This window comes from Scleropages formosus, unplaced genomic scaffold, assembly GCF_900964775.1.
Source record: "Scleropages formosus unplaced genomic scaffold, fSclFor1.1, whole genome shotgun sequence".
NCBI lineage: Eukaryota > Metazoa > Chordata > Actinopteri > Osteoglossiformes > Osteoglossidae > Scleropages > Scleropages formosus.
In genome coordinates, this window is record NW_021641059.1 from 49,580 (window position 1) to 111,535 (window position 61,956).

At 43.2% G+C, this 61,956-nt stretch overlaps 1 protein-coding gene across 1 annotated transcript; it reads left to right on the top strand.

Moving 5' to 3' along the window:
* Positions 1–1,376: 1,376 nt before the first annotated feature.
* Positions 1,377–60,457, top strand: LOC114909829 (MAM domain-containing glycosylphosphatidylinositol anchor protein 2-like; the record flags this gene model as incomplete). The annotated part of the gene is made up of 7 exons (XM_029249621.1): positions 1,377–1,386; positions 1,708–1,847; positions 20,928–21,102; positions 45,974–46,170; positions 48,166–48,298; positions 51,187–51,456; positions 60,128–60,457. Coding segments are annotated over exons 1-7 (1,255 nt in total), but the record flags the coding sequence as incomplete, so codon positions are not given.
* Positions 60,458–61,956: the final 1,499 nt, after the last annotated feature.

A 61,956-nucleotide genomic window follows, 5' to 3' on the forward strand; every position in this document is an offset into this window, starting at 1 on the left:
TTTGTCTCTTCAGTGGCAGTCCTTGTGCCATTGCTTTACATTTCCTCTGGACAGAGGGGAGTGTGTTGCTCACGCCTGAAAACATTTCATAGCTGACAGTAAAAAGCTGTTTTTTCAGTTGTGATTTGCTTAGGTTTATCTTTAAGAGCAGAAACTCTCTGCTCTCCTCCACGTGTTTCCTTCAGGTAAAGATTCGTGGCTGAAGGGTTCTGTGAAAACATACCCGCCTGTCCGTAATGTTGCTTTGAAGGTCACCAAATAGACAAAATGGTGGAAGGCAGAACATGTACGAAACAGCATAGCACTTAATACAGAATTGCCTGCGACAAGACACTCTGGAGGCCGTAGAACAGGTGAACTGCATGCAAATACCTTATGAGTTACAATTAAGGCCATTTGATGTAACATTTAGGGTGACCCGTACCCCTGGTTTCCTGGACGGAGAGTTTCACAGTGACATTTATTAATTTTTCTGATCTTTTTCTCCAATGCGACTTACAACTTCTAGCTACTTACAGTCATTTACCCATTTGTACAACTGAGTCATTTTACTGGAGCAATTTAGGGTAAGTACCTTGCTCAAGGGTACTACAGCTGGAAATGAAATCCAAACCTGCGACCTTTGGGTCCAAAGGTGGCAACAGCTGTAACCACTGCTGTTCACCATTCTGTTGAGGGGAAGCTTGAGCTTGCTCCCCACGCGGCCTGGCTCCTGTCCTTGTTGTCATCATGGTCTGCTTTTCACTATGAAGACCGCATGCCACAAAATGCTTACTGAGCCAAGGACTGAGAAGCAGGATTGATGTCTTGTAGCAGTGCGTCATTTATGCCGCGTTGGTGTAATTTCTCACTGCTGAAGTGTTCTGAAATGTCGTGTCAAGCTTCAGTGCTCTAGGGATACCTGGATTTTAACTTCTGTTCTGATCGGTTCTTCAGAACGCATGTCTTCTTTAAACATAAGTACAGTTTGCCCAGTTGGGACAGTATCATAGAAAGAATTTATATGGCTCGACTGGTGCTGTAATATTTTAATTTCAATATTATATCAGCATTATTGCTGTGGTTTTGTTCAGATGCACTGAAGTATGCCAAAATCAATTTCACAGGAATTCTGCCTCATCAGATCTTCCCAAAAGGGTTTATTTTTCTCTCTCCAATGGGGGGGCTGATAATCTGTTATTGTTTATTTTGTGGAACTTGATTTGTTAGAATCTACTTCAGTTCATACCTGTTGGAGGTAAAAGTTAGTGAGCCCTGCTAGAGCATAGGAGATGTTGTGCTTTCCCGAAGAGAATTTAATTGGAATTATGATACTGTCATCCACAAACAGACGAACGAACAAATTGTTTATGTTCTGTCAAAAATATGGCTGAAAGATGTCCTCAGGTTGGCTGTAGATGCTAAACATGAAGATATTATGCTGAAAGAAGGCTCAACGTACTGCAGTGGTCTACAAGAGAGAATGTTGTGCTTTTCATTTTGTAGTACAGTTGCCTTGAACATCGGGCCATAGGGAGTTTTTTGTTTTCGATCATTCTGTTGTTGTTTCTGCAGCTGTGGGTTCAGCAGGGCTCACAAGGACACCTGCGAACAGTTTGCAGCTGTGGCTCTGTCACATCTGGGACTCTGACTGAACCTACTGCTGTAGCACAAAGTATGTGACCCTGGGCCATCTCTGATGTCTCCTTTTCTTCATTCCTTTCACAGCTCCTCCTACAGTCCGCATTGTGCACTCGGGCCATGCGTGCAACATCGAGGAAGAGCGCTACACGGAGCGGGTGTACACTATCCGTGAAGGAGAAACCCTTGAGCTGGCCTGCCTGGTCACTGGCCACCCGCGACCACAAGTGAGTCCCACTGCTGAGGCGTTAAACATGGATCTCGCGTATCATTCACAGTAGGAACTATTTTCAGTGCAGATGTCATGTGTGAGATATCGAGTGCTAGGAAAGCAATATTATGAGAGAATTCATTACATTCACTCAGGAGAATTGCAATTTATTGAGATGCAGACACCCCTCTATTTACGTAAATTTGATTTCCGTAATTCTGGATTTCCGTAAAAAAAATTCCCTCCATACACATTATTTACGGATAGCGCTTTTATTTTATGCAAAACATCCGAAATATGTTCAGCGCAACTCAGCGTAGCCAGACAAGGCAGGAAGCTGCATCTTCCCACTTTCCGTGTGTTTTGAGTCATGAACGCATCTCCTCTTGTTAGTGCAGTGCTTTTTTTGCATATTTTTTAGCCATTTCGTTATTCACAATGCCTGGTGATAAATGTTCACTTGAAAGAAAATGAGAACTGTCTCACAAGCGTACAGCAATCGATTTGGAGATAAAATTGAAAATAATAAGGAAGTATAAAGGTGATGGGGGGGGGGCGCGTTGGTGCAGTGGGTTGGACTGGGTCCTGCTCTCCGGTGGGTCTGGGGTTCGAATCCCGCTTGGGGTGCCTTGCGTCGGACTGGCGTCCCGTCCTTGGTGTGTCCCCTCCCCCTCCCCCTCCAGCCTTACGCTGTGTGCTGCCAGGTTAGGCTCCAGTTCCCCGCGACCTAGTATGGGACAAGCGGTTCAGATAATGTGTGTGTGTGTGTGTGTGTGTGTGTGTGTGTGTGTGTGTGTGTGTGTGTGTGTGTCTGTAAAGGTGGACAAAGATTATCGTCTGTGGCACAGGAACCAGGTTTAGCCATATCGACTGTGAATACAATAGTGAAGGATGCTGCATGTGAAAGGAACTAGCATGGAGACAACAATAATAACGAAGAAACATCAAGGTGCAACAACTGAGATGGAAAAATTAATGTTATGTTGAACGGTGGTGTGCGGTGGCGCAGTGGGCTGGACCACAGTCCTGCTCTCCGGGGGGTCTGGGGTTCGAGTCCCGCTTGGGGTGGCTTGCGATGGACTGGCGTCCCGTCCTGGGTGTGTCCCCTCTCCCTCCAGCCTTGCGCCCTGAGTTGCCGGGTTAGGCTCCGGTTCCCCGTGACCCCGTATGGGACAAGCGGTTCTGAAAATGTGTGTGTGAATGGTGGTGGAGGAGCGGGAATCCGACATACTAATCTTGTGACTGATGTAAGGGGTTGAATGGTCTGTTTGCATACGTCGAGGGGTGTCTCTATTCTATATTCTGATGTAAAAAAAATCAGCAGCAGTGCACATACAGTATAGTTGTTTCATAATTGTCAAGAGAAACATTTTATATTTACTGGGCTTGACTTGACAACATTCAAATGCATTCTAATTCCTGTCAAATATGAAAACAGTAGCAGTTCTTTGAATGATATTCTAACCTTTGACCCAGTGTTGTGTCACCACCCTCAATAAGGTCTGATGATGGACTTATTACATACGATCACCTCTGCCAGCCTCCCTCTGAGGCTTCACATCCTTCAGTGCTACTTTCTGTATGCCACAGGAACTTCGCTATGAAGGTCCTTTATATGACAGGACCTTCCTGTTCTACCTGTTTCAGATGTAGAACTTGCATACCTTAGATGTTAGCTGAGCAGACATCGAGTTACTAGACCAGGCAGTTACAAAAGCACAGGAAAATGTCATCATGAGGCCTGGATAAAATAGCCTTTGGTTCTAGATTGGTTCGAGCTCTGAGACCCCGATTGCTTTTCACTACTTACTCTTAGACCACCGACTGTGTTCCCCTGTTTTCCCAAGTTCCATCTCGCTGAGATGATGTTTCAGTGACCTGGTTGTGGCCAGTAACTGTAGTTTTGACTGCCTGGCAAAGCTGGATTGAATATTTCCCTCTGAAAATGATACAGGATATAATGTGCATTGCCCTGGCAGATCAATAAACAATTTTCCGTGCCTTAATTAAATATCACAGTGTAAGAGATGTACAATTTCTTTTCTTTTTTTTTTTTTTTTTGCAAAAGCAGTTTAATGATAATCTGGAAACAGGAAACAGCACTTCAGGCTATATATTGAAACCTTTTTCTCACGTAAGCATTATCAGGCACTGTAACTTTCCATCAGCGTTTCTTTCATTCCCTGCTTCAATCTGCAGCAGAGAATATTATTTTATACTCCTTGTGCTTTCATGGCAACCTTTTTTTGATCCACAAATGGAACATTTTTAATAATTTTCTGCTGCTGATGTATTTGGCTTTGGCACCTTTACAGTTGCACACCCGAGTCTAGAGAATGCCTGAATGCAGCCAAGTGTGAGGTGCTTTTACACAAAGCTGCTTGCATTAGAAACACACACTACCTGTTGCATTCCAGTGAAGCTTTGTTGCAGCAGTAAACTACTCAAAACCATAGTATTTAATTATATGAATTCGGTTGATCAGTTGAACAGTTAATATTCAGTGGCAATTACATCTGCAACATTTTTTACAAGTTCTTCAGTATATTTTTGGAAAATTACTGAAATATAGAATGTAAGTTTAAGGAGCCTGTTAAAATAAACTTTCTGTAGATGTAGTTTTTAAAGAGCCGCAAGATCATACAGTGCAAATGTGAAGAAAAATCTCAAGGTTTTTACTGATCAGTATACAGAATGTAAATATCTGTCCTCTGTCAAATTATAGTTCAGAATACTTATTACATTCTCTTTGAAACTGAAAGGTCAGTTAACCCTTAATAAGCATGCGGTTAACATTTCTTTATTTAGCAGGCACTTTTTTCCAAAGCAGCTTCCAATGACCTCTATATAGTGTTATCAACACACTCACCTTATTCACCAGGGTCACTTACACTGCTAGATACACTACTTACAATAGGTCACTCATGCATACATCAGTGGAACATACTCTCTCTGTCACTCACACACTATGGGTGAACCTGAACAGCATGTCTTTGGACTGTGGGAGGAAACCGGAGCACCCGGAGGAAACCCACGCAGACTTGGGGGGAACATGCAAACTCCACAGAGACTGAATGGGAATCGAACCCACATCCTTTTGCACCACCGAGGTGCTGTGAGACAGCAGCTCTACTTTCTGTGCAGCCTTCCTGCACCAATGTTGACTGGTAATAGCTGTAAAAATTTTACAGCCGTTCCAGGTTTTACAACAAGAATTGCTCTCCTTAACTGACTTAAGGAAAAAGATTGAAGTTATTAAGATGACCAGTCGGCCAGAACTTTTCTTTGAAACCAATCAGCTGAAATCTTAACCTTGTACCTCAATGTATGAATGCAGTTTGTACCCAAAATGTGTAACTCAGAATGGCTTGTAAGTCCATCCACGATGTTACAAAATTTAAAAAAAAAAAAACAAAAACAAAAAACACACACTTAATTTATTAAATCTTAACAATGCAGCTTAATTCTTTGATTTGCTCATGGGTTTGGTACTGTTAACTATGTCACATAAGGCTAACGTGAACTGACAATTCACGACAAGATTTTATAAAACAGCATTTATTGCTCATATAATGCAGGGTCTGTGTCCTTGGAACATGGATGGCAATTTGTCTTTTTTCAACATGGAACAACGTTAAAGTCTGCTTTTTAATGACTGAAAATGAAAAGCATACGATTTCCGCAACCTGCCATTTAAAGTTCTGCTTTAAACACACAAGACAGTGCCAAGTTTTCCTGCGCATCAGAGGGCTCGGGAGGGTGAAAGAAAGGAGAGTAAGCTGTTGGGTGATGGAGAATCCTGTGAGAACAAATTAAAAAAGGTTTTCACCTTAAATGCTGACTGTGTTCCATGGTTAACAAGAGGATTTGACCAGTACAGTACATAGTGTAAATAGCTTTGTTGCCATCTGGTTAATTTAAGTACATTCTCAAAATAGTGTCTAAATAGAAATGCACCTATTTGTTTGTGAGGTATTTTCAGTAAATGTCCCTGATTTAGTGCTAGTAAATGGAAAATGCTCCAACTGCATATGGCTCCATAAAGCCCTTCTCCCCTCCCTCCACAGCTGGAGTTTCTATTCTACTTCAGTACGTTTTGCTGCCCCAATGACAGATGTCAAAAAGGATAATAGACCAGTGAAAGAAATGCTCTTAAAAATAAATGAATAAACTTTAAAATGTTTGCATTTTCAAAAAATGCATAATGGAGATATTTCCAACACAAGGTAGTAGTGTATCTAATAAATCTGAGCTTGGCTTTATCATATAAATCTAAGAAATCTTTACTTTTAGTGTCTAAGTAGCATGTCACTCTGGGTAACTCAATGATAATAAAACTTAATCATACTATTTATTATCATGTGACATTTAAATCCTTTTATTTGTGTGTATTTTAGTCTTTCATGACACACAGTGACATTACAATGATGTCAGTAGCACTTGTTTTATGTATAGGTGTTGCACAAAATCTGTTTTATTAACAGTGTATGATTTCCAGAAGGCCTATGCTTCTTCACTATTGCATTAAATATGGATGTGTTGAATGCTGAGTGAAAATACTAGTGGTTCCCAGGGACCTGTTAATATATTCCTCACTAAGTGCTTGACCTTTAACCCCTATTTACCCAGAAGGTCATCAAGTCATCATTGTTTCTTGAAGCCTCCCTTGAAATTTTTAAAACCTGTTTTGGAATTCATGGAGAAAACAAGACAATTTCCAACACCTTTCCTTGTGAAGTTTAATTGATCTAACATTATGAGCACTGATGAGCAATGCCATTGTCTTTTTCACATGGTACCATAAAGGTGGTGATAACACTACATAGAGTTCATTGGATGTTGCTTTAGAAAAAAGTGTCTGCTAAATAAATAAATTTAAATGTAGGTGGAGAAATAGAAAGCCAGGTAGGGACATTGTTTTATAGTTCAGATTTTGAATTGTCAATTTTCTGTAGTTCAGTAGGGGACCTGTCTCTGTCCTAAACACAAGACTTACTTGTTGCTTACAGCATTAAGTGTTTTGAGAATCTGAGTTTATTGGCAAGCAGCACAATGTTAACTGTTCAGTTTCACTGATGGAAAGGTTGTATTTGATCCAGCCATAACGTGTGACGTGTCCTGGTGTGGATTTATATTCACATCAGCAGCACAAATAAGAAAAAGTCAAGGAGCTATCTGCAAGGGGTCAGTATAATTGCACCTTTAGTTCAGAAGACATGATGAATGACCTCCTGCTTCCAGCTGCTCTGATTTAGGCATGTTGTCTCAGTCCACCCTGGCAGTTCGCAGTAGTGTTTATTTTGTCAGGGGTTTCAGGGTGATTGTAGGCAGTGATCTTGAACTTAAAATGTGGGTAGTGTTTGTCTTAAATGACACAAAACATGATAATGTTCTGTTTAGGCATCGAGAAAAGACATCTATGCACAGAATGTTGACATGAGAATGAGAAAATGGTTACTCAGTATCTTTTGCATACTGTTCTAAATCGAGCCTGTATCCTATCTTATACTGAAAAACCGCAGTAGTTAGTTACACTGTTGTCTAGCCATGCTGCTCTTACCATTAATTTTGGCAACTGCCCTCTCTGTCAGAGAGACATTGTTTAACAACACAGTTTTGGTTTGTTTGAAACCTCACAGTAAATATTGCCAGTCACAGTAGTAGTTGTTGGCAAGGGTTGAGGTTGAAAGCATGTTTTGGGAAAGCAAAGGTGCGTTGAGTTGGGTCACGGAGGTGGAAATCTCATAAGGCTATCAGAAGGCAGAATAGTATTGCAAAACACACTCATTATTAAAGTAGGATCTCATATTTTCATATTGAAAAAAGAATGTATTTGGATTGCAGGCCCTCTCGAATTCTGCTTTTTACCTTTTTTGTAAATACGACTTAAGCTCAAAACAAATTAAAACAATGTAGTGTGCTTAATTGTTTGTTTTTTTCCTTTTTTTTAAAAAAAATAGAATTTATATCTGGCTTTGAAAAGTGAGTACAAAATAATCATGTATGGCTAGTTGTTATATGTGGATTATGAGCAGCTCCGCAGACAGTATGTACTCTGGGCCGCTAGTTGACATTCTTATTCTACTATTAGAGAAGTAATGAGTGGGAACGTCTTACTTCAGGTTATTCAGCCCCTCAGATTTGCACAGACTGCTGTGCTCTCTTCAAGAATAATTTTATAATATAGGGACAGCTGGTAGTGTAATGGTTAGAGCTTCTGCCTTTTGATCTAAAGGTCGCACGTTTGATCTCCGGGTGTAGTACCCTCGAAGAAGGTACTTGACCTAAAATTGCTCCAGTAAAAATTACCCAGCTGTTTAAATGGGTAAATAACTGTAAACTTAACATGGTAAGTCGCTTTGGAGAAAAGCGACAGATAAATGAATAAATGTAATTTGCATGAATGAGAACATACATGAAGGCAGCATTAATATTCCATTGGGGATGTGTTCTGTGTTTTCTATATGTAAAAGTTGCTGTTGTTCATTATTACAGATACAGTCATACCCTGAGATACACCCATTCGGGCTGTGAGAAATTACACTGTTAAGGAGTTTTAAAACCCCTGCTTTGGGTCATGGGGAATTTCTTCGTGTTTGTGAGGACTGAATTTTGTTTTTATGCAGTGCTCGCTAGCTGAAGGGTGCAAAGTCGGAGGCACCATGTAGTCATCTTTTCAGTTATAGTTTGGCTTGTGTTGTGCTAACTTCTCAACATCCATTAGCCCTTACGTTTAAATCTACACCCTTGTTTGCGCTCTGTCATCATAGTCCCGTTTGGACTGTCGAAACCTTTTCTACTTGTTTACTGAGTTTTAATTCATTTACATGGCTTTACTGATTCTGTTTTTCATTCTTAAAGGTTGAATTCAGTTAAAAAAATATGATTTCTATTTATTTTTAGTTGGTGAACGTTTAAGTATGTGGTGCATAATACGTACAGATGAGCTGAATGAGTTCAGGTGGACAGCCATATAGTATTATGGAGTAATTAATGGAGGTAAAGCGTGTTTTTAACGTTAACTATTGAAGTAAAGGTAAAGGTTAATGGGATTTGGTGTTATTTCAGGTGTCAATATTAATTTACAAAATGTTAATGTTAACATAATTTTTACTGCTGAATTTATAAGGATTGCCCTTACAAAGAGTTTTTCCCGAACACAACGTAGCATGTGGGGTGGCTTTTACTTTATGAATGGTCTAAGGGAGTTGTTGTCTTTTCCTGTCGCGATGTTGTATGTTTTTCTCAAGGCTTATGTATGTGAAGCTGGATGAGGGTGTCCATTCCTGACTGAGGCTCATGTTGGACCGGGTGGTGGGTGTTGACAGGCTGCTGTTGACCCGATTAAACTGAGGCTAATGTCAGCTACAGCGGGACTCAAGCCCTCGAGAGCCTGCCTTCCGTCGAGTCGGCCCACGCACTCGAACCGGAGCGGCGATGCAAGAAGGGTACCGCCTGAGGCCCAGATCAAAGGCGCGGTTCAAAGCCAGCCTCGCGTCATGGTGAATTTTCCCCTTCTTGAGCCGAGTGGCTTTCGTATACTCCACCTCCCCACCCCACCCTGTCACTCTCAGTCCCCTTTCACTGTCAACCGTTGGAACTGTGCTCCAAATGTCTGGCTCCCCTTGCTCTAAGCACCTCCTCTTTGATATGGAAAAACAGCAGTGAAGTAGAGCCTCGTCAGATCAGCCGTCAGCAGGCGGTGCTGTCTCCGGACAGGCTCTGTGCTCCGGCACTGTGCCGTCAATGTGCTCCTGCCCACCAGCGCTTTCGTGCCGTCAGTTCTGGTCCTCCAGCTCAGGGTGGCAGGTGGCAGACCATGGGGGGAGGGGCAGTCTATTAATAGAGCAGGTGGGCGGGTGCGACCATCCCGCCCGTAAGGCTGCTCGGGAGCTTTATGTAGGCTCCCAGTGAAACTGCCCCCTGGGACGGTATCGTTGCCTTTATAAGCAGAACGCTGCTAGGAGCCCAAAAGTTTGGCTTGTTTGTGCTGCAGCTTGTAGAAATCTGAATCATTTTTGAAGTCCTGATTTTGAACACTGAGAAAACTCTGTGATGTTCTTTTGGAATTAAATATGAAAGCCTAAGTGCAAATATATCTTGCATTCAGTAGCCATAATCGCTCATGCTCAAGACTGGATGCGTGCACTTTTCCACTTGTGCACTTTCTTAGTTGAGTCTTGCTCTTAAATTGCTGGTGAACTGTTCATAGTTGAGTCATAGCAGACTGCTACATCTGACCTTCTGGCTCAGCTTATGCAAAGGCTGGAACTGACCGACAGTACAGAGTAGGCCATCAAAAAGTCATGAGGAAGGTGGTATATTGGTGGAGTTATAATGAAAATGCTTTATATGTCTTTAATGTTAAAATATATGTGCAGCGGCCTGCACACCGGCCTGCCTAAAAACCTGTGCTGACCAGCTGGCCCCTATCTTCACAAAGATCTTCAACAGATCACTGGAGATGTGCGAAGTTCCTTCCTGCTTCAAACGCTCCACCATCATCCCCATCCCAAAGAAACCCAAAATCACAGGACTTAATGACTACAGACCTGTCGCCTTAATGTCTGTGGTCATGAAGTCATTTGAAAAACTGGTGTTGGCCTACCTGAAGGACATCACTGGACCCTTGCTGGACCCCCTGCAGTTTGCTTACTGAGCAAACAGGTCTGTGGATGATGCAGTCAACATGGGACTGCACTACATCCTGCAACATCTGGACAAACCAGGGACTTATGCCAGAATCCTGTTCGTGGACTTCAGCTCAGCCTTCAACGCCATCATCCCACACCTCCTCCTGTCCAAATTAACCCAACTCTCTGTGCCCACCTCCATCTGTCAGTGGATCACCAACTTTCTGACAGACAGGCAGCAGCTAGTGAGGCTGGGAAAATTCTCATCCAATACTCGCACGATCAGTACTGGTGCCCCCCAGGGATGCGTGCTCTCCCCACTGCTCTTCTCCCTGTACACCAACAACTGCACCGCTAAAGACCCCTCTGTCAAACTCCTGAAGTTTGCAGACGACACCACACTCATCGGCCTCATCCGGGATGGTGACGAGTCTGCTTACAGACAGGAGGTCGAAGAGCTGGCTGTCTGGTGCAGTCATAACAACCTGGAGCTGAACACGCTCAAAACGGTGGAGATGATCGTAGACTTCAGGAGAAACACCTCAGCATTATCCCCACTCACCATCATGAACAGCACTGTGGCAACAGTGGAGTCATTCAGGTTCCTGGGCACCACCATCTCACAGGACCTGAAGTGGGAGCCCCACGTAGACTCCATTGTGAAGAAGGCCCAGCAGAGGTTGTACTTCCTTCGCCAGCTGAGGAAGTTCAACCTGCCACAGGAGCTACTGATGCAATTCTACTCCGCAGTCATTGAGTCTGTCCTCTGCACCTCTATAACTGTCTGGTTCGGCTCAGCTACGAAGTCAGACATCAGAAGACTACAGCAGATAGTTCGGACTGCTGGAAGAATCATCGGCACATCCCCCCCAGCTCTCCAAGAACTGCACTCGTCCAGAGTCAGTAAAAGGGCTAGCAAAATCATTCTAGACCCCTCACATCCAGGCCACTTCCTCTTCGAACCCTTGCCATCTGGCCGGCGCTACAGAGCACCGAGCACCAGGACAGCCAGGCATAAGAAAAGTTTCTTTCCTCAGGCCATCTACCTCATGAACACCTAAATCTCTCCCCTAGAGAGTAAACCAGTGCAATACATAATGCTATTTATATTTATATTTATAACTTTTTATCACATCATATCTCTTCTCACACTCTTGTATATAATATTGGGTACTGTATATTTTTATATATTGTTCATCCCTTATTCACATACTCTATCTTCTCATCTATCTCGCCACTGTCATTCTGTCTGTGCTGTGGAAGTTCCTGTCACCAAGACAAATTCCTTGTATGTGTGAACATACTTGGCAATAAAGCTCGTTCTGATTCTGATTCTGATTCTAATATATAGAGTATGTGTAGTGACACAGTAGCTAGTAAATTGACTTTGTCGTAACTAGCAAGTGCCTTTATACTGTATTACACAAATAAAAAGGATATACAGACATCCCTCGACTTAAGCAAATTGACTATTCTTCAACTCCTCACGTAAGTCGAAATTTAAGTATGCCTGTTTCCCCCTCCTCCCCCACCATTCAACCTAACATATTTTGTCCATCTGTTATTGCACCTTGACGTTTCTTCATTATTATTGTTGCGCTCATGCTAGCTGTTTCTTTCACGTGCAGCACTGCTGTATTTATAGTCGATACGGCTAAACCTGGTTCCCGTGCTATAGATGAAAATCTTTGTCCACCTTCATACTTCCTCGTTATTTTATATTTCATCTTCAAATCCATTGCTGTACGCTTGCGAGACGGTTCTCGTTTTCCTTGTATTTCCATGTATTCATTTAGCAGACACTTTTCTTCAAAGCGACATGCATCTCATAGAAAATACAATGTGTGCATTACATTAGTAGAAAGAGACTTAGATGCAGACGCGTGATTCTTAAGTACAGTTAGTTTCTTACCACCATATGAATTGATGTACATCACACGAGTAGCTGTATAAAACTATCCAAATATCAACAGTTCTTTTCTAGTATATTTTTTAAATATAAAAACCTTTAGGTTACACTACAGGAGTAGTTGTGTGAAGGTTTATCCATTGTTTAACAAACATGATTTCAAAGTTATAGTGCATGAACATTTACACGTTACATGAACTTAGTAGATCATAGTCCAAGTCCGGAAAAGGTGAGTTTTAAGAACCTTTTTAAATGTGGACAGCGATTCAGCAGTAACTGAATCCCTCAAGTGTGCATTTACTACCAGACATTGTGAATAATGAAATGGGTAAAAAATATGCGAAAAAATCACTACACTAACAAGAAGAGATGCCTTCACGTCTTAAAATACGCAGACAGTGGGAAGATGCAGCTTCCTGGCTTGTCTCGCTACACCGACTTGTGCTTAACAAATTTCAGATGTTTTGTGTAAGCACTATCCATAAATAATTTGTATGCTGGGAATTTTTACGTTAATCCAGATTTACATAAAGAAAATTTACGTAAGTAGTGGAGTGTCTGTATAAGACATTAATTTGAATAAATTCAACTTTTTCTATTATGGCTTTGTTATAGTTTTCACTTCTTTCACACATCATTTGTGCTAATACTAATGTACAATAACAACATAAGTAACAGCTCAGTTATATTTTTGTTCTGCACTACTTTCACTTGCATTTCCAAATCTCTTTTCTCTCTTTCTTTTCTGCTCCTCCAGAGTGTTCATGTTTCAGTCATTTGCAACTTGAATGGAACCACACATGAAACATTCTGTATATAAAACAACCTTTTTGTAAATAAAGCACAGTGACTGATTGACACACTGAGTCAATAAGAAATACGGTGCCCTGCAGCAGCGCAGACAGCCGATTTTATCATAAAGCAGGTGGAGCGCTTGTTACAAATGTTAAAGGTTACAAAAGCTAGGACTTAAAAATAATATAATAAGGTTGATAGGATGTAAATTGTAAACCCGGGTCATTGTAAGTCACACATATTCTTAGTTCAGGGTCTACCTGTGTGCTCAGTGCCAAGTCCTTTTGGGAAGCCTACATGAAACCTACGCAGGCAGTCATTCCCCTCACTGTTCCATCCGGTTACTGCCATCTCTATTTCATGGCCTATTTTAACAAACAGCAGCACATTTAAAACGCAATACATGCTAATAGCATTGCTCTGTGTGTGTGTGTGTGTGTGTGTGTGTGTGTGTGTGTGTGTGTGTGTGTGTGTGTGTGTGTGTACAGCCTGCTTCCAATACAGAGCTATTAGTAAGTGGTTGTCGACTACTAAAATCTTAATAGCATTTTTATGGTAATTTATTCTTTTTCATTGATTTCTTAATACCCTTATCCAGAGGGATTTGCGGTGCTTACATTTTCAAATTTTTCATGTTATTTAACCCAGCTGAAGATTCAGTTTTTTATTGCTGCCTTGATCCGAGTAAACAACAGGGCAAGACCAGACTTTGAATGCCCACTGAGAACTATACAGCATGCGTTATAGGGACAAAATTCATGCTTAGCTGCTGCAAGGCCTTGATTTCTGCATTCTAAGCTCCGGGCTGCTAGCTGTCCTTCCCTCACTCAGGGCATTGTGGGAAAGGCAGTGAAGAGCAGCCTTAACCACAAAATGGCAGCAGCAATGCAGGCCTAGCATTTGGTATCGGGGGGGTCGCAGCAGCTCCTAATCGCTCAGGTGCACCCTGTGTGAAGTCCTCGCCTCGCACAAACACCCAGTCACACCCCACCAGCTGATGTACTAGCAAAAATTCAAAAATATTTAATTTTACAAATGAGATGACTGGGCATGTCTCCAAAAATAAGTAGTATAATTCTACTGAAAATCCCTTAAGACCTGGGGTAATCTAGCTATGAATACCAACAATAAGTCACCCTTTCATGAAATTTAAAATTTATTACATTGTTGGGGTTACTTACGTATTTATTTGTTATGCTGTTATGTTAATTAAAAAAAATAATAAAAAAGTGCTGTTATTGGTTGAGAGAAACAACGAAGCCTAATGAAGTGGTGAGTGCTGACTGTTCATAACCACCAAGTGGCATATTGCGTACATTATGTACCTTTACATTTATTCATTTAGCTGACACTTTCCTCCAAAGTACCTTACAATATTAAGCTACTTACAATGATTTACCCATTTATACAACTGGGAAATATTTACTGCAGCAATTTAGCGAGAGCACCCTGGGCAAAGGTGTTACAGTAGTTGTTTTAGGCAGTTCTATCCACTATGATTGCCGCTGCCCGCCCCTGTACTGTATATTCAGCGGTGAGAAAAAAGAGCCTCAAACTGCCCAGTGGTTATAGCTGTCATCTTGTAATCTCACGATTCCTGCATGAATCCTGCTCCTGCTGTAAGTACCCTTCAGCAAAGTACTCACCCCGAATTGATACAGTAAGATCAGTGTCTAGAAGGGTAAATCATTGCAAAGTGGATTATCTACAATTTTAAATAATTTTTTAAGTTATCAAATAGATAAAGCTTATTAGTAACACTAATAATTAGGGTCCTGTGTTAGGTCTAACAGATAAACACCCATGTAACTGCACTTTCTGCTTTTTATTCACAGAAGAGGTTCAGAGTAAAAAGCCCAAAGGTTCTAAGTGTTGGCTCTGATGTTTTGGAATGAGCTCCCTCTCTCCCTCAGCTCAAGTCCTGAAGCCCTTTCACCATTCAAGAGAGGTCTTAAAGCACATCTCTTTCAGAGCCTCTTCTCTCCTGGTCTAATTACTGCTCCATAAACTTGCATTTCACCATCTGTCACCAAGACTTTTGTATTTTCTGTCAGTTCTGTTTGCAATTATTTGTGTTACGTATGTCGACCAGAACAATGGTATTTAAGAAACAAACTGTGTTGAAAATCACATGTCTGCATCTATAACTTTTCATCTGTTGCTATATGCACTTCTGTTTACTTTGAGCTGTGTCGACTTGGATAAAACTTGAAACATTCCGATTTTTTTTTAATATTTACATTTCATTAAACGAGTAGTTGCGTGAAGGTTTATCTGTTCAACAGGCATGTTTTTAAAGTTAAAGTACCTGAACATTTACAGATTACATGAACTTAAGAGATCATAGGTGAGGTGAGTCTGGAAGAGGTGAGTTTTCAGACCCTTTTCAACCGTGGAAAGAGATTCAACAGTTCTGAGTGAGAGAGGGAGGTCGTTCCACCACATCGGAGCCAGAACCGAGAACCTTTGTGCTTTACCTTTCGTGCACTGGACCACCAAGCGGGCAGAGTTGGAGGCGTGTAGCAGTCTGGCAATGTACAATATAGGTAGACAGATTAGCATTTTCTCGCTCGCTGTACTCTTTCTATGTGTATGCTGTTGTGGCTCTGTGCTATTTGTAAAGCCATTAAAAAAAAAAAAAAAAAAAAAAAAAAAAAAAAGGAAAAAACACTCCTTACCACTGAATATGACTGCTTTTTTTCACATTCACCCTAACCAGGCACTCAGACTGAGAGAGCTCATATTTCAGGCATGGAAGGCATGAGCAAAGAGTGAAAGTGTCTTTGTGTAGGAGGGAGAACATGACTTTGAACAGAGCGTAAACATTTACTGCAAACAGCCTTGGCATTATAGGTAACTTCTGAGGTGGGGGGTGAGCATTCTGCTGAAAGTATGAAGAGGTCTTCACTAATGTTGTGTGGGCAGGTGGAAATTGCATGATGGACCCAGCGCTGTGCCTTGACTGTTTGCTGTAAAAGACAAAGATATGTCTTCCAGTTTATGTTTTGCTAGACAAGGTGTTATTTCAGTCCCACGGTGATCATCACTTGAGACAGCACTGCATATTCAGTTAACCCCATTTCTGAGCATCTCTGATTCTCACCTTCAGTTTAGATCCTTGTTTTAACCCCCAGTCAAGTGACAACTAAGCATGGGTTGGAGCATCATGTTGGAATTCATCTTTTTTTTTCCTTTTTTTCCAGTTTGAAATTCTTTGGAATTTCAATAAGACACAAGAAAGCTTAACATGTGTTAAGTACAGTTCTCCATCACAGATGTGCACATATGGCCACGCTGATGTTAATGTGCTCATGTGTTGTGTGTGCTTGTTCTCCCCCTAACCCCCAGCATGTCTCTGTCCCATCTTTTAAAAGAGCGTGGAACCTTCTAATCAGTATGTTTTTAGCATACTGCACTTTAGCAGGCTGTACCACAGACACATGAGAAAAGGCATATAAAGATGAGTACATATGTGCAGAATGAATATATATCTTTCTTATGGGTTGTATTTTATTACTGTCATGCCCACGTCCTCACCGCAAGCAGACGCACCTGTGGCTAATCAGGGAGACGACACATGAAGAGACAGCACTCGATCGACCAAATCGCGGAACCTTGTCGAGCCCCCCGCACTTCTCTGCCTGTGCTGTCCTGCGATCTCTCCTGTGTTCCCAGTCCCTGTTCCTGTGCCTTTCTCTGTACGGTTTCCTGGTGTTCCAACCACTGGCTTTGTTCTGCGTGTTACGGCTTTGGATTATCCCTCCCGCTCTGACAATTGCTGATCGGTGACCCCTGCTTGTTCTTTGACTTCCCTCTTTTGCCTGCCCCTTATCGGATACCTTTGCATAATAAACAGTGCACCTGGACTTGGGTCCGTACCTCTCCTTGGAAACATGACAATTACTCCCATAGGGTGGCAATGTTTTTTTTTGTTTCTTTTTTTTTTTAAAGGTACAGTTATATACTGTGTTTATTGTTTGCTGTAAACTGCTTACGTCAAAAACAATAAAAAAAAATAAGTAATGGTCAAAAAAGTGTATTCCAACAAACTATGTCCCATGTTTACCTAGAGAGAGATGGCAGGGAAGCACATTGGTCAGACAGACCTTATCTATTCAGTATGGACAGCAGACAGTCATACATGACATGGACCAGAGGTGGTACATTTTTGAACGGACCACAAAAGGAAGCCGCAAAGGTGCTGCAGGCTGACATCAGCTGTATCGGGGTCCTCCAGCCACACAGTGTGCTTGTACTTGATCAGCGAAGGAAATGTGATAAAAGCGGTATCCAGGCACCGATCAAAATGCATTTATTTTCATTTGCGCTCATAACTTATTTAAGGAGTTTCAGGCTGCTCTTTTAAAGTGCAGAAATCCATTACCTTTGGAGTTAGTGGTTTTTGCGTTTCACGGATCAAATTACTTTTGTAATTCTCAGACGAGCTATTTTTCTTGATGTGCTTGCAGAAAAGGGGCAGAAAAGTGCCATTTAGTTAAGAAAAATGACACTTACCTCTGCGGTAGGGTTTTGCATTACTTCGTTGCCCTTTTTTTAAAAACCCTGAGCGCTTGGCACGTTGCTGATACGCTCACAGCTGTTAAGATCACTTATGCCCAGGACAATAAAAGTGGGGGGTTAGAGGCAGGCGCTCTTGTTTTGTAAGTTGCGACTGTCCACAGGGGGATGACCTCACTGAGAAGAGGCTACTCGTGTAACTCGCTGTGAGGGAGGAGGCCCCGACGAGCAGCTGCAATCCCTGTCTGAAAGCTCACCCACAGGAACGGACGGGTAAACAAAAGTATTTACCCCACCATTTCCAGCAAGGCGTGAAATGGAGTTTGGGTACCCATTTGGAAGACAGGCTTCCTTTTCCTGCTCTTCCGCCTGCCTGCCTCACACAGTAAGGGAGGTGGCCGGTGCCGGTGCACCCACGAGGAGCGTGTGGGTGTGAGGTACAGATGATGGGGGATGGTATCTGTGTGGCCCTTCCCAATCAAGCCCTGTGGAGCGTAACCCCCCCCCCTTTTTGCACTCCGTCCCCTCCGTGCTGTTTGCGCAGGGGCCGCCGCGATGAACGGGAGTCTTGTTTGCGATGTAGGTCACCTCACACAGGAGGCCTCAGAGGAGCACAGCGGGGCTGTGCCAGGGCTCAATGGGCAATTGGCTGCGCTCGGCGGCGCGCCTGGCACACCCAGGGGAACCACAGCGGCTGCTTCCAAAGAGCCGTTGCATCTCAGCAGCCCCATATAGACCGGATGTGTTGCCTGTGTGTAGCCTCAAATTACAGAAATTTAAAAAGGGAGAACTGGGGGGCTTCTAAAGCCGTCATTTTGGGGGCATGTCTCCTCCTTTCTTTATAAGGCAGCCTCATTTATGTTGCTCCAGCCCAGTTTATGGTGCCAGTATACGCAGGACCACAAGTTCCACACATTTCTAAAACATTTCCTTTCAGCAGACACTTTTCTCCCCAAGTGACTTAAGTGACTTGCAACGATTTACCCATTTATAGAGCTGGTAAGAACCTTTGTACTCCTGCATACTCCAGCAGGAGCTGGGATGCCAGCCTGGGTCCTTTGAGGGCAAAGGCAGTGGTACTTGCTGTAAACACTGCATGTTAACATACACACACGTACACAGGCACACACAGGCCCAGCTGGATTACTCTGCGTACATGTGTCTTGCACTTCAGGTGTGTGAAAGCAGCACCTGAAAACACTGATAACTGTATTGTACTACTTCAGTCGCGTCCCTGTGTGTTTACTGCCAACGTGTGACCTTTGCGAGTGTCCCACTTCACTGTGAAGGCTTGTCAGTTTCTCCTCTTACATCATAAAAAGTGCATATAAAACAAGTGAGCATTTTTTTGTGCATCGTGTTGTATACTTAGTTTCCTTAACCACTTGTCCAAGTCAGGGTCATGGAGGTCCGGAGGATATCCTAGAAGCACAGGCTTGAGGATGGTACACTCTGGATGGACACCAGTCTGTCGCAGTGATAATGTCCTATAGTTGACATTTTGCCTTTTTTTTTAATTAATTAGCATCAATAGCCTTTTTTCTTAAAAGTGTAAAAATACGTTAAAGCGTCTTTTGTCTTTGTTCTTAACTTCTGTTTTCTCATTGCAAAGGAATGCTAGCGAAAACCATCTTTGCATGTTTTTCACTTAAAGGGAAAGACAGAAAAGCAAACAAACACTTTCTTTCTGGAAAACCTTGTTTTATTCTAATTAATTTTTTAAAAGCCACATATGTCTGAAGGGTCTGAAAAGCCTTGCGGTTACAAAGAGTCTGGCGGCTGTGTGCGTTGGCAGAGCGTTTTTCAGAAGCGCTGAGAGTACTTTAGAAGGTCTGCTTGGGACTGACATCCCCAGTAGGTCGAGCTCTACAATGCCACATGCCTGGCCAACGCTGGAGGAGCTACAGGAGGAGACTTCCTCAGTGCCCATTTGGCCCACAGATTCGGGCATGATGTAGCTGTGTAGATGTACAGACGAAGGTAACTTGTTTTGGATTAAATTTCTTGGCTGTCCAAAACAGAATAAAATATCATTGGAAATACTAACTTGTAAAACACCGAAAGTGTCTGAAGCAAGGTTTCAAACCATTGAGATTCTGTGTGTGTCTTCTTTGGCTGTGTGTTGCAGTGTGTCAGAGGTACAGCAGATGGCAGTGAGCCGTTGGCAGGGAAAGGACCGATGCTTCTCAATGGCGCTAAATAATTAAGGGTTATCTTCTATGTGCCATTTAATGTATTTCTTCACAACGCTCTTGTTTTGGCAAGTCCCGTATGGAGTGAAGGACACCAGAACACAGTTTACTGAAGAATTTGTCTCAAAACATGTTGAGGGTTTCTAAAAGTGCCTGCTCATGCTCTTCCTGAGTCAAACTGCATGCATTTTGGAAATGTCATCTACGGTTACCTCCACAAAAGGAAAGAAAAGGAGGTTGCTGTGGCCGAGTGGCTCAGGCAATGGACTGGAAACCCATTGTGTTCTCTCTGCTCACATCTGAATCCTGCTGACTCAACTCTATTTCTGGAGGTAGCATTTAGAGCTGCCATCTTTGGGCTTAGAGGTTGTTGGTTCAAATCTGACCTCTTGCTATAGTTTGCTGGAGGAAGGGTTAGGGTTAGGATTGCCTTAGATCGCTCCCTTTAAAAAATGACCAAGATGTGTAAATGGGCAAATTATTTCATGTTACTTAGAAGTCACTTTGAAGAAAAGTGTCACCTAAATGACTAAATGTGAATGACAGTGGGTTGTCTGTAAGGAAATTGTGAAGATGAACAGTGTGCCACCACGGTACACGATAGATAGTGGGGATTAAAACACCGAGGCCACGGCGTACCATTTTCACTGAGGTCAGGCTGCTGCAAGAGTGGCACCTTCATGGAATTGTCACACGTAGCAAAATGGCATGTGAATGGCATTAGCATATAATATTAGCTCAGTGTGAAAATGTTAATTGGTTTCCCATGCAAAAACTGGTAATGTTCATCTGGGTTATTAGATTATTTAAGAGCCGCTTTTGTCCAGAGTAATTTACATTTATTAGAGTCAAACTACATCTATTAATATGCCTGAGTAATTATGTCTTTGGAAGTTCCAAGTTAAGTACCTTTCCAGGCAAAGGAAACCTGAAAGTTTTTGTTTCTGAGCCTGACTTCTTGACTTATGTGTTCCCTGCTTAACACTTCATCAGTAGCTGTCAGCCGTGCCGATGTCACACCCCTTTAACCTCCTTTTCTGTCCTTCCAGATACGATGGACCAAGACGGCGGGCAGTGCCTCGGACCGTTTCCAAGACTCCAGCGTGTTCAACGAGACGCTGCGCATTGCCAAGATCCAGCGGCACCAGGGCGGCCGCTACTACTGCAAGGCTGAGAACGGCTTGGGCTCGCCCGCTATCAAGTCTATCCGCGTCGATGTCTACTGTGAGTCAGTGTTGCCTTCTCACACACCCATACCAATTACATCATCGGCTTTACAGGTATTGAAGAGTCCCAGGCAACACTTAAATTTTGCATGCATTCGTTACAAAAGAGCCAGTTTGCCCAGATGGATTTTTGCTGCAGTAGTTTGTTTGAATTTATATTTGTGAATAGGGGTTGCCACGCACAGGAAGAGAACACACACACATTTAGCACCTGCTTACCATGGTCCTCATCACGTTTTGTATTTCGAGGACAGAGGGGTCTGCCCGTAGTCTTCCGTTATATCCAGTGTGGAGTGAAAGTCAGCTGGGCCCAGACAGTACGGGAGTTCATTCACTCCGAGTAATGGATGTGCATCGAATTTGGTGACAGCATTAACCTTTTGGTAATCCATGCAGAACCGTGTCGGGCCGTCTGCTTTAGGCACAAGTACTATTGGGCGAATACATTTGCTGTTCAATTTTTTTTACTATCATTCCCATCTCCATAATTTTGTCTAGTTCCTTCTTCTCGAGCTTTTGTCTGTGGATCACAGGCCAGGAGGGATGGCTTCTTCCAAGTTTGCACTGCTAGAGCTCTAGTTTGTGTTCAATGAGGTGGGTGGCTGGGCAAGAAGAAGAGGCAAGAGGGCACCTACTATAAATTATTCTTATTATTATTATTATTGTCATTATTATTATTATTAAAGTCTTATAAATTCCACAGAAGCTTCCGTTGAGCTTGGGGCAGCCTGTTATGAGCAAGTACTGGGGAGGGTTTAAACATGGATGTGAGAATGTCGTGGCCCAACTCTGCTTTATCGGGCATTGGGGTTACCATGGGCGTGCTTGCTTCTTTCTGTCAGTTTTCACATGTGGTTTATAACCCTTTCTCTGTCAATACGTTCTGCTGGACCTTTCTTCTACTCCTTCTATTCTGTCTACATACTGCTCCTTCTTCTGGATCTAGATGGAAGCAGTCCCACAACACCACCGCGCTACTCATCACTGCTACTTTGCAGTGCATATTCAGATGAAGGTCTGGACAATGAATTATCAGCCACTGCAGTTTGGCTGGATTTAATATTCATAATCTGGTCAATTCCGACTGCTCCACTTCGACATCCTGTCACTCGTTTGCCTCACCTAACCAGTGTGTGTTGGCCAAAGTGCACAGTTAGACATGTACGTGAAGGATGGCCTTTTGCTTAGTGAAGAAGCGTGCGCGTTGTGTTGGAAAGCACTGAGAGTTGCGAATGAAGTGCTCGCAGTCTGTCACAGTTTGAGCATCGGACTGAGCTACGGCTGCCATAAACACAGACATAATCTGTTATTATATCAAGGTCACTGTGATACCTTTTGGTGTAAGATGTAATTGACTGGTGTATTGGTGTTGCCGTGCAGAATTCTCTTCAAACCACTCAGACTGCTAACAGGGTTTCAACGCCTTGTTAAGTCAGTTGGTAACTGGCTCTGGCTCCAGAAGCAATGCTTCACTTTGCACCTCCACTGATCTCCACTGATCCAAGATCCAAAGATCTTCAGACTGCACACCATACACCTCAGCCCACTTTTCAGGCTCGTCCACAAGGCTGGGCCTCCAAGTCCAGTGAGACACTGTAGGAAGAGTAGCGGCGATGGGCTATGATCCAAACCACTGTACCATGGAGGAAAGCACTATGCAGCTCTGCACTTGCTTGTCATCACCCTCCTAAAGGAGAGTCCTGCTCTGCTGTTCCAGCCGAAGTAGCAGAGATCCCTTTACCACCTTGGCTAGAGAGACTGAGATATGGTGAGCAGGGCTTCTTGGAATTGAAATCCTGCTGCACAGAACCTGCGAGTTTTCCTACATTTACATGTATTCATTCATAAAAAAGCTTTTCTGCAAGAGTGACACAGTGATTACTATTCTTTTTTTTTTAGCTGACACCTTTATCCAAGGTGACTTACAATGGCAGGTACATTATAGTAAACTCCATCCAGTTCTTCAGCCCTCTATACAGCAGAGCAATGTAAGACAGTCTGGCTCCCGCTGCTCTTCCACACAGAGCCTTTGTAGCCTCATTCTGTAGGGAAGAGGAGAGGAGATATACCATGTGGGAAAGTACTACTGACAGGGGGCCACGATGGAAGTGACTTACCAGGGAGCAATTGGTCTGCCATTGATTTTATTTCATGTACACCAGGGAGCACATCACTTTTTTCCTTTCTTCTGCGCATCTCGGCCATTTTTCCCCATATCCAGGGGGGCACAGTAGTTCTTCCAGCCGAGCTCCTAATCTTTTTTTCTTAGCGTTCCCTCTATTTTTAGAATTTTGCAGCCTCGTTTTCTTTTTTTTTTTAATTAGTATGGAAATTGCTGATTTGGATTCTGTGGCATGTGGTGTTGTTTCCGATGCTTCGCCTTGAAGCATCTCAACAAATTAATTCATTATACACCATGTAATAGGGGAAATGCTGTGCCCACATATGTATGAAAAGCAAAGTTGTTGAGCACATTCTGTCCACTGCTAAATCATGTTATTCATGAGAGATGCAGAAGCTGGAGGAAAAAAGTGTTTTCGAAGTATAACTGCAAATGTTTTTTCCCTTTTCTTTCTTGTTGAATTCTGCTTTGTAGCTCAAGAGCACACACTTATCCAGAGTAACTTACACTTTTCCTTATTTACTCAGCTGGGTACATGTCACTGGCAAAATTCAGACTCATTATCATGATTTTGGGTAAAACATGATGCCCTTCCTATGACGTTAAAATAAAGCGACAGTTCCCTTGCCGAGGTTTGTTCCGTACTTTTAAGTCAATATTTCCAAAACATTTGCAAGGAATATTTCAAAACTAATTAAAAGAGACCCTCAAAGAGGTGTGCCCTAAATGTGTTTGTTGTGATTCTGTCTGGAATTCAGTTCACCTGAGACTTTAACTAGTGTCTCTGCCTCTATTCTGGAACATCTGAATATGTGTGAGCATTGGATTGACCCTGCTTTTGCTCCTTTTTTCCCTTTGTTATAGATGCCTGTATTTGTTCTATCTATACATATGTAATACTGAATGGGAAAAGATTAGTTGATGGTTTAATAGTCACAGTTGCAGAAGGCAAACTGTGACATAAGGTCTCGTGAGGTCTTTGCAAACTTTTTCATATAAAAGTGCAAACTTTGAGTAAGCTACCCTGAAGTTGGTGCTTCTTGTTCCGTGTGGTGGCTGCAAATTGGTCCAGCGTTCCTATTAACTTTGAGGAGAGTCAGAGGTACTTGAGCAAAACTATTAAGTGACTTGCATAAATTAATAAAAGTAGGGGGAAAGAAGAACATGAGTTGCTATGCAGCTGAACGTGGTGTTAGTGCCACGTCAAATGGAGCATGTGCACTTTAGTGCATGCCTTCCTTTCATGTTTTCCTCTGCAGCCATGCACACTCTTTTCCTCGACTTACCCTTGCTCTTTGTTGGGAGCCGCTAATTTGTACTGTGCACACAGCCCTTCACACTGACCCTTTTTTCTCCCTCCCTCTGTTCACGAATGCTCTGTCAGCATAATAAGGGACTGTGTGTTTGTGTGCAGAGCTCAAGGCAGCAGCTGCTCGCCACCCTTTCCCAAATTTCCATCGTTATCTGGGATTTCACCCCAGTTGCTGGGTGTCCCCGTGTCCCGTCCCCACATACTTACATCATTATACCTACTAGTGCTTGCGACCCAGAAACAGTAGCCACTATCCCAGCGTCATTTACGTTGTCTACATGCTGTGGATTTTTCTTTTTCATCGTGACCGTGGGAAGCCGCAAAACAAGATTAAGGGCATTGTGAGCCCAAAGCAGCTTTCTGATGGATAGACCATGATCACTACAGTGTGGAATGGCAAATCTTAGAGAAACAATACATATGTGCTCACTTACTGCCTATTAAAACTTCACTTCTGGGTTTCTATGCAAGAAAATATGGGTGCATCTGCGCAGCAATAATATTGTTGTATTCAAATCTGTATGTTTGGATGAAGACCATATAAAATGATATACATTTCTTAATATTCTTGATAGTAGTTATTAGTAGTTTGGACTATGAATTATAATGTTTTGTGAGGAGACACAGCAGAGATGGCATCAGAACAGACACCTCCTCCTTCAGTAGAAGGCATGGTACATCCGCATGTTGAACACGGGATCAGTGAGGATGTTCCTATAATTTCTTGTTTTAGAATAAACATTGTATTTTTACCTGTGTGTGTGTGTGTGTGTGTATATATATATATATATATATATATACACACACACACACACACACACACACACACACACACACACAGACACACACACATTTTCAGAACCACTTGTCCCATACGGGGTCGCAGGGAACCGGAGCCTACCCGGTAACACAGGACGTAAGGCTGGAGGGGGAGGGGACACACCCAGGACGGGACGCCAGTCCATCGCAAGGCACCCCAAGCGGGACTCGAACCTCAGACCCACTGGAGAGCAGGACCGTGGCCCAACCCACTGCGCCACCGCACCCCCCATAAATATATATATATAATATATATCCATCCATCCATCCATCTTCCTCCGCTTTTATCTGGGGCCGGGTCGCGGGGGCAGCAGTCCGAGCAGAGTCCTCCAGACTTCCCTCTCCCCGCACACCTCCTCCAGTTCCTCTGGGGGAACCCCAAGGCGTTCCCAGGCCAACCGGGAGACATAGTCTCTCCAACGTGTCCTGGGTCTGCCCCGAGGCCTCCTCCCAGTGGGACAAGCCCGGAACACCTCCCCAGGGAGGCGTCCAGGAGGCATCCGGAACAGATGCCCGAGCCACCTCAACTGGCTCCTCGCGATGCGGAGGAGCAGCGGCTCTACTCCGAGCTCCTCCCGGGTGACTGAGCTCCTCACCCTATCCCTAAGGGTGCGCCCAGCCACTCTGCGGAGGAAACTCATTTCTGCCGCTTGTATCCACGATCTCATTCTTTCGGTCATGATCCAGAGTTCATGACCATAGGTGAGGGTAGGAACATAGATCGACCGGTAAATTGAGAGCTTCGCCTTACGACTCAGCTCCCTCTTCACCACAACAGACCGGTACAATGACCGCATTACTGCGGACGCTGCACCGATCCGTCTGTCAACCTGCCGCTCCATTTTTCCCTCACTCGTGAACAAGACCCCGAGATACTTAAACTCCTCCACTTGAGGGAGCAACTCCCCCCTAACCCGGAGGGGGAAATCCACCTTTTTCCGACTGAGAACCATGGCCTCGGATTTGGAGGTGCTGATTCTCATCCCCGCCGCTTCGCACTCGGCTGCAAACCTCCCCAGTGCACGCTGTAAGTCTTGATTCGATGAAGCCAACAGGACCACATCGTCCGCAAAAGGCAGAGACGAGATCTTGCAGCCACCAAAACAGACACCCTCCGTTCCCTGACTGCGCCTAGAAATTCTGTCCATAAAGATAATGAACAGAATCGGTGACAAAGGGCAGCCCTGGCGGAGTCCGACATGCACCGGGAACAGGTCTGACTTACTGCCGGCAATGCGAACCAAGCTCCTGCTCCGGTCATACAGGGAACGACCAGCCCGTAGCAACGAGCCCCGAACCCCATAATCCCGAAGTACCCCCCACAGGATGCCACGAGGGACATGGTCGAATGCCTTCTCCAGGTCCACAAAACACATGTGGACTGGTTGGGCAAACTCCCACGAACCCTCCAACACCCTAGTGAGGGTATAGAGCTGGTCCAATGTTCCACGGCCAGGGCGAAAACCGCATTGCTCCTCCTGAATCCGAGGTTCGACTATCGGTCGGATTCTCCTTTCCAGTACCCTGGCATAGACTTTCCCAGGGAGGCTAAGGAGTGTGATCCCCCTGTAGTTGGAACACAATCTCCGGTCCCCCTTCTTAAAAAGAGGGACCACCACCCCAGTCTGCCAGTCCAGAGGCACTGTTCCCGAGCTCCACGCAATGCTGCAGAGGCGTGTCAGCCAAGACAACCCCACAACATCCAGAGACTTGAGAAACTCGGGGCGGATCTCATCCACCCCCGGAGCCTTGCCACCGAGGAGTTTTTTGACTACCTCAGCAACTTCAGCCAGGGTAATGGACAAGTCCCCCTCCGATTCCCCAGCCTCAGCTTCCTCTACGGAAGGCGTGTCGGAGGGATTGAGGAGATCCTCAAAGTACTCCTTCCACCGCCCGAGAACATCCTCAGTTGAGGTCAGCAGCGCACCACTTCCACTGTAAGCAGTGTTCGTGGAACACCGCTTCCCCCCTCTGAGTCGCCGGACGGTTTGCCAGAATCTCTTTGAGGCCGACCGAAAGTCTTTCTCCATGGCCTCGCCGAACTCCTCCCAAGCCCGAGTTTTTGCCGCGGCGACTGCCAGAGCCGCGCTCCGTTTGGCCCGTCGGTACCTGTCAGCTGCTTCAGGAGTCCCATGAGCCAGCCAGGCCCGATAGAACTCCTTCTTCAGCTTGACGGCATCCCTTACTTCCGGTGTCCACCACCGTGTTCGGGGATTCCCGCCGCGACAGGCGCCGGAGACCTTATGGCCGCAGCTCCGAACCGCCGCCCCGACAATGGAGGCGCGGAACATAGTCCATTCAGACTCAATGTCCCCCACCTCCCTCGGGACCTGGTTGAAGCTCTGTCGAAGATGGGAGTTGAAGACCTCTCTGACAGGGGCCTCTGCCAAACATTCCCAACAGACCCTCACTGTACGTTTGGGCCTGCCAGGTGTGTCCAGCTTTTTCCCCCGCCATCGAATCTATCTCACCACCAGGTGGTGATCAGTTGACAGCTCAGCCCCTCTCTTCACCCGAGTGTCCAAGACATATGGCCGAAGGTCAGAAGAAACGACTACAAAGTCGATCATCGACCTCCGACCTAGGGTGTCCTGGTGCCAAGTGCACTGATGGACACCCTTATGCATGAACATGGTGTTCGTTATGGATAAACCGCGACTAGCACAGAAATCCAATAACAACTCACCGCTCGGGTTCAGATCAGGGAGGCCGTTCCTCCCAATCACGCCCCTCCAGGTATCACTGTCGCTGCCCACGTGGGCGTTAAAGTCCCCCAGTAGAACAACAGAGTCCCCAGTGGGAGCGCTTTCCAGCACGCCCCCCAGGGACTCTAAGAAGGCCGGGTACTCTACACTGCCGCTAGGCGCATAAGCACAAACGACAGTGAGAGACCGTTCCCTGACCCGAAGGCGTAGGGAGACGACCCTTTCATTCACCGGGGTAGACTCCAACACATGGCGGCTGAACTGGGGGGCTATTAATAAGCCCACACCAGCCCGCCGCCTCTCACCTTGGGCAACGCCAGAATAGTGGAGAGTCCACCCTCGATCGAGGAGAGTGGTTCCAGAACCCAAGCTGTGAGTGGAAGTGAGCCCGACTATATCTAGACGGTATCTCTCAACTTCCCGCACCAGCTCAGGCTCCTTCCCCGCCAGTGAGGTGACATTCCAAGTCCCAAAAACCAGAGTTGGCGCCCGAGGTTTGGGTCGGCCGGGCGCTCGGCCCCAACCACCGCCCAAATCACAATGCACCGGCCCCTTACGGTTTCTCCGGCAGGTGGTGAGCCCACCGAAGAGCGGCTCCATGTCGTGGCTTCAGGCTGAGCCCGGCCAGGCCCTGTGGGCATAGACCTGGCCACCAGGCGCTCTCATGCAAGCCCCCCCCCCCCCCCCCCCCCCCCAGGCGTGGCTCCAGGGTGGGGCCCCGGTGACCCCATACCGGGCGGGGTAAACGAAAGCCTTGATTTTTTCTTCATAAGGGGTTTTTGAAATAAATTTATGATATATATATATATATAAAAAAATGTAGAACACTATATACTTTTTACTGTTCAGGATGTATACAGATTTTTTTTCTGATGGCAGATGTTTTGCTTAGCTTTGCTCAGTAAAGTCAATAAAGAGAACCAAGGTTGGGACTGCAGCAGAGGATGCCCACTAGGGGCCGTAGCGACAGTATTCTAGGATCCTTGTACAACCTACGAACGAAGGCTGGAACCTCTGAGAAAGCAAGAGACATTAAGAATCAATCCGAGTTCCCGTTTCAGCAAAGCCCAAATAAGCCTTTATGCTACTCTTGCGTCTCTGCAAGCTTTTGCATTATTGTCATCTTACAGTCCACCTGTTGCAAGCACTTCAAGTATAATATCAGAAATATCAGACTCACTCCCTGTACAAACCACTGGTCCAGTGCAGAGCCTATCCCAGAAACAGGGTACTCCCCAGGTAGGATACCAGTGTATGGCAGGGTACCCACACACATTCACACAATACAGGCCATTTAGAGTGACAAATGTCACTTGTAGCACTCCTTTGAACTGTAGGAAGGAACAAGAATGCATGGTGGAAACCCATAAGCACAGGTGAAACATGCAGACTTCATGCAGACTGAATAGGACTTGAACCTACATCCAGTTGCACAGACCATGTGCTGTGAGGCACTCTTACTACACACTGCAGCGTCATCTGAAAAATGTGTATGCAGTATGTAATGGCAGTGTGTGCGTGTGCATTATGTTTGGGAGGGGTAGGCACCATTACTGTATGTACGTATGCATGTAAATGATCAGTCTTCAAGAAACTGTGGCGGAGGACAATCCAAAATGGATTACATTACTTGTAACAGGTCTGTAGCTGGAGACCACAGTAATACTGTAACACAGGTTTAAAAGAGGAGACATGGGACAATGGTTTGTCACTCAGTATTGTCCTCTCAAACTCCCACCCCCCAGTGGTGATAGCAAATCTCCACGCCTATGAATGGTATGATGAATAGAGATCAGATACCAAATTCCAGATTGATTTACACCCAAATATGTTGATCAAAACAAAATTAAACAATACATTAAGACAAAACAACACAATGCGTTAACAAATGTGACCTGGGTACATCACAGACCAAAAAAAAAAAAATAGGCCAAGGAAAATGCATTCTGTGCAGATCTGAGTGGACAGAATTGCGTCTGGACCCCCGTGACAATCTTGCCAGGCTTGTTAACTGAGATGATGTGTTGATGTTAAAGGGATTTCGACTATCATCGATTCGGTTTTGTCCCTGAGGAATTGCTGGAGTATCTCCGCAACTGTGCTCTACTTTGTTCACACTACTTTACAATTCTTTCATCTTTCAGTCGATCTCACTTCTACTGTACTTCACTCGCTCTTTTCAAAGATTTATTAGCATAAGAATCATGCCATCAAAATGAGCTTTTTTGCTCTTTATTTCTCTTAACCGAAATAAATGAACATCGATACTATGGATATAAAGACAGCAGAAATATGAAATGAATTACAAAGCTATAATTGCAGACTTATTTGAAGCTACTGTGTATTGTTATTTCTAATGCAGCAGTTCTTAACAGAAAACTGTTGTTGAAACAGAAAAATTCATAAGCCAGGAGTTTGCCAGGTGTTGCTGGCATTTTGAAACCAAGAGCAATGGTGAGATGAGACCAAACCGGTTTGGTCATGTTTGGTGCCTGGAGCAGTGGATCGATACACTACTTTACAACACAGTACTGCAGTGGATCTTTGATCGTATGAGGCTCTTTTGCCACCACTGGCATTGGAGCCCTTGTCAGGATCAATGGCATTGTGAACTGTACCGAATACTGGGAAATTTTGGCCAGAAGCCTGATTGCCTTGGACGGGAGAGTGTAGCTTGGCAGCAAGTGTGCGTCCCATGACAGTGATTTCAAACACACCTCAGAATCACCAAATATGTTTATTGAAAAATCAGTGTCTTGCAGTGGCTGCTTTGCATTTTTAATAATAATAATAATAATAATAATACATTTTAACTTACTTTTATTCACTTAGCTGATGTGTTTCTTCAAAGTGAGTTGTAAGGTTAAGCTACCTGCAATGATTTCTCCATTTATACAGCAGAGTAATTTTTACTGTATTGATTCAGAATATGAACCTAAACATATACTGTATCTAGACAAGTCATGAAAGTATGACAAGGTCATGGACTCTCATTTTTCTTTCGAGGGCATATTTCTAAGGTCGCTCCTCAGATGGCTCTTTATTTTGAAGGAGGGTCTTTATTCAGTGTACACTGACAAATATGCATGTTTAGGTTCAGACGAAGTGACCCGTACCTAACAAATGCTTCCCTGATTTGTTACAATCATTTGCTATATCATAAGGTATGAATTTTATGCTGAGATGGAAACAAAACTTGAGTCATTGTTTGATAACTTTTGTACCGCAGTACCTTAGGCCTGTTGCAGCCTAAAAATCTGGCAATATATTGACAAAAGCCACTGTGGCTTTTGATTATTAGAAGTGGCAAGTAAACCCTTGTGTGGAAATGGCTGGAGTGCTTGCTGAGTGAGACAGGGCCCAGGTGCAGTCACAGCACATGAGGGTCACTTAGAATATGAACTTGTCGGAAACAAGTGTCAGCAATGAAAACAACAGAAGAGGAGCAAATAATGTGGCAGGCCAACATAGTGCACCTCTGCTATCCAAGAAAAAAAACAAAAAACAGGTCTGTTATTTGAATTTCTGTGTATGTGGCAGTCTCTGGTAAGTGAAATATTTAACAAAAAAAAAAAAAAAAACAAGACACAAAGAATACATACAAAAAAACAGAGAACAAGAAAAATGTTGTGTCTGCATTCCGGGATGCTTACAAAGGAAAGGAGGAGTGACGACTTTGTTGCTGAAGTGGCAGGTAAAAAGAAGGGATGGTGGATTTTGGCAGAGGTGCTGCCCACGGGGAACAGTGAAGAGTGAGCGATCACCATGGACGTTTTGGACCAGGGCCTGCTCTGTTTCCCCTGCTGCACTTCCTCTGGGAGCTCAGTGAGGAAGGGTTCCCTGGAAAAGCGTGAAGACAGCGGTTCCAGTTTGTTACCGTGTGATGTCCCCCACCGATGGGAAAGGCAGCTCACACCGGTAATAAAGCACGCCAAGTCACATTAGGCAGTCGTCACTTGCATTTCAATAATATTGCTTTGCACTTGGGCTTGTTGGAATAAATCACTGAGCTGTACCGACTTTGAGGCTTTAAGGTTGCACTCTGACTGGATTGTTGTTACTGTATCGTGGTGAACTTACCTTATGTAATGCTGCTGTCTTCTGGAGTGCAGTACAAACTGGCCAAAACAAAACAGCAAATCTTAATGGGATGCTGCAGCAAAAAGATGGATTAAAAAGATGTTTATTAATCTCAGCCTTTAGGTTGCACAGATTTGCATGTCATTAGCCCAGGACTAAGGCTAATCGATGAGCACCGTATTTTACAAGTGCTTTTGCTCTCTGTGGTTATTGGGCGACTGAGCCCTCTGAAACAGGCAGGCAATGGAGTTTGTGGGACAAAAGAGTTGTGGAAAAAACAAAAATTGATGATGTTGGAATTGACCTTTTTCAGACATTTCAACATCCTTTGGAATCTTAACAATAAGGCAAGATAAAGCTTTATGGAAGTGTGGACAACAGATGGAGGCAGCAGTGGAGAACTGAAATAGTTGGACCACACACACACACATTTTCAGAACCGCTTGTCCCACACGGGGTCATGGGGAACCAGAGCCTAACCCGGCAACTCAGGGGCATAAGGCTGGAGGAGGGGACACACCCAGGACAGGACGCCAGTCCGTCGCACAGCACCCCAAGCGGGACTCGAACCCCAGACCCACTGGAGAGCAGGACCCAGGCCAACCCACTGCGCCACTGCGCCACTTCACCCCCCTATAGAGTTGGACCAGAAAAGGTTTATTTTTCTTTACTAAAAGGTATTTTTCAAAACACATTAACCCCAGCCAAATACAAAACAAACATTAAGTTTCAAAGAACATGAGGCCTATGAACCATGGGCTTAACCCCTTGCATCAACAGCAATGCATAGCTCTCCTATTTGCTGCATGAGAGTCTGTCTGCATAAGTTTGCATCAATTGAGAACCTCTCCTAGTGCCCTAATACAAACTTATATAGCAGTAACTCCACCCTTCTGATTATACCATAACAGCCCCAACTATTCCAAATACACACACACACACACACACACACAAACACACACACACACACACACACACACACATTTTCAGAACCCCATGTCCCATATGGGGTCGCGGGGAACCGGAGCCTACCCGGCAACACAGGGCATAAGGCCAGAGGGAGAGGGGACACACCCAGGACGGGATGCCAGTCCGTCCGTCGCAAGGCACCCCAAGTGGGACTCAAACCCCAGACCCACCAGAGAGCAGGACTGTGGTCCAACCCACTGCGCCACCGCACCCCCCCATTCCAAAATACATTTCCCCAAAAATTACATCCAACATAAATACTAAAACATACAAACAATACAAAACATTTTCTACTATAAATATCCCTACGTTACAACTTATAAAAATAAATATATACACACACACACACACACACACACACACACACACACACACACTTTCAGAACCACTTGCCCCAGAGCCTACCCAGTAACACAGGGCGTAAGGCCAGAGGGGGAAGGGGACACACCCAGGACGGGACGGGACGCCAGTCCACCGCAATGCACCCCAAGCGGGATCCGAACCCCAGACGCACCGTAGAGCAGGACTGTGGTCCAACCCACTGCGCCACCACACCCCCCTTATAAAAACATTTATCACATTACACAATAAAACACCCCTGTCTAGTTGGTTGTGCCCAAGGACTCCCACCTAGAAATACCCCAAACGGTTCACTCCATCTGGTTTACAACACAAGGTACCAAACACCACAGAATGCCAGATAGCTGTATGGTAAGCAAAAAGTTTACAGAAATGTAAAAACAATAAATGCATTTACTTTTCACAACCAATTACATGTACTTGTCATACTTTGATAAAAGAAATGTTATTAATTAATGACAAACAGACAGATACCGGTAGGCCTTTCCCAGCACCCAATCTAGTTCAAACAGAAAGTGTTAAATGGAATACTAGACCATAACAAGCAATGTAGCAGTACAAGGTGAAATGCATGTGACAGGCAACGACAGCAACAAGGTTCAGCACTTCATTGATGGTATTTTGCCGGCATCTTACTGATTCCTTGCTCCCAACTTGCCTGTCACAGCTCAGTCTGTGACAGGAAGTTCCATTACAGATGGATGCGCACTCAAAACGCATATCCTGTATGCTTGCAACACCCCTCTCTCCACTCCCCCAGTACATTTCTCTTATGTCTTTTAATACAGACTGAAACGTACTTATCAGTATGCACTTAAAACAAAATCTAGTCAAGGTCTTTTAGGCCCTACTCCTGGTCTGTGGAATACATTCAAGTTACAGGCACAGTCTGTATTCTGGAACTTTCTGCCGCATCCAGTTTCTGGCAATAAGCACAAGGAAAGATTGAAAAGATATGAATAAAATAATGAAGTCCTGTGATTAATTAAGTAAAATAGTAAAATTAAAAAAAAAAATTACATTCCAGCAATGATAAAATAAACATGTGGAGCCATTTACTTGGGTTAGGGTTAGATGCAAGATTCTGTGATGCCATTGTGAACGCTGCCGTTGACACAGGTCATAGTACAAGGACAGGACTGTCGAATGCAGTTCCCATGTAAGCTGTTCCCAGCTACTCATTAAAACAGCTCTTTTGAAAACACCAGGGTCTGTGTGATAAATTATTGACAGCCCTAATTACCTGATGAATTCCAATAAACGCATATCGCTGGTTGATGAGATTTGCTGCCAAAGACTGTAGATGCTGTTGCTAATCACTCTGTGAGTATTGATCAGGTAGACTTTCAATAACTGTTGATGGATCTGCATTCAGACTGTAGAGATCAAGAGCTGACTTTAAGGGTTCTTTGGGTTCAAAACCCTCAGACTAGACGAAGCCGGGGTAGTGTTTAAACAGTCTGAAGCCACAGATGTGCTATTGATCACGTAACCTGTGAATGAGGACTCACTGCGTGTCCTTGCTGAACTTTGCAGCCCTCAGCTGTGCTTCCATTTGTCAAATACCAGTGTTTAAGGGAGTCTGAAAAATTCAAAGTACCAATTTAAGTTTGATGTTAGGAAATGGGCTCAATCAAACGTGACATGGTATTGGTGCTTTGAAGCTCCACAGTTGCAGGTTTGAATGCAGCCAGATCTTGTCTGTGTAGGGTGCAGAATGTCCTCCTCCCACGTGAGTCTGAACTGCCTTTATTTAAGTGTGTGTTTTAAATTACTTCCATCCACAGGGTGCACTGCCGTATGGCCTATATTCTTGGAATCGCTGCAGTTCTAAATGGAGAAATGGTCATTGATAGCAGATGGGTGGCGAAGGCACTGCCTGGCCCTTGGTTGCCATTCTCTGTACAGCCTCTCCCCTACTTACAACCTATGCGACTTTGTACATCCGTACATGTGACTGGAAAAAAAAAATACTGTATAAATTTTAAAAAATAAAGAAAATATAAAAATTACACTTGGTTGTACTTCCGCCAGTGCTAACGTCTACATGCATACGATAGTGACCGTCAGATGATATCCCGCCGTTGTGTACATCACAGCATCTCTCTCAGTTCTCGCTCTCAGTTGCCATCCAGTAAGCGTGCGATATTCAAGTAAATTTAACAAATTTTTGCACTGGATTAAACCATTATTGTATTAAAGTCCAAAGAAGATGACAAGCAAGAGGAAAAACAAATCCCCTGATGATAGATCCGATAAGAAGGCAGATAATCACGATAGAACTTGCATAACATATAAATAACAATGATCGAATTTGAACTAAAGAATCTTAAATAAAATGTTAAAAAAACTACAGAATCATATTGTAACGACCTGCATTACTGTTTTGAGTGGGAAATGTGTTTATTGTAATTGGATAGTGTTTGGTGATGTACAGGGAATATAAGGGGTGATTGCGTCTGCCGGGGGAGAAAGAGAAGAGAGCCTGGGCGCACTAAGCAGGCTGGGAAGGCTGGCGAGACGCGCAGGTCTTGGAGGAAACGGGGTCCTCAGACCGAGAGCATTATTTCCCTGTGTGCCGGTGTTCAATAAAACGTTCAAAATGAATTCAGCCTCTGCGTCCTTCTTTGCCCCATCCAAACCCATGGTGCTGCGTGCCACATTGGGGTCAGAAGTGGGATGGGGCAGGACAATAAGAGGCTGGATACTGGAGCAGTTGAACACCAAAAAGGAGGAAAGGGAAAATGGTGCGAGAACAGAAGCCTGCGGGACAAAAGAATGGCGACCGGCGGAAGAAAAACCTGCGACAGTGGAGGTCGGGGAGGAGGAGCTGTTGCAGAGCGCGGGTGTACAGGGGGACCCCGGGGAAGCGCACGCTGTCGTCAAGATGGTGGAGAAGGGCTGTGAGGTGCTGCTGGAGACGGGCGAGCAGGTCGAGTGGGGTCTCCTTGCGCCCAGGAAAAGGGCGGCAGAAAGAGGCAGCGAACTGCCGGCAGCTGCGGAGGAAAGTCGCCCTGTGGAGAGCGCCGCTTTCCCGAGGAGGTCCGACGATGTGCTGGACGACGCGGAGCAGCGTGCCTCGTCTGTGGATGGTCAGGGCTTCGTGGTGGAGACAAGTGAACCAACTTGAATTCGCCTGCAGATGAAGATTTTGCCGTTTTTGTGGAGAAAGCGCCCAGCCTGCTTGGAGCCCCAACGAGCTTTTCAAAGTTAGCATGGCACGGCGGAGCAAACGGCGTGAAAGCAGGAGGGCTGCACAAAAAGTGGCAGCCGGTCTCACGAGCGTCACAGAGGATTCTGCGTGTGGCAAGGCGGCAGAAGCGTGAGCGGCAAGAAGGTCGGCTTGCTCGGGTGCTCCGCCAAAATGTGGCCGTGCGGCGAGACGGCCTGCCGAGTAGGAGAGATGTTTGCCCCCGACGACGGAGCTGGGACAGCATGGATTGGCTGTGGAGAGCTGACGCGAAGGTCCCAAAGGAGCTGGTCAGCTGCGGCTGCGGGGAGCGCAAGGCGATTCGCAAAAGCCACAGGGGCGCCACCAAGCCTGCTACGTGCCGGGGGGAGCAAAAAGAGCAGCACTGGGACCGAGGCCGAGCAGACAAGGGACAAGGATGGCCACCTTGACCCCCAAGCACACCGCCGTGGCGAGCTACTGCGGTTGTCCCCACCCCAACCACTAGTGCTGAATGTCCGGGACCTACACTCCCAACTGGAGGCACGTGAGGGCCAACGCTGGGCAGTGGGACATTTGCCGGGCAGGCAGCAGTGGGAACACTGTTATTTTTTTTATGGGGGGCTATGTAATGACCTGTGTTAATGTTTTGAGCGGGAAATGTATTTATTGTAATTGGTTAGCATTTGATAACGTACGGGAAATATAAGGGGTGATTGTGTCTGCCCGGGGAAGAAAGAGGAGAGAGCCTAGGGGCACAAAGCGGAAGGCTGGCTTGAGGTGCAGGTCCTGGCGGAAGCGGGGTCCTCGGACCAAGAGCATTATTTCCCTGTGTGCCGGTGTTCAATTAAACGTTCGAAATTAACGCTGCTTCTGCGTCCTTCTTCACCCCATCCAAACCCATGGTGCTGCGCGCCACAATATAAATTGTCAATTAATAAAGCTGGTTAATAAAAACATGAAATAATCATGATAGAAGTTGTGTAGGATAAAAGAATGTTGTACAGATATACAACTTCTGTGTGCCATGCTAACATACGTCCGACTTACGTACTTTTTGAGATCTGACCGGTCGGTTAGAACGTAACTTGGACATATGTCAGGGAATGGCAATATAATGAGAGCACCTTGTTTGCTTCAACGGTAAATGTGCCCAATGTAGGAAGAGCATGAGGTTACAATTCTGTCCTATAAAGATCAGACTTAGAGCACCAAAGAGGAAGAGGCAGAGCTGTGTGTGATGTCTGCATGCTTGTGTTGTGCATTCTTACCTTCCAATGACACCAAAAGTTGAGGTGTTCTTCTTATAAGGCATTTTTCTGTGCTAAGTCTCAGTAATGATAATGTAGCTTATATAGTAAAGAGGGAACTTAACTCCACTTATTGACCTGCTAAAGTATTTGTGCCGAAAAGTCTTGTGTTGCAAGGAAGAACATTTTACTAAGAGTTTTCTTAATTTTTAATCTTTATATTGAATTATTTTTTTGAACAGTTGCAGCAGATACTCAAGATTAACTGGATCTTTCTTGAAAGTTTTTAGCAATTCTAATTCAAAATGGAGTTCACATCTATGCGCATCCTTAATTAAGGCTGAAGCATGTATCACAGAGAAGTAAAAGTGCATATAAGAGCAGCATTTTACATATTTCTTTTCCTCTTATGGGATAAATACAAGGAATTTAATGTTGCAATCTTTTATATATTTGTATTTCTGTCTTGAGACAATTGCTGTAAATACTGCTACTGACAGTGCTACTAAAAAAAGATGAAATAGGGATTGTTCTCTTAGGAGAGGTTTCACTAAAGAGTATTAATACAAATGCCATGAAATCTGCCATAGTTTTTCATGTTCATGATATATTCCTCGTTTTCCATTTCCTTTGCGCTAGATGAGATGACATAATGAGTTTTTTTTTCTCCACACATTAAAAGCTGAACTACAAGTGTCAGGGTGGTCTCTTGAATTGCACGTAATCAAGATGGGATAATTATTAGTCCGGCAAAAAATGGGGGTAATTTCTGTCATCCGTAACCCAGTCCTGACAGATCCACTATCATATATTACATCGGCTGAAAGCTGCACATTAACTCCCTCCATCCTCCACATAATTTCTTTGGTGTGTAGCCCTATATTCTTAGAGCCACAAAGCCAATACATTTTTTTTTTTTTTAATAAATGCTGCATTTTTGCTGTGACAGAATGTCACCTTTGTTCATTTTACTAAAAGAATGGTTAAAATGTGATGATTCGGAGTTCTACTCTTTTGACTAACTTGTATATATTTATTTACATTTATTCATTTATCAATTTATCTGACACTTTTTTCCAAAGTGCCTTACAATGTAAAGCTATCTACAATTATTTACCTATTTATACAGCTTGGTAATTTCTTTTTAATGGTGCAATTTTAGGGTAAGTACCTTGCTAAAAGGTATTACAACCCTAGGGGAGATTCAAACCTCCGACCCTTAGATTTGAGAATAACAGCTTTAACCACTGCGCTACCCCTAGTAATACAATTCATAAAGTATATTTAAAAATGTTTTCTTATATATTAATTCTTTTATTCATGACATATTATATTTAATAATCTCATCCACATTTATTATCATGGTGTCACAACGGAAGGAAGCCGTCGGACCCAAGTGCGGAGCGCCGACAGTCAAAAGGGGAATCGAAAAATCGTGGTCACAAGACAATCCAAGGGTCATCGATGCACAAACGTAATCAGAGGGACAATCCGAAAGCCATAATCCATAAGACAAGAGGGAGCTCGAGGAAACCGTGGGGTCCAGAGAAATAAGGGAGAGGAGACGGGAGGACAGGGTTGCGGACAGGTGGAACAGGAAAGGTAAGGATTCAAGAGGCACACACTAGAGCTATGATGAAGGCTGAACAAGGTTCCGCGTCTGAGTGGGCTCCGGATCTCCCTTTTATGCGGTCGCTTCCTGATCTGCCGCAGGTGATCCTCGTTGCGCTGAGGAGGGAGTGACATTTATAATAATAATCACATCCTTGTGGAACTTAACACCACACCTACTGGAATTATTGAAACGTTATTCATGTAAATTACAATGTTGAAAAAAAGAGTTTGCAAAGATAATCTTTAAAAATAAATCCACACACTATATAAATACATTTCTGTGATGTAACCAGTGGCATCTCTGTCATACATTACTTTCAGATCAACTGCTGAGTGTCTTTTTCAATGAAGTAAAGCTGGTATTTTTTTTTAATATTATTTTAAACTGACCTTACATAATGTGACAAAGGGTGAACTTACGTTTTTTTGATTTACTGCACATATCTACGTTTATTAATTTAGCAGATGCATCTGGCATGCCTTTCTACAATGCAGTATACATCTCAAAGAACAATACAAAGAGTGCACTACATCATCAGAAGGAAATATTTCGATGCAGACACATGATGCTTGAGAAGAGTCACACACACACACACATTTTCAGAACCGCTTGTCCCTTACGGGGTCACGGGGAACCGGAGCCTACCCGGCAACACAGGGCGTAAGGCCAGAGGGGGAAGGGGACACACCCAGGACGGGACGCCAGTCCGCCGCAAGGCACCCCAAGCGGGACTTGAACCCCAGACCCACCGGAGAGCAGGACTGCGGTCCAACCCACTGCGCCACTGCACCCCCCGTTGAGAAGAGTCAGTTTGTCACATTCCACCATGTGAACCATTGTGTGTCACACAAGTAGTTGCATATAGGCTTTCCATTATTAAGCAAATTAAAATGTATTAACAACTGATTAAACATAACAATTGTGTAAACGTTTATCATGCATTTACGAGATCATGGGAGAAGTGCCCGGTGGCACAGGAGTAGTGCACAGCACCTGGGTTGTACAAGAGGACCTGGGTTCGGTCCCCTCTCAGTCTGTGTGGAGTTTGTATGTTCTCCCCTTGTCTGCGTGGGTTTCCTCTGGTTTCCCCCCACAGTCCAAAGACATACTGTTCAGGTTCACCATAGTGTGTGACTGACACAGAGAGAGTGTGTTCCACTGATGTATGGATGAATGACCCATTGTAAGTAGTGTATCTAGCAGTGTGAGTTATCTTGGTGAATAAGGTGTGTGGGCTCATAACACTACATAGAGTTCATTGGAAGTCACATTGGAGAAAAGTGTCTGCTAAATGAATAAATGTAAAGTGAGTCTGGAAGAGGTGAGTTTTAAGACCCTTTTTAAATGTGGACAGAGATTCAGCAGCTCTGAGTGAGGGCAGGAGATCATTCCTCCACATCAGAACCAAAACAGAAAATCTTTGTACTTTTGACTTTGGACCTCTTGTGTGTGCGACCGCCTTTGCTTTTCTCACTGGTGTCGACCATGCCAAGTTGGGCGGGTCACTGGTAAGCAGGGGGAGAAGACAAGGCTCAGAACAGAAGTGTGTCTCCCTGACATCTCTGCATTTGGTTGTCTCCTATGTTTTTTATCTTGCTCATGGTGATGAGCCGACTGCCCACAGCTCAGGGTGTCTTGGACAGCTCTTGGTGCTGTTGGGTCCCATGCCCATGAGCTGCCCCTGGCACTGCTCTCTTTCTTTGCACTGCGGTGCCACAGTCTGTATGAACAGACATACAGACAGTGACTATACTATACTATAATAGACAAAATGGTAGCAAACTTAGTGGTTAAGAGTTGTTGAATCTTTTTGATGGGGGGGAAAAAAAAAACTGCTTGTCATTGTCCCTCAGTCCCTTCCTTGCAGAGTCCCTTCTGCAGTTGTTTCTATATATGTAAATAAATCTTATACACTTTTAATGATTTTATGGTGCAGTGCAATATGATACGGTTTAACTGAATTGTCAGATTTCTCTGGAATTAGTTGTTTTGCAGAGGGGGTGCGGTGGTGCAGTGGGTTGGCCTGCAGTTCTGCTCTATAGTGGGTCTGGGGTTCGAGTCCTGCTTGGGGTGCCTTGCGACGGACTGACGTCCCCTCCTGGGTGTGTCCCCTCCCCCTCTGGCCTTACGCCCTGTGTTACTGGGTAGGCTCCTGTTCCCTGTGACCCCGTATGGGACAAGCGGCTCTGAAAGTGTGTGTGTGTGTGTGTGTGTGTGTGTGTGTGTGTGTGTGTGTGTGTGTAGTTGTTTTGCATCGTTGCAGTTCTGCTCATCAGTGACAATGACTTATTACACATCGAGGGCAAAAACACAAAGATACAGGGAAGTAAAAAAGAATAAATAAGTAAATGAGTAAATAGATACATGAAATGCAGTGCTTTTCAAATGAACACACACAAACACAAGATGTCACAATACAATGGCCTGAACATCCACACATAAAGACTATCGCATACAGAATATTGCGGAACTGTTACACTAGTCCTGTTACTGCTTACTATCAGACTATCATTGCATTTTGAGTGGCCTGCTGTCTTGGTTGAGCAGCATCACTGATTGGCGAATAAAAGAGTTCTTAAACATGTTAAGTTTAAACCTTGGGACTCTGAAACTGGAACTATATTAATTTTGTTCAACGGCATAACTTTGTATTTACTATTTAGCACTTGCGAGGGGTCAGAAGAGATACAACATGTCAGTCTTTTGAGGATAGAAAACACAACTTCTTCACTGTCTTGTCTTTTCCATGAAAATTTTCTCATTGTTCTGAATTTAATGAGTCTTGTAAGAAATTACTTGAATGTACATTTATTTTTTCAACTGATTCTTCTCTCCAACGCAACTTAATTATTTACCCATTTATACAGCTGGGTAATTACACTGGATTATTTTATGGTAAGTACCTTATTCAAAGGTTCTACAACTGGAGGGGGATTCCAACCTGCCAACTTTGAGTCCAAAGGCAGCAGCTATTACCACTACACTACCAGCTGCTCCAAATCTGCCTAAAGAAAAGGCATTTCAGCGTATGATTTGGAACTTGTGTAATCAAAGTCTTCACGAAACTGCATCATGATGTAATGATGCACCGTTATGAATTTTACGGTGCGGTTCACGTCTACTTAAGCTACAGCAAACGCCTGCTTTGAGATGGAACCACTGGAGCCTCTGCACACCTCAAGCATTGCCAGGTTTTGCTCTACTGGATTTGCATGTATCAGCGTACAAGTTTACATTCGAGTTCACTAAGACGAATCACTGCTGTAGACTGTCAGCTTTACCACTGCTGAGAGATTCATCCCTGCAGTAGGGATAGTAGGGGCATAAGTTATAGCTCTCAGCTGTGATATATTGTCACACAAACAAGCGCCACCGACTCCGATGATCACACTGTTTCATCATGGAATGATGGTTTGAGAGGGACATTAGCCAGTATTTATTTGTTTTATACAATACAACTGTATTTTCTTCACATTCATGTTGGTCTTTATTAGTCAGTTCATTTTAGTTTCCATCATTCTCTTATTCATTTGTTTAGATAAAAATGAAACAAGTTTGAGAGATTACATAAAGAGCATCATCATAATAAGTGCAAATCAAATGTGTATTTGAAGTGGTATGAAAGATTCTGAAATATGTAATATGTGTTGAGCTCCACAGACACATTTTTTCATGAGCAGGGAACTGAAGAATGTAGGAAGATGAAGTTTGACAGCGTTTCATTCGAAGTGAAAGACAAAGACAAAAGCCAGAGACTAAGACAAAACCACAGCCTCCTCTCTGCACAAATGATAAAACAGCAAGACATATATAACAATCACCTTCACCTAATTGTTTTATTGATGCCATCATCTCAGAAACAGTGGTTCGTACCTGAATAATTCTGATAGACTGTTGAGGAATCGATCAGCAAACCCTTTAATTAAGCTGCATGGGTACTTTTAATTTCGCTTTTTCCGTCTCTGTTGATTGTGTACAGGGAAAAATGAAAAGGAACTCTTTCCCTTTACTGAATCTTTAAATGAAGAAAAACAATATAATTAAGTGATGCATTGACTGAAATTACTTATCCCAAGCAGGGGTCACAGGGAGCTGGAGCCTAGCCCAGCAATACAGGGCACAAGGCTGGGGGACACACCCAGGACAGGATGCCAGTCTGTGACAAGGCACCCTAAGTGGGACTTGAACCCCAGACCCACCAGAGCGCACGCAGAGGCCAAACCCACTGCACCACCACTTCCCCCTATCTATAAAGTGATTTAAACATACTTTTTTATTTTCTCTGTCTTCCAAGGGACTGTAGTTACTCAGCTAGTACCATGCCCTCAAATAACAGGATCCCATAAAACGAAAATGTGAACAACAGTTTGTCATGTCAGTGTGGCCCTTTTTGGGCTATGTCTAGTGTATTAACCTCTACTTTACCTTATCTTTGTAGGCAAGAGAGCAACTATGGTAGGGTAGGGTCTATAGGGTCATCTGATAACCTATGGTTACAGTTGCCTTTGGATGCAAAGGTAACAGGTTTGAATGTCACCTCCATCTGTAGTACTCTTCAGTAAGGTGCTTACCCCTACATTACTACAGTAAAAAATGTCAAGCTGTATAAATGACTAAATATAGTAAGGTGTGTTGGAGAAAAGCATGAATTAAACCAGTAAAAATAGTAAATCTAACAATTTGACCCCTTCACAGTGGGAATTTGAATAATACTGATTTCACAAAATAAATTAACCCCATTTTCTGAGGAATGGGTGTTGTGACTACCTGGCCAGGATTCAGGCACAGTAGAGCAGGTTTTCCACCAAAATGGGACATTCATTGTAAACCAAAAGGAACCAAGAATCCATACCCCCTTTCAGGGAATCCAGAACCACAAAATCTACCACATTTCCCCAAAACAGTCCATGTCTAAAGTCTTCAGGCCATCTGCTCTTATGATGCATGTGATGTTCCCTGAAGTGGCCACAGTGACATCACTATTGAGTTAGGGTAAGGGCAACTCACAAGGAGCAGCTCACTAGGAGCTCTCCATCAAGCAAATCCAACCTCCTCCCCCAGGCTATACCACCCACCAGCTCACAGTCTATAAGCAATACATGCATCCATTTTTAGTAACCAGTAGCCTTGGTCAGGGCTAAGAGAGGGCGTACACTGGACAACAGGATGCCAGTACATCACAAGACATGCACATACACTACTGACAATGCAGTCTTCCTAGATCATGCACAGTGTGCATAGACACAGAGAGAAAACACAAAGTCTACACAGACTGAGCTGGATTCAAACCTGGATTCTATGCTTCAACAGCTCAGGCACTGTGAGGCAGCAGTGTGACTCTCTGCAGCAACACAATGCCCTTCAAACAGTACAACTATTTGTCCAATAACCTTTTGCTTTCATAACTTCCGAGGGTTTTGTATTCTCAAGGTAAATGACATCCCATAAACCTTTTCTCTGCATTTTGGCTGACATCTTGTCACATTAATGGTTAACAATAAACTTTTCTTCTTAAATTGTGACATCTATCTATCTATCTATCTATCTATCTATCTATCTATCTATCTATCTATCTATCTATCTATCTATCTGTTTGCCTGCCTGTTTCTGTATATCTATGTGTGTCATTCATTAATACAGCCATTTTGCTTGTGTCAGCGTTGTATGTATTGTATTGCTTGATCACATGGCACTCCAGCAATAGCTGCTGCACTAAAGCTGGATTGGTTATAACAACCTTCTTTTTTTTTATTGTTTATCTGTCACCCCCTTAATGCTTCCAGTTGCCCCTTCTAATTGCCAAGCATCATGGTCAGAGTGCTGTCATGCCCGTTTTAATTAAAGCCTCTTATCTGTTGCATAGCAACTCAGAAAAAGTGTTCTGGTCAGGATGCATACAGAACACTTCAAAAGTTTGGGTGTCTTTGTGTTTTGCTGAATTGAGATTGGTTTAAGTGCAGTGTTCATATTCTCAGGGTCTCTCCTGATAGCATCATTTTTACAGCTTGTTCCTCGCACTCCGTTCAAACTGAGAGCTGCAATTGTCAGAAATACATATCGCACCCTGTCCTTTCATGCAGTGACTCACATTACCTTTCAGGAAGAACTGGTGCTGGATGCATCCAGCCAGAGTGACTGCGCATAAGCTCATTTTTGTAGCTTACATACAGTATACGCGCAATGATTTTCATGCCCCCGCTGGTAGAGATGTCCTGCGTAAGAGGAGTAGATGTTCAGCCTTTGGGTTATACAGCTGAACAAAGAGGGCAGGATGAATCATGGAGGCATAACTCCAGCAGCAGGTCTTTATTCATACGCACTCAGTGTTGCCTGGGAAACCCAGGCAGCTTGGACTACTAAATGAGTAATGACATGATGTAAGCTGGAAAGTGGCAAAACTGGAGCTGGCAGCCAAGCCAGCAGCCTCTCACTGACCTGACCACCCTCTTGGCGCACACTCTCTGACAGACCTCGACGATCCGGTGGTGACTGTGCATCAGAGCATCGGCGAGGCCAAGGAGCAGTTCTACTATGAGAGGACAGTGTTCCTGCGGTGTGTGGCCAACTCCAACCCACCGGTGCGCTACAGCTGGCGGCGGGGCCGCGAGGTCCTTTCCCAGGGCTCTGACAAGGGTGTGGAAATCTATGAGCCTTTCTTCACACAGGTAAGCCAGAGCCCCGTGAGCCCTCCCCTGAGACAGTGGAGGTCTACTGACCATGTTGGATCTCATTTTGTATAGGAAGAGCAAATGAAACTATTCTGAAACAGTAATTAGTGCACAGTTAATGTTACAAATATAACATATTGTTACAAAAGTAATATATATTATAGAATAACAAAATGTTACAAATATAAGATATGTTGCTGTTGTTTTTATGCTGTCTTCTTTATAAGTATTGTTTGCAATAGAAATTCTGAACAAATTCTACTAATACCCTTTTAAAACATACATAATGAATACATAATGAATAAGTCAGAAATCAGAAATACTGCAGTATACCCAAACTGCATGGCTATTTGAAATTTAAAAAAAAAAAAAAAAATCACTTTTACATAGAAATGTTACATCTTATTTATGCCACAAACACCAAGTAATCTGTGGGATACCCACCAGTGGGAATGACTGAGATACAAATGTCATCATGAATCAATGGCATTTAAGTATCACAAGTTGTATATCTCAACAGTGCATAGAAAGTAATGAATAAATATAATAGGAAGTCGATTTTGGGTTAGCGTCCGTGACATTGGGGCAGCTATTTTCAAGTTGGTAAGCAGGCCGTGGGTTATGAGAAGATCCGATATGAGGGTGAAGTTTATTCGGAACAGCGCATGAGGAAAAGAAGCGAAGCTTGGAGACCCACCTGACTCCTGAGAGAGCTGTGTGGGAAACTCAGCACTGTCACTCTCACCATGCTGAGATGCGTTTCCAAATCCCATATGGTGCCAATTAGCAATAACAGACAAGCCACAAAGGGTCTCACTCTGTTACGTCCATTTATTTCCTTCATTCTCTGTGGTCAGAGTTGTAATAATGATGATCAGGCCACATGAGCCTCCTCAATGGTCTTTTAGAATTTTTTTAAACCCTTTTTAGAGCCTTTCTTGTATATCCCTTCTGTGGGAGTGGTCCTTTGATAGTTGCTCACTGACAATCGGGTAAAGTTTTCAGGCTTGTATGAGTGAAGTGATGCAAATTGCAGAAATATGCATGTCCCAGAAAAAGTACCCGCTTGGAAATGTGAGTTTTGTTATCCCTGCAGCTTTGCGTCTTCACTCTTCCTGTTTCTCCATACAAATATGGCTGACCTTTCTGAGTGGCAGTTCACTGAAAGACTTGAGGAAGCCAAACAATGTCAATTCTTTCTGAATGCTCACCAACAATATGTTGCAACTAGAGACATCCATATAGATAACATTGTGTAAATCTGCCTCAGACCAAGAAAGAGACCTAGGACTGAGAAAAAAAAAAAAAAGGTAAATGCTAGAGCATAAATCCTGGGCTTATTAAATGATAAATGAATCATTTAATCAGCTGCAGGCTTGAGGATCCATTGCAGTGGTGACTGAGGCATTTTTTTGTTCTTCATGATAAGTAATAAGTAGGTTTAATGCAACGGGCTTGGCTCAAAGCCAGTGTTGTTGCCTCCTATCTTTGTCTTGGACATACAAAACTTATTGTAATCTCTTGCCTTATTAAACATTTGAGTAGAAGGTCATTCAGCCTTGGCTGAGATCCTTCACCGATATAGAGATGCTTGAATCCAACACCACTGCCGCAGTCGTCTTCCAGCAGAGGTATGCAAGCGGTGTTGTCTCTTCACCTTCCTGAGTCAGATGCAAGCAATCATCAATCCAGTGGTCAGTCATGAAAGTTGTCAGTCAATGGAGTGGCTTTGCTTAAGGATTGCAATGTATCCTCCATAAATTTGTTAATTAATATGATGCAGGGATCTGACTGCAAAATCACCATTTCACATTAGCCGCATGGAGGTTGTTCTCATCGTGTGTAACTTCTTGAAACAAAAATCTGAGTATTTCTTATAACAAACTGACATTGTTGTCCGTTCTGTTGTTCAGCTGTCCTTCGTCCAGTTTGCTTTCTTTAGTCTAAACGCTACTGCACTATATTCCCCCTGTCTGTCGGTCTGAATTGTAGGGAGAGACTAAGATCCTGAAGCTCAAGAATCTACGGCCACAGGACTATGCCAACTACAGCTGCATTGCCTCTGTTCGCAATGTATGTGGAATCCCGGACAAGAATGTGCTCTTCAGGCTCACCAACAGAACAGGTGAGCTGGGGAGCTGGCGGAGGTGGGGTGTTTTGCTAGGGTGGGGGACGGGGGATTGATGCTCAGTTTTGCTGGATTCTGGCCGTCAGCAATCCATTCTGTCTCAAAGTGAGAAATGCTGATGGAGTAGGAGGATATGAGATATATGCAAAACTGTCCACCCAGTATATGAAACTTCTGCTGATGTTTCATATTAAACTTCCTTTAAAGACAGTGTGACCAAAATCCTGATGTGAGTGGGAAAAAAACACACACACCCTGAACCACTCTTTGGCCAGACACAGACCTATACAATCAATCTCCAACTTATGGTCCAGAAGACTATTTGCACCTTTGCTTGTTCACAACTGTATTGTTACATTTGAAGAAAAAAGCTTGATAATCCAGATAATACACGTTCCTCTACTGATTTGCAGATTAAGAAAAGGCTTTGTAAAAACCTCAGATACACCGTATAATTTGAAAAGCGTATAATTAGAAAAAAGTAAAACTTTTAAAAATAATTTTATAATTTTTCATTATTGTATTATTTTAATGATCTGGTAGCTGAATTAAAATAGAAATTTAAAATTACTGAAAATATAAATGCATTGTGTCCACAAACTTGTATTCAGTGCTGTTTGTTCATGATTCATCCCATTAGCATGGGTAACTTCCCCCTTGCTCTCAGCACTTTCAGTTTTCTTTATCATTTCTACTTTGGTCTCCATGGTAACAATAAGCGCCTTCTTACTAGCGCTACTGGAATCGCCGAGCACTCATAAATGGACGTGAGCTGTAAGCAGTGTGGAATTGAGCTGAATTAAAACCACTTCAACGGTGCCTTTCTGTTACGGTGCATTTCACTGCCATCTATCGACTCGGTGGATAAGCACATGTCACGTTTGATCTGTTGTAATTTATAAGCTAAAGAGCAACTCAATTAATGTGTGCCTTATTCTTCTCTTACATTACCTTAATTGATAAAACTTGACAAAATATTTTAACAATGTGTTACACCTATGCATTTTCCAAATGCAGTAGCTAGAGCCATCAGAGTTCAGACTGTGAAATAACAGAAAGAACCTTCCCAGGTCCTGTATCATATCTCTTACTTTAAATTCCAGATGAATCCCCAAGGACTTCAAGTTCAGAGATGTGCAGTCCTTTGTTTAAGTACGTCTTTATCCCTGCAAAGTTTATGCAGTCTACTCATGAGACAAGCGTGCACAACTCATGCGTTGCTATCAATGACTTGTGGATGCCCCCATACTCCTCCTGTAGTCCAGCAATAGCTTGTCCAGATTACTGTCCAGGTGGTGACCTCTCATAACTGCCCGCTGAGTGCTAATCTGTACTTAATCTGTCTTGTGCCTGCTCCTGCACCCTCCCTTTTCATACTTTATGAGCGATAAAGCAGTCACAAGTGAGCACTGACTAAACGTTTCACTTCTGTGTTCCCCACTGAGAGACTGCTGGTGTTTCTTAGCTTTTCCTTGCCATGGTTGTCCTCCTGTCCTGCTTTATTCTTCATCAGCCAAGGTCTGCAGGCACAGCGGTTCCTCATTGTGCCGTGTACCCATTTCATTCTTCTACAATAAAGGCCTGGCCTGAGTGTCATTAACACAAATCCAGTCCTGGTATCTCCATCCAAGTCGAGCTGAAGCATCCTGGGTGATGGCCTTGGCCAATGAATGAAAGCTCCTAATGGACAGAAGAGAATCTAAACAGCCCTGGAGAGCCCAGGAGATGAACTGCTCTGCCCTTCAGGAGATGAACTGCTCTGCCCTTCCCTCAGAGCAGCACTAAAACAATTTGTACCCCAGCGTGTGCTGGCTACATGGCCAAGCAAGCTGTTCGCCCCTCTAGCCCTACCTAGCAGCAGCCACTTTCTTGGCAGGAAGCTGTCCGGAGTGAGAAAAAAAAAAGAAAAAAAGAACACGTCATCTGATTAAAAATTTAAGGCGGGACAATTATTTTATTCACCTCCTAAATTCTGCTCCCTTTGGAAGGTTATCTTTATTGTAGAACACTGTCTGTGGACTGTCCCACGTTTATTTTATTTTATTTAAGTTTTTTTTTTTTTTTTTTTTCTCTTACAGGAGTTGGCTCATGTTGAACAGCACTGTAGCCCTGTCTTTTGTCTCTTCCGTTGTATTGCCTGTCAGTAGCAAAAAGAAACATGAATAAGCAGCATTCCCCAACAATGTCAGTCATTTCAGTTAAGCACTTCAGTTCTGACATGATTGGACATATGAAAATCATTCATGACAGCTTTCCTTTCCCTATTAACATGACTTTATTATGAAATGTTATATATTTTTTGTCTTTATTTTAAACATTTTTCTTGCTTTCAGAAGGAGCCTTTGTGAGGATTATAATGATTGATGTATTTATTTCTCCCCTTCCTCACATCTATTCATGCAGTAACTTATGTTTATAAGATCAGAAGACATATTTTATATAATGCAACTGAGTTTCACTACCTGAGTAGTTCATCCATTTATACAGCTTATTGAGGTGTTTATGGGTCATAAATGCTCTGCTCAGTGTTAACAGAAGGTCCCTCCTTGGGGATTCCAGTCTGTAATACTTGGACAACTCTGTATGCATTTTAACCCCTCCAGTTAGCAGTCTGTTTGTTCTGCTTTGGTCCCAGGAACTGTTTTGCTTTTGCACCAATGTGCAACGTATTTTAATTGGTCCAGTATAAATGTTAGGAATAAAAATGGCTCAAGTTGTGAATAATTTTTCATCAAAGCATTAGATAGGATAATAGGAAATAGACTGTAGCATTTGAAATATGAACAAGTAGAAGTAACAGATTTTTTCTACTCTGTATTTTAAGGCAAAAAGAAGAGAGCACAGGAAATAGAGTGCGATCTGACGTGTGGTGAATTTCTTTTCAGCATCACCCACCATTAAACTCCTTGTGGAGGACCCCATCGTTGTGAACCCTGGGCAGACGGTGACCCTGGTGTGTATCACTTCTGGCGGGGAACCCATACCAACATTAACATGGGTGCGAAACACGGAGCCCCTGCCTGACAAGAGCGTGCTCAACGGTGGGACGCTGACCCTACCAGCCATCACGTCAGATGATGCTGGTGTCTACAGCTGTGTGGCCAACAATAATGTGGGCAATCCTGCTAAGAAGTCCACCACCATTGTGGTCAGAGGTAAGCTGCTCCATCCCCATTGAGCTCGCAACTCCAATCCGCAATTCAAAGTTGAACTGCAGTGGTTTGGTGGCTCACACATGCCTTCAAAGACTAAAAAATCCTCTGTTCTGTTAACACAAATGTCTAAAATATTTCTTTCTGAAAGATGGCCACCGGAGGATTCTTGCTGATCACTATGACAGCTATACATGGATTTAGGATCCTGATGTAGAATCGATGTTCTGTACACTGTAGTACAAAAAAGTAGTTGTTTTAGTTTTACCATGGAGAATGGCTCCAGAATTTGGTAGTAAATGAACATGCCATGATATTTATTTTACTTTGTTTTGGCTATATTGCTGCAAACTCAGCCGCAGCTGTGGATTATCCTAGACTTTTCAGAGCAGAAAAGTGAAGGAAGGGAACAAGCATAGCAGCAACAACTCTGATGTTGCATCAAAAGATTCATCTGCATTACATAACAAGTATTCAAGTAAATTGCTGTAAATAATCATTGTACACACAAACAGGCAGCAGCAAACAGGTGCCGAAAATGCACTTCACTTTAGCGGCAGCATAAATAGTTATTCCTCGTTCTTTGAAATATACATTAGCTATATCATAGTGAAGCTTTGATAATGATCTGTCTGTGGTCCAGTGGATTTAATTTCTTTGTAATGGGAATATATAAATAACATAACCGTCCCATGTGATTTTACATTGGTTATATTTATTAATTTATTTAGTTAATAAATAATGTATGTAAACTATTGTTGTTGTTGTTTCCACTACCAGCTTTACAATAACACTGTAAAACATATCAGTCTATATGCTTCCCAAATTTACTGCAATTTACAGAACGTACATTTATAAGCATCATTAGGGCAGCCATGTACTGTGTGATGTCACAGAGCTCTTGGGGAACAACCATAGACATTGGAACACAAACTGGAATATGTGGAGGGGTCACGCTATCTTGTGATTGCCAGGGGTCCCCAAAGGTTCGACTCAGCCCCAAACAGCATGTCCCATCGAATATTAACAGCAAGCATGGCTGTGTACAGTGAGCAAAGACAGCTCTAATTTCTATGCACACACACAGACACACAGTCAGTTTCACACTTGGTTGGAATCCTGAGTGACACTGCACTAGTGTGACCACATGGCATGTTTGCCCTGGTTTCCAGTACTTCCATGTTTTCTCTTATCACTGTTCCCAAACTAGTATGAAATGGCAAGACTCAGCAAAGGTGGAAATGGGCAGCTATTCAACGGTAACCCCTGTATCACCAGTGCTAAAGTCACCACGTCTCTATTTCACAGTCCACTACGGAGCCATTTAGCGCAGCCCCTCCAAACCACCCATTCACCCCCTCCTTGGGTGGGTTTTCAAAGCAGATCCCTGGTGTCAAAATAAAGCTGTTTTTCCACATCTGGAGGTGTTAGCTGTGGCTCCGGCAAGAGATTCTTTTAGTTCCACCGAGAGTGGCTGGGCCTGACAGCAACAAGAGCGATAAGGACAGGAAACCGGATTTGCATGGTGCGGTTTCAGTGGGCTGCACTGGCTGCAAGTGACATGGCATTGAGGTGGGCAGCCGGAAAAGCTCAGGGGTTCACCCATGTGCCAGAGAGCACAGTCCACTACCACACATTACCATAATGAAGGGAACACTGGAACACTAAGCAACTTTTGGCTGCATTTTGCAAGAGAATGCCACCTTTGTCTTTTGTTGGAATGGCTGAAACATTTCTTGAGTGCGATTTAAGCATAATAACCAGGGCTGTGGAGTCAGTACACAAGACCTCCGACTCTAGTAAGCCAATAATTGCTTCCAGCTCTGACTCCATGACTCCTACTCCACAGCACTGTAGCCTAAGCCCGAATCTTAAGTGTAGGTGTCAGCAGGACTAGCCTAGGCCCAAAAGTTGTACATTATTTTGGGGTCAACTTATCCGGCAAATATAGGCCTAAATCTATATTACACCTCTAATTTTGGGGCTCGACTTATACGCCAGCATATACGGTACATTTAGTTGGACTCGATACATTTTTACAGCACTGATAATAACTTTTGGTATGAACTTCATAGCACAATTGGAAAATTTGTGTGATTTTATTTCCTCTCATTTTCCCTCATCAGTTGGTTGAAACTCATCATCCAGCTCTGTCACAAAATACGGTTAAGTGTGAATAAAACTTGCCTGCGCTTTGGTTGATATGTATGAAAACAGCATGGTTTACATGCTGTATACAGTAGCTATGTAGTAAAACACAACTATTAGTACTTGCTTTTTCAAACACTGCAGTTATTCATTTTGTATCAAATTTCATTTAAAGGGCTGCAGCATACATAATGAGAAAAAAAGAAAAATGTGTGGGACAGATCAAGGTTTTGGTGGTTGCACATAATTTGAATGCAGTGGGAAAATGCTCGTCCAGTGTACACAAAACTAAATGGCCCTTATGACAGTTGTGTCAATGACAAGAGTTGTTTGTTCGGTAAATACTCCCAGAAGGACGTGAAATATTGGTGAGCAATTATCAGTGTTTATGCAGTGGTTCCTTGCAAGTATTGCCATAATTTGTGAGTGTTCCCAGATAGAGAGAGAGAAGAGAAATTATAAACTCCATATTGCTTCCAAAAAATAACTTTAGTTATATGACTTACAGTTTAAATTACAATTCACAGAATTAAGTGACTTCCATCCTGTTATACTCTGGAAGACTTCAAAATTGCTATGACATTCATCATTAGATGGTTAAAACATACATTTGGTGACAGAACATGGCTCTACAGAAGTGGCAGTTAGAGGGCTTTAAAAGCTTTTTCTTGCACTCTGCTGCGAATCTGGACTCAGGTTTTAGGAGTGTGTCATCTAATCCCATCACCCAAATGGGGCAGGATTATAGACTTTCAGAGGCATGGGGAATAAAGTTTGTTTCCCTTTGTTGCCTCTAGTCATTTTAGATATTAACGGTCTTGTAATATTTTTTGTGAAATCTCTAATGTGCACTGATTTTTTTTTTTGTTTGTTTTCAAAAAATCTTGTGTTGCATCTACGCTTATGTCCTGTTTAGTTCTCAAGACCATTTTTGCTGTGAAACATACATGCTGTAGTGCTGCACAAATTTTTTCTCAGTCATTGAGATGTACATTGCTTTGAAGAAAAGTGTCTGCTAAATGAATAAATGTAAACGTAGTGTAATTGTAAATCGGGATTGCTAGGTCTTGTCTTAATACTTGTCTCACAATCTTCTCAAAGATGACCAAAAAAATACATAAAATAAAGTGACCAAACTGAATTTCTGATGCATTTGCAATGATTCTGGTCCAGCCATTATTAATTCATTGCTTATCGGAGACTTTTGTCCAAAGCATCTTGAAGTATTTAACCCATTTATGCAGCTTGCTCTTTTGATTTGAGCAGTTCAGGACAAATACCTTGTTCAAGGGTACTCCTGCAGTACAAGAGAGTGGTGCTTGAACCAGCAACCTTCTAGTTAAGTCCAAGTACCTGACCTTTCTCTCATTACCCAATACAACAAATTTTCCACTGAGTGAGCTTTTGCTGTGTATAGAGATATACTGTGCTCCAGATGCTCTCCTGCTACATGCACAATTGTGGAGACATGGCCCCAAAAACTTGTCTTTTTTTTTTTTTTTTTTTGACACATGACAAATGACACCGTGGCCAGAGTCATAGCATAGAGTGTGTTAGAGTGAACCTTGATTACTTTGAAAGCCTTACTTGCTGATGAAGGCATCAAGAAGAACAAAGGGTTTGAAGGGGATTTCATCATGGATGCGTTGACATTTGATAGAGGCAAGATCACACCAACAATAAATGTTTACTGGAACCCCGTTTCTTTGTGATGTTTTCCATTAGCAAAGTCGATGACCTAGTAGGAAACGCTTTTGCTTAGCTTGTCCCAGAAGAGTAGCTGTGGCCACTTTAGTTGCTGCCCATACTCCCACTGATATTGCATCAAGGGCCATTTCATCTATACTCCTCATATTTCCTCACTCACTCCCTCGGGCATTCTGCTCCCAACAACATTAGACTTCTTCCCAGCAATGGCATCAATAAAACAAACCCTCTGCTCTTGAGTTATAGCATCGAGCCCGCCTAGTAAAAGCATTGAATATCTAGAGATGATGACTCAGAATGTTAAGGCTTTGGCATATTGACCAGTGGAGAATAAACCACGCCACAAGCTGGATGTTGTATTTATAAGCCAAGCCCTGTTGCTGAGCAGGCTGGTTGCCGAAGGAGTTCACTCATTTATTTATTTACACATGTCATCCTCTATTTGATCAGCATTTTATGAGGCAATCACCACAGGCTACCACTGTGTAGTGGCCATAAACAGAATGTTGCAAAGGAGCAACATTATTGTAATGGGGTTCCAGGCAGGTTGGAGGGTTTTTTTGTCTGTCTCAGCAGAAAGCACCTTATCTGTGGCCTTCGGGCTGTCAGTCTAGGAATATTGATACACTGTACTAATTTAAGTAGCTGTTGTCAATAAGTTAACCTCTCAGAGGTGCTATAATTTTGGTAAAAAACAAAAAAAAATCATTCATCATTTCCTGTGGTCTGGACTGGACACCTCACTTTCAAAAGCCTGTGTATGAATGGTTCTTCACACCGATCCACAATATGTGACTTTAAGTATCTTCAGTTGCCAAAATTAATGTTATTTCTGGGAAACATTATCCAGCAGAACAAAGAATTTTGTCTGGTTTCCTAGCAGTCTGGTCGGAGTGGTCAATGGTTTGTACGTGTACTGGCCCAGCCCTTGAAAGAACCTCGCAGGATTGTTGTGCCCAGAGCTGTAAGTGTTTCTGCACATCCTCTCTCCAAGCAGATGGCAGTGCTTCTGGCCACACTTCCCACAGGCCAGGGCGTCTTTCAGCTCAGCCTGCCTTTCCAAGACGCCAACATGAGCTTGGCACAGCTAGACCTGCAATCATGATCCTCCTCTTGGTGATGTTTTTTGTTTCCTCTCCAACAAAAACAACAAACTGTGCCCTCTCCCCCATGCTTTTTTTTTTCTTTTCTCCAGATGCAGTCTAACAATCTGCTTCTGTATAAGCCTTTTTGCTCATTAGCCCATAGTGAGGTGCATCAGTCTCCTTTGGGCACAACCATGCATTTTCAGGAGGCAATGCTGGTCAATTAAACTCAACAAGAACCCATAATTGCTTGCCTCTTCAGGAAAGAATGGCAGAAATAATTTCTCTTGTAACTGTGCCCTGTGTGGAGCCAGTTTGCTTCAGGGCATGTTTGAGAAATATTCTCATTTAATTGTAACTTTGTTGCTTAAATTATGGCTCTCAGTTTGTCTTGTGTCAATGAGCAAATGTCCCTGTACTTCTTATTGGACAGTGCAAATGAGAGGGGTGTGTATTGGCAATGGTCTCCTGTTCAGTGTCAGTATTAAAGGCTAACCAAAGATCCAAGGCCTGTTCATTCAGGCATGTTTCTTAACAGCATTTAATGCTTAATAGTTTTGGGTGAAATCACTTTATTTTTGCAAAGCCCACATCCCAAAATGGTTACTCAGGTCTGCATAATATGGAACCCAGTAATACATCACATTTTTAAAAATGGAAGGATCTTGTCAACAGTTCTGTTGCTGTAGCATCTAATTAGAATTTATGACTTTCTTTTAGTGACTGCATTCAATGTTCTATTTTCAAGTAATAATGAAAAAAAAAATAAATAAAATGTCCTGAAAGTACCATAACCAAGAACATCACTGGATCACTTCTCTGAACTTGTGAAGTCTGACATGGCTTTGATACCCCATAGCAATCAAGGCTCACTGGCATCTGTACCCATGACTACTGGAAAGGCAGTGCTGCCATTCATAAGAGTAACTGTTATTTATCCCACATTTCCTCCTGCGTTGTTTTACTCCCTGCAGGGAAAAAAAAGAACTCTCGAATGCGACTCATAAAAACTCGCTGCCTGCATGTAAATCAACATGTAAATCGACTCTTATCAAATTTGTTTTTGAATAATTTATGGGGCAGCAGTGCATCCTATTTCCATTAATGAATGACTAATGAGCTCTGTGGGGTTACTGCCAGAAACAAGACATTGCCCTAGCGGGCTGGCCCCAGCATAATCGAAGAACCCCAGGCAAAGATAGAAGTTGGGCCAGTAGAGGCGCAGATCGGTCAGCTGCCAGGGTACCAATGCAGGGGAGCTTCACAAAATAGAGCCGTATACCCCTGAAAGCCCATCGATTACCATTCTGATGAGGTAATGATTAGGCAGGAACAAATAAAACATTCATGATTATCCAGCCTGTTATCTTATATACATGTCTTACATATGCAAATTTTTTCCAGTCCTAAAGTATTTTGTGTGTCTTTTTTTTTTTTTTTTTTTAAATGTTATGCACCTGGATGTGGGTAGCACTGGACTGTTTGGCAGTGTTCAGGAGTTTTGATCTAAAGATACACTATTTAAACTAACTCTTGACAGCAAAATTATGTAAATTCATATACAGAGCTGTTTGTTTCGGTCTGCACAAAATGATTTAAGGGCAGCTGTCAGTAGACAGGCTTTTTTCATCTGCAAAATACAGTAGATTGAAGGAAAATTCCATTTGACCCTTTTGTTTCGTTGTTGCATCCTGTAAGGCTCTACTTAGAATTGCCTAGCTATTTTTAAACTTCCAAGTAAAGCCAACAAAATGATGATTACTCTCCTAAATTTTTAAAACCACTGAGTTAGGATGCAGAAGACCTTTTTCATTTGATACTGGCAGAGGTATTTGTATATTTTGGTCTAAAACAATCTTTCAGGCTGATTTGCAGCTTCATAAATGCAAATGAATGTATATGCAAAGTCTGTGTTCATTTTAGAGTTTAATTTCATATGGTTATATTCTTATTATTCTTCTTATTATATTATTATGGGGGTGCGGTGGTGCAGTGGGTTGGACCGGGTCCTGCTCTCGGGTAGGTCTGGGGTTCGAGTCCCGCTTGGGGTGCCTTGCGACGGACTGGCGTCCCGTCCTGGGTGTGTCCCCTCCCCCTCCGGCCTTACCCCTGTGTTGCCGGGTAGGCTCTGGTTCCCCGCAACCCCGTCTGGGACAAGCGGTTCTGACAATGTGTGTGTGTGTGTGTGTGTGTGTGTGTGTGTGTGATAGTTTCATGGGCTTACAGACTTTTACCAGGTGATTAAATATGGAATTTCTTTGGTTTGGTAAATAATAAATTCAAAATAGCATGAAACATTCTTCAGAGTTTTGTCTGGCTTTTGCCGTGACAAACTGAAAATTAACATGTAATTTAGTATAGTTCATTTTAGGGAGATTCTGAGGTCTGTCGGTACAATGGGAAATCCCATTAAAGTTATGAATCAGTGTCTGATTCAAATACAGATATGTGATTTCTCTCTGGACATGTTCCTTGAACTGTTTTGTTAATGTTCTGAGCTAATTTCTTGGAAATAATTCCTTTTGTGAAACATAAACCCAGCTCTCCTTCCTCAGTGTAGACATGTGCCTTGGGTAAAGGGTTAAGGTGTTGGACTCCGCTCCTGGATGTGCTCTAGTAAAACACCACAAGGACTCTTAAAGAGCAGCTAATGGTTAAAAACAGTTTTCATGACATTGGAGACATTGACAGAAATAAGGAATGTTTCACCTATCACATTTTAACTTTTTTTTTTAAACAATTTTTAATATGTTAATTTTTTAATAACAAAAAATCAATGTGAATGAATAAAGCCATACATAGACTTCTTATGACCTCCAGCTCCCCTCTGTTGTGGTGACACACTTACCCACCCTTTGTGAGTCACATTTGTTGCCTGCAGGGTTGTTTGCACTGATAATCAAGGTACCCAAGCAGAAAAATACATCCTCAGATTCCTCAGCCCAAGCAACTAGTTTCAGTCCCAGCCAATAAATGGAATGTTTGTGTTTATGTATTGTACTTTTCAAAGTGCAGTTATCGTTCAAATCCTTTGAGATGCTACATCCATTCCTTTATTCTTTTCTGGGACACATTGTGATATCTTAGCTTACAGAAGACCTAGATGGAATGCACTGCCATATTAAAAGACGTGTACCATGCAATATGCTGTACCTTTACCATGTTGTCTAGCACTAACGATAAGAGTCTTGTCACATAATTTATTTGTATGGCAGATGCTCCTTTCCAGTGTGAATTCAGGTGTTCTATGCAGAATGATTCTTAGGGTTGAATGGGCTCCACCCTGCTGAAACATGTGCCACCTGGGTCACTTTACCACTATACAGTGTGTACTTAAAATTTAGTTTACAAGCGTCCTTATGAGGTCCCCACAGTCCTTATGAGCAAACAGTTATAGCTTGAACAGCGCACTTCTTCATGATGGAGAAAAAAGGTACTCCAGAGCTAGCACAGGATTTTTTTTTTTTTTTTTTTCTCCTCACTCTTCAGTTGAAACCTTGTCTTTTCTATTTTTTAACTTTCAATAGCCTTTTCTCTGTATGGGTTTTGGGTTTTGTTAATATTTGTGGAGTGATTAATGTAAATGCATTATAGTTCAGGGCCTGATTTACAAGAATTCCCTTAAGAACACTTCTCAAAAACAAAAAAAAATATATATGCATATATAAAAATTGTGCTGCTGAGCTTATTTGTGACAGTATTCTCAATGACATTCTTTGCCTGGCTACCCACAGCATTGAAGAAGGGCCGTTTCTGGATCACCCCAGACCCCTATCACAATGATGACAACATTCAGATTGGGCGGGAGGTGAAGATATCTTGTCAAGTGGAGGCCACGCCTCCTGAGGAGCTGACATTCAGCTGGCTGAAGAATGGACGAGCGCTGCGCAGCTCTGAGCGCATGGTCATCACACAGACGGATCCTGACATCTCCCCTGGCACAACCAACCTGGACATCATCGACCTCAAGTTTACTGATTTTGGAACCTACACCTGTATGGCCTCGCTGAAGGGTGGGGGTATCCCTGAGATCAGCATTGACGTCAACATCTCGTCGACCACTGGTGAGTACTAAAATAGCCCTGTCTTTCACCTGCTCACTAGTTGGCCCCGCCCACCTTATACTTTATTCCACAGCATGTATTTCTTGTGGAGAAACACAGTAGGACAATAGGTGGACTATAATGATTGTTAAAAGTTATGAAGGCCCATTAGTAAGAAAAGTAGATTTATCTGTATGTTTTCTTGTTTTTCTATGGGATCCACCACACACACACACACACATTTTCAGAACCGCTTGTCCCATATGGGGTCGCGGGGAACCGGAGCCTACCCGGTAACACAGGGCGTAAGGCCGGAGGGGGAGGGGACACACCCAGGATGGGACGCCAGTCCATCGCAAGGCACCCTAAGCGGGACTTGAACCCCAGACCCACTTGGAGAGCAGGACCCACTTCACCCCCTTATCCACCCTACAGTCAGTACTAAATAAGATTTGTTCAAGGTAGATTTCTACTAACTTTTAAATGACCTCATTTCGATATACGATTCATCAAAACTTGTTATTATTCTTTCATCATCCAGTGTGCCTGTGTTTATGAACCTGTGAAAACTATTAATAGTAGTAATAAAAATGCTCTGCTTCTGGGACAATATGGTATGGTTTGGAAGTAGGAAACGCTGCGTGTATTTATGAAGGAAATGTCTTCAGGATCATTTCACCATGGATGGGGCACTAAAGTGGGCAAAGTGTGATTACAAGATATTTGAGAGTTCAACTAGTCTATAAGAAAAAGTTTTCTTTATGGGTGAGTGTGACACAGTTCTGTGTTGTATGTGGTACAGAAGCCCAGAAGCTACTTCTTTGAAACTTCAGTAAATCAAAATTTTTTCTTGCACTGCCCTTAGGTATCGCTGCAGAGGAAGCCATACAGTGGTAACAGAAAAAAGATAAAAGTGCTAAAAGAGAAGCAAGTATTTCATTGTTTGCACCAAACTGTCTAATGGTCCATTTATTTAGTAGCTGAGACACACTTTGGATGTGTTTCAGTGTTTACTGGTTGACTAACAAGGGTAGTTGACCCATGCAGAGATGCACCAAAGGTTTGTGGTTTTATGAGGTTCTTCCACGACCTCTCTTCCACTTTTTTTACACTGCTCTGTGCAGTTTGCCATGTGCTTTACCAAAAACAACATACTGTTTCATAATTTTCCTTTATCCATGATAGATACATAGAGTAGAGACAAGTCAGTATAGCTGCAGACAAATAGCATGTCAGCATTGAGACCTGGTTTTTCAGCACTCAGGAGATGAGTATTTTGCGAAGGAGATGTTTCAGGTGAGGTAGGGTGGAGTAAAGGTCTTCCTTTATTAGAATAATCCCTTGTTTCCATCTATAATGTAGATATAAAACAAAAGTACTACTTCATTACTATTGCTTAGAGCCCAAAGACTGCTTAGGCTAAGATGTGAAGGTGTATTTTAAATATATACATATATAATATATATACACACGTATATGTATGTGTGTGTGTGTGTGTGTGGGGGGGGGGGGGGGGGGGG